Below are 61875 nucleotides of genomic sequence, written 5' to 3'. Positions count from 1 at the left end.
CTCAAGACCCCAAAGAGAAATTAGACATTCGCCCGGGACCCAAACTAGTGAAAATAGCAGATCTGCAAGCTCACAACACGTCGCTTCATGCCGCATTGTGAGCTTGTAGATCGTCTTTTTTCACATTTGTTTTCTAATTTATGGAATTTCTTAAATTTATTTTATTTATTAATGACATTTCTCAGAAAAATCATGGAAATCTTAGCTTTTTGGGGAATGTTTTTTGAAAATGTTTTGAAATAATAATAAAGTAAAAAAAAAAATTAAGAGATCCATAAAAATGTGTGCTCGACCCACAATGACCCAGTTTTGGGGAAACAGTGCATTATGGAAGATTATGCAGAGTGAATAAAAGGTTCTGCCAATCCTGCATCTACGAGATTAGCTCCAGACAGACATGGACAGACGTCAGACAACACATAGCTTCTCATAGTCATGCCTTAAAATCAAACCTAGACCTCTTGCCTCTGAACTAGACCCATCAACAACAACAATCTTAAAAAATAAAAAAGTTTCTGTAGTTCTGCACCCCACAACGCAGCACGATAACTGACCTCTTGAAAGTGTTCAGTGGCCTTCTGATATCTGCCATTTCAGGTAGCATTTTACTAGCCTAGCTGCAGCTATACCATCATCCACCCATGTTAAAACAAGGAGGGATACTGCAGAGTTAGCTAGATGCATTAGTATCTAGGCTGGTTATACCAGGCTAGGATTTTACAGAGATAAAGTATAATATCCAATTCCAATGTTATGCTAAAGGATTGGGCAAATATCACTATATAATATATATATATATATATATATATATATATATATATATATATATATATATATATATATATATATAGTTTTAACATGTTGATGTACCTCACCATTTCCCCCACAAAAATAGACGATCTACAAGTTCACAGTGTGAGCCGGTCACACTATCGCAATCCATTGCATGTGGCAAGATTCTAGTTGAAGAAAGTTTGTGTTCTTATCAATAGGTATTTTTGAAGCTCCTACAACTAGCTTTATCTGTTTTGGAGCGGCTGTGGCTCAGGAGGAAGAGCAGGTCGTCCAATGATCCATGGGTCGGTGGTTCGAATCCCGGCTCCTCATGTCCGAAGTGTCCTTGGGCAAGACACTGAACCCCACATTGCCTCCAAGACACTGAACCCGACATTGCCTCCAATGAGTCGGTCGGTGTCAGCTTGCCACCATTGGTGTGTGAATGTGGGAAGTGAGGACGCTGGCATCGACTGTTCGTCGCTTCACCTCCCAATGTATGAATGCACCATTGTAAAGCGCTTTGAGCACTTGGAAAAGCGCTATAAAAATACAATTCGTTATTAATTCATATATTTTGGGCCCTTTTCTGCCTCTGGCTTTGTGTGTAATTGCATCACATGACATCAGGTAGCCTAGCCTACAAAAACAATTCCCTTTTGTGGTTTGTTGTTAATTTTGTTTAAGAGCTAGGGGTAGCCTATCCCAATTTTTACTGAATGTATCAAATGAAGAGTAGGCACCTAGCCTACTCTTGCTTGTGGAGCAAGTTGTGCCATGGCCCATGACACAGAACTTTACTATTTATAGGGGAGGAATTATTTGAATATATAATATTATGATATTTTGTGGAGAGGGCTGTCACCAGTGAGTGCTTTCTGACGTCACGGTCAGGCCTCTAACTGCAGGGAAAACAGAGCGCGTTCCCGTGCTCTGATACCATGCGCGTTCTCGGCGGCTAAGCTAAACCAACATTTAGCTGATCATGTCGGATCATGTCGATGGTGTGTTACACATAATCCAGTGACCTATCGAATTGAGTGACTTCAGAGCACAACGGTGACAGAATAGGCCACCTAATTATTATACGTTTATTGACTATGAAACTATGAAATAACATGTAGAATTGTGTTAACTAACAATAATTACAAGTATACCTAGCTAGAATACTTCAGTGATAATTTTGACAGCAATTCTGATATTCTTATTTTAAGTCTTTTGAATAGCCTAATTAATCTTAAGGGATTTTTGTTTCTCAATAAGGACTGCTCAGCCGGAGGTTATCCCGCTTTATTACACGGCTACACAATACAATTAATAATTTGACTCAAAACTAAAAGTATTTCCTTGTTTTATACAGTAGGCTACTGAAGTGTTGCGCAACACGGTCGCCTTGGAAAACAGGAAGTGTTAGTCAAATAGAATTAATTTTCTGTTACTGCATCGTCTATTTCTTGCTTCAAATATTTTTTTAAACATTCTTGAGAGCAACATTTATTTGTAAATGACACGTGTGATTGTTTACATGGCTCTCATGCTGGATACGGCACACAATTCATGCATTCAACCAAGCCATGTAATAAAGCTTAGTAACTAATAGGCCTACTGCTGTGGTTAAAAGTGGACTCCCAACTCTTCCATTGATTAATTTAGTACAGGACAGTATTGACATCAAAATATACTTACTCAAAATGTGTAAAATGTTCATTTTTATTTTTAAAAGTCAGTCTACAAGCTCCTAACATGTTCCAAATCACAATGCGATGTGTTGTGAGCTTGTAGATCGGCTCCTCCATGCTTCACACTCAGTCACAGGAACCACAAAACACAACAACATGGTGATTGTTACTCAAAATTACAAATTTGACTGATAAGAAGACCAAAGGAGTGGACAGATCTACTGTAGATCTGTCTGATGTCCCTTCCTCATTCTTCTTGGCTCAAGCAGCACTTCTCATTGGTCTCCATGTTTCTTTGCAATCGAACATGAAGGCCTGATTCACACAGTAGATATAGTAGGCTAGATAGCAGTAGAACTAGATTGGCTTATTTCCTTCGAATATCCCCCACAGAATGTGAATGTACAGGTGGTTAATGTAAACAAAAAGAAGTTTCTGTCACACCAACATCTGGCACCCACCCTCCCCCCATAGTAACTCTGAAGACACCCTGTGGGTCCCAACCCCCCTGTTGAAGACCCATGAATTAAGACAATTCTTTTCCAGAAACATCTATTTTTGTTTATTTTTGTTAGATGATCGTGAAAGCCTATATCTAGGGTATATATATATGCTTTTTTCTGCAAGAATACATTGACTATTTAATGTGGTCTATCTATCAGTGTGCTGAGAAGTGTTAGACATGGTTTTCATATTGTTTACCATTAAAAAAAAAAAAAAAAAAAAAAAGGAAAATCCACTCCTGTCACAATCTTCAACACGTCTCACGTCTCACCTCCCACTACCCCCTCCCCCGGCCCACCACCATTGTCTTTCACCTTGACCCATGCTGGGGAATCTTCATAGAGAAGCTGAGGTGTGACTGGGATTGAAGGGGTCTGGAATGATAAAGGGGACCCAAGCTGTCCCGCTGAGTAGGGGGTGTGGTTGAAAATTGCCCTTATTTTATTGACAATGTAACTGTAAATATATTCTGTAGTCTGGGCCGATTATAGCTTAATTAATTATTTTTCACAATCTGATATACACAATCCCGATGTCATGAAGTCAGTTATAATTTATTACCCAAATGTCTTTTGATTGATTGAATCATTTAGGCTAAAAAGGATAGTACATAAAAGTCCAGGTGACTTATTTCCATTTATTTAAATGAAGTGATTGATTGGATACAGTACTTTATTAACTGTTTGCACAAAAAGGGCACAGAAAAGTACAGTTCTATACCAATAAATAAGTAGTTATCAAAAAGTAAAATATGTAGGCTACAGTAAACAGCTTAGGTTTTTCTGTAGCCTGCTTTTACTTCTACTCCACTACATCTCAGAGGCAAATATTGTAGGCCTACATTTACTATCTGAAAACTTTAGTTACTTTTTAGATTTGGAGTAGGCCTATTATTAGCCTACAAAACATACATTGATTAAACACTGATTTTACTTGTATTAAACTGAATATTTCTACATTGTAGTATATATGCTTTTACTTAAAACAAATATGAGTAGCCTACCTTTTCCACCACTGTAAATAAATAAAGAAACGCCCTGGCCCTTCAGTGAGTAGGTGTGTCCAAACTTTTCAGTAGGATTCACATCTGTTGTTAACAGTACACACAGCGTGAGGTGGTAGCAGTGCCCTCTGGAGCACTACAGTTCGACAAGTCACCAACTCCAGTGTAACATCCGAAACCAGAGAGAGAAAAGGCTAGTGGTGAAGAGAAGATGGCGGAGTGAGTGGGTTGCGCCTCGGGAAGAAGGTTGCTCCCCTTGAAATTCGACTAAAAACGCTCGAAATTACGAACTTAGCCCCTGAGTTCTCCAAACAGAAAGAGAACCGCGGTTGCCCCTCGACACAGAGGAGGTCCAGACATTCTTTTCCCGTCGTTATTTCCTTTGGTATCAACGAACGTTGGCTACATTTAGCTAGCGGCTAACTCCGAAGAAGCACTGGATTATTGTCGACTTGGGCCTTCGATTTAAAACAAAAAACAGATTCAGCTGTGTTTTGTGTTTTTCCTGGATTTTTATGGGAATACACGCCAATATAAACGCACGAATACACCCTTTCGGGCACTGGTGACATTTTAAACTTTAGACGTTTTGTACTGGACGGGTCGGAAGGTGGAGGGAGGCTGTTTTTCCTGGTAGCAGCGAGCTGACGATACGATACGATCCAGCAAAGTATCGAATCATCGTCGACCCCCAGAGCCACTCAAGACTCTCATGTTCTTTTTTTGTCTCCTGCCTCCTTTTAAAGTGAATCGAGTGCTACTCGGGTTTTGGTGAATCATCATCATCATTCTATATTATTATGGCGAGTAGCAGCGGCTCCAAGGCCGAGTTCATAGTCGGTGGGAAATACAAGCTGGTCAGAAAAATCGGATCGGGGTCTTTCGGCGACATCTACCTGGCGATCAACATCACAAATGGAGAGGTACACATTTCGTGATCGGGGTCATTTATGACACATTTAGGGTAGCAAAGATGTTAGTGTTGTTGCCACAACTTTGAGATGGCCAAGTCTCGCTAAGCTGGCTCGACATGGCCCACTTGAAGTGGTGGAAAAAGTACTCAAATTCTTTACTCGAGTAAAAGTATCAATACTGCAATGTAGAAATACTGTTACAAGTAGAAGTTCGGAATTCAAAAAGTACTTCACTACAAGTACAAAAGTAGAAACCACTTGCATTATGCAGAATGTCCCATTTCACAAGTTTTCCAAGCAGATCTTGTAGATAGGCTATTTCAAATGTTAATCTACAAAGAATCTAGCAATTTATTAATATCCCTTTATATCGATCACCCTGTGTGTTTTATTTTGTTTTCAGGAGGTAGCAGTCAAACTGGAATCACAGAAAGCCAGACATCCGCAGCTGTTATACGAAAGCAAACTGTACAAAATCCTACAAGGAGGCGTCGGAATACCGCACATAAGGTAACTCAAAACGATAGGAAACACCTTTTTGCGCTGCTCACTTTTGTATCGCAGAGTGCAGACTTCCCCCGAGGGGTGTCACGGCATCTCTGGTGTGCCGTCTTTGTTTGTTTCATGAGTTCCCCGATGGCTTCACCTTGGTTTACGTGTCAACCTGTGGTCTTTGGTGTCGCTCGGGCAACAGATCTGCAAGCTAACAACGCGTCGTGTTGGTAGCTTGTCGGTCGGTTGATTTTTTTCCGGCGAGCGACACCTAACATTAGCTTACGTTAGCTTAATGCTAAATCACTCGGGGCCTGTTCCTCTGCTAAAAACCCTTGGCGTATCCCTTTTCGGTCACCATCGCGACCGCGTCGTGTATTTAAAAGACTATTGTGATTTCTCTTTGGGGGATTGTGATGTGGAAATGCGTTTTGAGGCAGAAGCTATGTGATATTATGGTGGTTTTGGTTGTTGGAAATGGCCGCTCCTCTCTTTTGTTGTGTTTGCGATCCCAACATGTCTTCCTCCTGCTGTTAGAAAATGGCGGCGGGGCGAGAGTAGTGAAAACACAGATGAAGTGCCAGGCTAGGGCCCCTTAATGATGCCTTAGTGCTGTTTCTATTGCTCAAGGTGACTTAGAGCAACGGTGAAAGCTGGAGAGTCAAACTCCGCACGTATTTTCAACCGATGTGGAAATGAATACACACTTCCCTAGTTCCCCTTCCCTAGCAGGAGGCCTCGTAGATACACGTAGAACAGTGCTTCTCACACGTTGTCATTGCCAAGGACCCCCAAATAGACACTTATTAGCCCCCTTTTGAAAAGATATATGCCAGGGATCCCCATATAAGATATTTTTTCCTTCCCTAGCAGTGATTCTCAACCAATTTTATTTCAAGGACCACCAGTTTGATGCATTAGGCTACAGACCCCCATTTAATGGCATTCTATCTCTGAGACCCTCATTTACGGGTCCATTTGATTCCATTTGTACATACATTACCCATAAGGGTCCATTTGGTTTGTGGGGGACCCCCCTGGAACTCCCGTCCCTGGACTCCACTTTGAGAACCATTAACATAAAAGGATTGTGTAAATATCCCAGCATGTGATGTAATGAAAATGTCCCTATATGCATCCAGATGGTCTCCTTTTGCATTCAGCAATCATAGATTTAGCCAGGTATCAGGATGTTTTTGTTTTCAATACATTTCATACTCCCATTGGCGTTTTTGTAAAGTTTTGGTCAGGTTTATGCTTCTTAGTTGTGGCATATCATGGCACACTAGGCAGCCGTTTGAGTGTGGTGATGCAATATGAGTCAACCACATTGTTCCATCTTTGAATTGCCCTTCCTGTCCTTTGTATGTTTGGAATACATTTATTATGGCATCCAAACCAGGAAGTGGCCAAAATTGTGATCACCATGTTGCTTATTTTCACAATATACTAGGCGATATGAAATTATTTCTGTAACGTATTGTAAAACTAATAGTTTGAATGAAACCTGGAAAGTGAAACTTTGACAAAATAACTTTGTCAAACTTAACCAAGTAGGCTGTCATGCTCAGTGTATTTAGCAATGCAATATACTTTTAATTAGTTCAGTATTCAAGGGGTTGACTACCAGCATGTTTTCGACAACAGAATTGCTTATGTGTCTGTTATTACTTGTTTCTTAAATGCAAACCCGTTATTTGATCAGTTTAGTCCTCTGAGGTTCACAATTCAGCATTCGACTATTGCAACCAATATAATTGGACCTGGTTCCTAAACTCAACAATAGAACTAATGTTTTCCAGTGTTGGTTTGTCTAGACTAACAACAACATATCTGTCTTTTCCAAAGTACCTGTTTAAAAATGGCTGATTTCTGTGTTAAGGGAGCAGTTGATATGAGCCTTGTTTGCTCACATGACTTGCATTTCAGTTGAGAATGGCAGAACTATGTGTTTGTCATCCTCCTGTCCCACATGCATGTTTTGACTTGTTTTAATTGAAGAGCTGGCTTTGATATTGAACAAGGTGTGTGGATAATTATCTGTAAGCATTATTATTACGGTTGATCCTGAGCTCTTTCTTTTCCCCAATCACTTAAACCGTATATACTGCATTGACCACTAGTACTAGCCCTGCTACTTTTCCCCCAGACCAAATCTCTTTGCAGAACATGGCTCATCTAGAAGCTCACAATGTGATTAATTGTTTCTGCTCTTTTCTCTGAATGTTTGCCCCAGAATAGGGATAAAGTGGTTTTGAATGCTGCCTCATCTTAAGTGATATTTTCTTATTGTATATGCACAGTCAAAGCTGAGTCTGAAGTCAGACACCATTGACCAATCTTTATTGGACCTGCATGTGGAATTGTACTGACAGACAGGCAGTAGCAATCCAGTTGTACTACGGTCAAATATGGCAATGAAATCTGGTTGATATTGACGAGCACTAAACCAAATGTTCATTCATAATTATCTCAGAAAAGCCATGATGGGAAAATCATGTTTATGGTTATAAGTCTCCTCCTAACCTACGCTTTATTAAGATGGAGAATGCAGGGTGCTTGCAGGTCCCTGGTGATGTACTCTTAACCAGGAATGAAGCCGGGTTGTGTAATCGTGTGTGAGAGTTTTGTAACTTAACCAGTTGATACCAGGTTGATAAGCCAAACCAAGGCATTATGATCCTTATCGGGGCTTAAAATGAAAGCAAGCCAAATGCCGGTCAGGTTTCATTGTGGCTGGTGAATGTGCCCACTGACTACAAAAATGATCCTGTGGGGTAAAATACAGGTCATAGAAGTATATCTGATCAAAATAAAAGTAAAGCTATTTAATCTGCAATGGAAACAAAACTGTCCTTTGAAATACAAATTACGTATAAAGATGTGTCATAGAAAACGTGTTTAATCTATTACAAACTGTTGTAGCAATGCTAACATGGCTAATTGTTGGTGCTCTGAGAGGAAGTGCTGAATGAAACTGAGGTGCAAAACCGCCGTAAAAACATTTGGGGGAAGATAGTTTCTGTTTGCAGCACATGGTGAAATATTGAGGGTTTTGACCATCAGGGGAAACGGTTATACCACCATATTACCAACCAACCCTGGTGATAGCTGATCTACCAACCCATGCGTCGTGTTATGTGATCTTTTGTGAGCTTGTAGATCTGCTATTTTTTTTTACCAAGTTTCACCTATAATGACATGATCAAAGTTTGGACTCCAAGATGAAAGTGGTAAATGATGTGAAACATATAGTGTTGTGAATAACCTCGAGCTATGTAGGAAATCCTATTGGAAAGGATATTTTGAACGATGGCCCGTGGTCATTGTGCCAAACTGGGTGACAAACATAATCTGCTACAGTTAAAATGTAGGCTACTATAACTTGGCTAATGTTAATGTTCCTCACCACTCAAAGCTTAACACACCCTGGAAACTGGCACATGGCTTAGACAATGGTTGTAGAGCTACTAAGGTGTGGTTTCTGGCAAGGTGTGTGCGCGTGCACACCTTAAAAACGAGATCACCAGGTTTGTGTTAAGTAACCTTGTAATGGATATGTGTGTGTGTGTGTGTGGCGCGCGCATGCTTGTTTGTTGCAGTCCATTGCACAATCTTTTGGCTACCTAGGCTATTACATTTTACTTGCAGTGTTTGAAGGACTGAAAGTTTGCCAGTTAACATTTAAAGTTAACAGAAGGAAGACTAGCTTTTTCAGGGATTATTTGTGTTTAGAAGAACTTTTGATGAGGCAATATTTATATTTACAAATTACATTTACATCTGAAAATAAACACCATTTCCTATGTAGGACAAAGATGACAAAGCCTGTGTGTGGTCATTGGTTGTTCTTCCACATTTAGCTACATTATAGCTTAATACGCACCATTTCACTCTATTGTTTACGCTATTATTGAGGAACATAATTATTTGATTTCTGAATCTTCTATTAACCATAGACCCCATGGTTTCAATTAGAAATGACAACACTGTACCTTTTTACTGAATCGAAATGTTTTGAATGTTGTTATATAGCACCAGTGTAGTGTATTTGTGCTGAGCAGTGACTTGTTTGAATGATCGATTGTTGGAGTTCTGTTTACACTGAGGAAGATTTGCAAAGGGTTTCAGTTGAATTGCATTACGGGCAAAGTGTTGTGCTTAGCACGGCTAGCAGGTTTGATGTGGCTGAGAGAGGGCTGCATGAAGCCAGTCAAACCTGCTGATCTGCTGCTGCTGCTCTCTTGTACTTTTGCTCCCATCCCCCACTTTCAGAGCGCCACAGGAACCCAGTGCTTTCCCAATGGGATTTAGAGCAGGAAACCTCTCTGCCTCTCATCCTCTCACCAGCAGTTCATTGTGCTGTTGGGTGAGTGGGGATTTTTATTAGAGCCTGACCAAAGTCCGATCTTTGGTTGTTCTGATGTTAGATGGTCTGGCTCGTATTTGAATCAACATGCTGTTTTAACTTTTTGTAGCCTGTATGCACAATGTTCCTCTGGCAGTTCTGTAAATGGCAGTAGCAAACACAGGCATATTACTATATACTGTACTGTACTCTATGATATACTGTAATCTATGATTTTGACAGTGTCAATAGAAACTGTTGGCAGGGGGACTTCTCTCACACGAAAGTCAATTTCCTAAAATAAGCATTTACTGACACAGTTCTTATTGCCATCATTGGTGGAGGTGTAAATCACAAGCTTCGGGTAATGATTTGATATTTGCAGGTATCACACATTTTGCTAGGTGGAGTATTACTTTGAATTATTGAAATTGAGGGAGAAACTATTGATCAGAAGGTTTTTAAACCATTTACTCCAGTAGCGAACATAGTTAACCTTAAACTGAAATGTTAGCAGCATTGTAAACTTCAGATCAAAGGTCACTTGCCTGACCTGACATGCTTCTGCAAAGGATACAATATTATGCCTAATGCATAGTTGCATACCATGTCGTACAACTGTGGCACAACTTGGAACGCGTCACAGGTTTGTTGATAAGCTATTGTTGTACATTGTAGAAGAAATCCGGCTTAAGTCAGATATGACTGGATTTGAAATAATTATTATTGTTAAATGGGTTACAGCAAGGGAAAACGGTGGGGAAATAGTTAAACATGTGGCATTAACAGCACTGTTACAGATAACTTAAGAATAAAAAATAACTCTAGTATCAAAATAACTAAAAACCATTAAGGCTGTAGGCCATGTCCCAAAATGTATACTGTATGCCTTAAGTGGGCAACCACTGAACAATCCTATGCAGCAGTAACATTTTCCATGTGGTCCGCACATGTTTTTGCCTGTGGTTCAATTAAATTGTGTCTCACACAAACGGATCCCTGTATCAGAAATGAGGGTAGCAGTGGAGTAGTTAAACGTTGACAGTGTACCTCAGGGCTTTAAACTGCTTCTATATTTTGTGGCATTAAAAATGTTTATTAAAAATCCTTTTTTGAAAGAATGGTTAGTTCACTTGAGTTGTATATAAATAAATTGTATCTTAAATTGGAAGCCCGGAAGATTATGTACAAGAATGCGCCTGCCTGCAGTGTTGCTATATTATGTGTGTTGTAAACCATATATAGTAATAGTTTTAAGGTTTTTTAACATGACCGCTTCCTTGTCTGACATTGTTAACATTTACTTTTGTCATATTCCTGACATTTGAGTACATCAGTGCAGTCTCTAGTGTTTACATCATATTATTTAACACCCCCACCCCCCAAGCAAAGGTTTGTGTGGCCCAGACAGCCAGGGAAACTGGTAGCTCAAGTGTCTTTCTTGAAGCTCTGGGTCATCCTTGTAGAGTTGGGTTACAAGCAACCATTACAAAAGCCAGGTTATGTGTTGGATCCAGAAAACACACTTTGGAGATGGGGGGTGGGGGGTGACGATATTAAATCGTTAACAAGTAATATGTCTCCATGATCTGCCTTTACAGAGAGAGTGCCACTGTGTTGCTTGCAATATAGAGCATATCTACAAGCCTACCGTATTATTTGCATACGTTTCCCCTCCTTTTTATGGTGTGGCTCTTCCAGACTAAAGTTTATTTGGCAACGTAGTAGCAATGGGTGTCTTTGATAAGACGGACGAGTTGGTCCATAAAAAAATTGTTTCAATTTTCTAGTTTGGATTTTTCCAAAATAGTTGTACTTCATACAGCAGTGCTGCACTCTGAAAATGGTGCCTATTTTATGCATGCGTTGTCAACGTTAGATCAAATGATGTGTTATTTGCAAAGTTAAGGTTTGCATGGATGGCAAGTTGGCTAAACAACAGATCATTTAAACATCCTCCAAAAGAAAAAGCCCAGTCAGACAGTGAGTGAGGGATTTCCAGTGAGTGAATCAGCTGCAACCAGCAGCCAGCCTCTACACAACCAAAACAAACTACTGAACATTATTAGATCAATAATTCTCAACCCTTTTAATTTCAAGGACCCTCAGTTTAATAGGTCACACAATCCCATTTGATACAATGTATTTTAAATCTGTAGTTACTAACACATTTTTCAATGGCACCTCTTGAACGTTATGTTCGTGGTAGTCCATTGAAGAAAAACTATGAATCCAGCTAGTAAAACAATGACACACTGTCTTTCACCACCAGAGTGAATCTGCTTCTGTTCTTCCATCACAGTATGTACAAAAAGTGCTTTATATGAACCTTTTTGTTGTAAATCAATTTCACATTCGACATCTGTCTTCTGATGACGGCTTCACTAAAACAAACCATGGGCACCACATGCTACAAACTATCTATACATATTTAAAAATGCGTAACAAAGACAAGCTCATTGCATTTACAATTTTTTTTTTTTTTTTTTTTTTACAATTGTGCAAACTTATCTTTATACTAGGTATACATATTTATAGTGTACTTTCCTACTTGTCTGTTTAGGTGGTATGGCCAGGAGAAGGACTACAATGTCCTAGTCATGGACCTACTGGGGCCCAGTCTGGAGGACCTGTTCAACTTCTGCTCGCGCCGATTCACCATGAAGACTGTCCTCATGCTGGCAGACCAGGTAACATAATGTAGAGCCAGGCTACAATCACATGAAATCCTTCAGAAACCCACAAGCCGTTATGCTAAATGTATCCATTTGCAGGGCTGCGACTATTTGATTATTTTCTTGGCGGTTTATCCGTATTATGTTTTTCTTTTTGATTACTTGTTTGAGATGAATGTTATGTGGAATATATATTTTTGTATTTTTATATATATGAACAAATCTGTGTGAAATCAGATACCTTTTGTGTACAACATTGTCAGGGGGGTAAAAAAAAGACCTACAAGCTGACAATATATTTCATCACGATGCGTTTGGGGCATATAGATGGCCTATTTTTTTACACATATTGAAAAGAATATATTAAAATATTGTTTAAATCGATTAGTTTGACTGTTGCACTCCTACACAAAATCCTTTAGAAACCTACGAGTTGCTAAATATATCATTTGTATTCTCTCTAGATGATCAGTAGAATCGAGTATGTGCACACAAAGAACTTCATCCACAGAGACATAAAGCCAGATAACTTCCTCATGGGCATCGGACGCCACTGTAACAAGGTAAGGTCCATCCAGATGATTTCAAATCTCAGAGTTTCAGAGTTATCCATAGACGGTATGTTGTTTTCAGCTGCAGCAATGTCAACTCCAGTCTATGGTTGTTGCTGGTCTTTAAGGATATTGGCCTTTTGACCGTTGTGACATAGTCATGAATATAACAGGCTTACTGTGGAGCCCTTTTCAATATTTGTATTTTAGTTGTAAGACAGCATACAGTTGCTTCAAAAATTTGAGTAATTTGAAATAATCCATAAATTCCATAGGACCAATTTCCTGATTACAACCAACTAAATCAGTGAATTAAGCCATTATTGAAATCCTTTTGGAGCATTTCAAATGGCTGATCAGCAACTGTTTAACTATGAGAGCATCATGCATCATCTGTGACTTTGCATAGTTAAAAGGATGTTGCCTTTAGGTGAAAGTCTTCATTTCCACTGCACTAGAATGCCAGGTCCTCCACCTGTCTCTCTCTGTCTCCTGCCCTTACTGATATAGCTGTCCTCTTACTCTGTGCAAGAAGGTCCATGGTGTATGACCTAATTGCTTGTCTACAACTACAAACAAAAGGCTGTCCTTCTAAATTAATGTGTGTTTCAAGTCCAGAGACCCTGTTCTGCAAAACAATAGCAGAAGCAGCGTGGCAGTGAAGTGTTTAGGTCTTTTGAAAACATCAAAAGGTAACAAGTTTGCAGGTCTGTTTCTTTCCACACACTTTAACAGACTAAATGTACACATTCAATACACAGACTATCGGCAAACCTACTGACTACACAGTAAGTAAACACTGTTGAACTGGACTGGGTACTTAATTATTTTGTTCCCTATCAGTTGCACTGATAAAGAACCATTATGTGCTGTTGAGTGTCTTCCGACGGAATGGGCATTTTAAGCACAGCAGCAGAAGTAATTCTGGTCCATTTGGTGTTGATTCCCTTAAAGTAAAGCTAAACATTTCTATCCAGGAATAGAAACTAATTTGTTTGCCGATGATTGTATTAATGGATCTGAAAAACCGTTGTGAGGAAATAGCCCACCAAAGATTACATTTGGATAAGAAACTGTGCCCCCTCAACCGGCCGGATTTGAAATGGGATTGTATGAGATGGTTTAAGTGTTGCTTAACATCACAACCTAATTATTGAGCCATCAGTTTTTGTATTGGTAAACACTGCCAATAGAATATATATCACTATGCATTTAAATGGTTCTTTGTCTTGGGTGAAAATCTTGGCCAGTATTGATGGATTTGCTTCAATTACTTTTATCTGTAATTTAGATAAATCATGGTTACGCAAATGGGGCTTTGATTTAAACACTTGTATGGGACAAGTGAAACACTTTGGGGTCATGGCGCTTTCACACCAAAGGCACAAATGTACATACGTGCAAACTACAGCACATTATTTGTTTATTTGTACCGGTTTTGTTTGTACAAGTATTAGTTGGAACTATGTATTAATCACGTGTAAGGAACTGAATTGAGTTGAAATTTGTGCATTGAACCTTGCAGAATTTCAAGGGTTGCACAGCTCTAGGAGAGTCCAGCTATTTCAGTGAAAATGACGATCTTGAGCTGTGCAATGTACATTGGCACTTCTGGTGTGAAAGCTCCATCTCGCTGATGTGCCCTTCAAAGTTACATATGGCGGTTGAGACATTGATACACACAATGACTAAGAACCGTTAGTTACAAATGTAGATGAATCAACATGAATCAATCAACACATTTGTTCAGCATTCTTCAGAATAATATGTGAGCCACTAGCATCAACAGGTACAAAGTAAGAGAAAGGCCATCCATCAGCTATTTGTTCCATGGAGTTATTGAAATTGTGATTTAGACACTTCAACCCCATTGTCGTCTTTGACCGGAGTCCCCTGGGGTCTAGACTAGGCCCTCTCCTTTTTTCCCTCTACACCAAATATCTTAACAGAAAATGGCTGACCTACACGCTGACAATGTGTCACAATGTGTTGTGAGCTTGTGAGCTATAATATGTGATTCTAAGCCAGTCCTGCCCAGTTTGTAGTACCTTGGCTCTCTTAAAAGGCTTCTCTGTCTGCATGATGTGTACAGTAATCACATTTCTATACCCACAGAACAACAAAGCAATCTTTCAATATGTTTTGTTGTTTCCTAGTGATTGCCTTTTGTTGTCCTATTTGAACAGAGTTGTATATGGTCAAGTTGCCTGTAAACACTCTTGATATTCTGTATTTATTCCGAGCCCTTGCAGACAGGCAACATTTGGCTAAGTTAAAGCTAAAGATGCATGCGTCAACCGCAACCACTGCAATATCAGACGGACCTGGTCTCTATACTGCACAAGTGTCGAGGCTAAATCAAACCACAGCTGAAGAGAAGCCAAAATCCTTGTCCTTTGGGGTTAGCCAGTTATTGAAAAGTATTGGAGTGGGCAGCTGTGCCAAAGCCTGTATTTCATTTTTGGCATTGCCGTCTGGGCTCGGTGTATCTGTATCATTGTGCGTCTTGTGTGAGTGCCAGCTTTACGTTTTTTATTTATTTGTAATATTGAACTGTGACAGACTGATGGGTGGTATCCAGTGCACATTAGATTGACACACTTAACTGCATTCTGCATCATCATTGCTCTGTAATGCACATGTCTACTAAGCTGTCAGCCAGTCAGGCAAATGTAGTCAACCAACCAGGAATTCTCACAGAGTGGGTCGGTCAACCAACAGCGGACTGGGTCAACTGGTCACTCGGCTTTACATCCAGGCTGTATATTGGATAGTTAAGAAACCAGATAGAATAACCAGGTAGCCAACTCGCTGTCTTAACCACTTAAACCCTCTATACTTGGTAAACTTGACCTGAGCTGGCTCTGTACTGGGTCTGCTCTTTCTTTCCCTTCCACACAATCTCTTAGCCAAAACTAGCCTATATACAAGCTCAGAATGCATTGCGATGTGTTGCGAGCTTGTAGATCTGCCAGTTTCCCTTCATAATGGGGATCCTAGGGTGCGAGTGGTTAAGGACATCGGTTTGCTAATAAGGAATTGGGATTCACTACCTGTGCTGATCTGTGCTTTCACTTCATGCTTCAATAGAGCTTCCTTTTATGTTGTGATGCTTAAACGTAGCAAAAGGTAAGCGTTTTAAATATACTGTTTTGATGTAGCCCTAGTGTCTGCATCAGAAATGAACCCTTAGATTATGTTTGGTTGGTTGGTGCCTTGTATCGCCTGTTCAGTGTTGAAACCACTTGACTTTTAATCACACGGATGACATTTGATCAACTGTCAAAGTAATATGGAAGTTTGTTTTTTATGGCAAATATACATTTTTCTTTTAAGCAGAATCAGTTGGTACTGATCTACATCGTAATCTGCTTTGGAATTCATTTGTTGAGGAATCTGTGAAATTGAAAAGGGAGGGCACAAGGCAACAGATGAAATCTGCCAGCATGTGATTTAGATGATTTCCATTCTTATATTATTATTTGTATCTGTGATATTTGAAGGAATTCTAATCTATATAAAGAGCATAGTGTAGAAAAATACCTTTTATGTAAATTCTTTGATGGTCAGTCTTTGCTCCTAATTGGACCTTTTGATGTGTGGACAGTGTAGTAGTAATAGTGAAGTTATAGTTTGGCTCTAAATGCCACTATGGAGACCAGAACATAATTGTGTAGTTTTATTAAACTACATGCATTGATGATATTAATTATATACAATTTATATAATTAATAATCATCTCTGTGTTGCCTTGAAGATCATCTAATTATCAGGAATTATTGTTCTGTACCTTTAGTTTCCCATTATTGCACAGAGAATAGCAAAGGGGTTATTTGGTAACTTAGAGTCATTTTTTTTTCCCTCAGTGGGGATATAGGAGCCATCATCACAGACTAACACCTTTGTCTTGTTGCTTTTGCTAGAGGAATGGTTTTGTACTGGGAGGGACACATTTTGCATTGACCCAGAGTGCAAATAACACCATATCCCAATGTAAAAGTTACTTCCTTTATACACTGTCTAGTGTTGTGTCCCAACCCTGTTTTTTAGAAACACTGTAACTCAAGTGCCTCTCTTAGCTGATGCCATTTCATTGAAGCTGCACTGCACATGCAATAGCCAGGCAATGCCTAAACTCCCAACTACTGCTTCAAGTAATGGATTATACTCCCAAAACACTGCTCTCCATGCTCCTACTCTCTGCTTTCGAGTAATCTGCCATGACCACATAAGGCGTTGCCAAAGGGTGCTACTAGCCTCAAGGTTAGCTTCATAACATAGTTAATTAACATACATTGACATCATTCCAGCTTTAACTACTTAAGCTTTATTTTGTACTTTTTCATATGGCTGTGTTGCACAGCAAAAATAGAAGATCTACAAGCTCACAACATAGCGTGACACGTGAGCTTGTACATTGGCTATTTTCACTTAAAGTAGACATGGCTAGTTTTTTCAGCTGTTGAAGAAGCACACACCTCTGCAGTGCCATCACTGTAAGCTGTATTTTGCAACAAAACACCACCACTTCAAAGTCAAAAATTGCAAAACAGGCTCTGAAGGAAATCTCTGTTTTAACCACTCAGACAGACAGCATTTTTGATTAAGCTATTAAACCTCACCCAGTAGCTCTGTATGTTCTAGCCTCAGTGACTGTATGTCAGAATCGAGGCCTTGCTCACTGCAATTATGTACCGCAGCTACCTCCCATCCCCCACAGCTTGGGCCCAGCCCCTAGTCACAATTCTGTAGTCTCCTGGCCCTGGCTTGCTATCAACCATCTGTTCACACCAGTTAAAAATGTCACTCTCAAACCTGCTTAAGAAGACAACTATTCAAAGCCACATTTGTTTTTGCAGATCTAGCAAGCAGAAACTGGTGTTGAATCTAGCTTCATATGGTGTACTCTGAAGTAAGGTTCTGGCTGTCCACAATGCAAGATCGAACTCCATTGTTAGGAAGCGGATTTGAAAAGCCTCTTGTGTTTGACTAGTGTAAATAGAGCACATATGCCAAGTCTGAAGGAGGTCCCTGTCTCTATTCTGCTAGTGGTAGAACAAGGATTAAAATGCTGTCAGCTCTTTCTGCTCTTCCACTCCCAACCCCTCGCTCTTGTCTTTTCCTGAGCCATGGTGTTGCCTGTCTGCGCCGGCATTTGTTTAGGCTGTCTGTCTGTGTGCCTCAAGAGATAACAGGAATTAGAACTAGTATGAGTTGAACTTGCACTCTCTTCAGGACCTTTGTGGATATTACGAACCTGAGTCTGTGAACATACATATTTTTATATTATTGGCACAGATTTGATACTGGAAAATCCCCTGTGTTGCAGTTGCCCCATGGCCCGTTTTTCACCTGGCATTAACATCCGTCCTGGCTGGTAGGATTGGACATTGAAAGTCCAAGCACTGAAGCAACCTTCAATAGTGAAAAGGTTTTATTCAGCCACATTAACCACTTAAACCATATACTTAGTTTACCGGATTCCCAAGGCCTCTATTCTAGCCCCCCTCCTTTTTTACTCCTACTCCTACATAAATATTGTCAACAAAATAGCCAATCTACACGCTCAACAAATTGCGTTGAGCTTGGAGATCAGCTATTTTGTGTTGGAGCAGCGCAGTACAACGTAAACAAATTACGCATTTTATAGTTTTCGGCTACTTTGGAGAATATTCGCATGGAATGACATGCAGAAAATTAAGACACCAGAGTTAATAACACAATGCAAATTTTACACGGCTCCAATCCATATAAGGTTTTCAATGGAGGTTAAGATCACTATGCAAGGTACCGCTCACAAAGTAAGTTGATGGGCAGCTCAGAGCATAACGCTGACATTTGAGTAATATTATGGAGCGCAATTTTCCTGAAGCTGGGCATCTCTAAAAGTCTAAAGATGATATTTTGAGGTGCTGTGAAGTGCACATCAGTCTGTTCCTAGCATTTGAGGTGTGGTTTCAGTCAGAAGTATGTTAAAGCCAGGTGTAAAGTCAGCTCTACATTTGAGGGCGAGGTCAAGCAGTTTAAAATTCACACTACTTAAACCCTATATACTTAGTTGACCGGAGTCCCCCAGGGCTCTATCCTAGGCCTCCCCCTGTTTTTACACTAAATATCCTGCCCAAAATTGCAGATCTACAATCTCACAATGAGTATCAATGCCTTGTGAGCTTTTAGATCTATAGGAAGACCAGGGTTCATGTGGTTAAAAATAAAGAAATGGTTTAAAATTCCCATCTGTGTAAATCCAGCCTTGGGAGTTACTTAAAACGTGGCTCTATCACAGATGCCAAGGGGCAAAATTCCACTCTTGCGTGTACCAACCAGTGTTAACACCAAGGGTACACCTGAAAGTGTTAGTTCTACTCATGCTAACTGTTTGAAAAGGTGGTCAGAGCCTGTTGTGTTATTTGACTCCCTGCCCCTCTACTGTCTGCCCCAGTGTTTAGACTCGACAGTGGGGAAGAGGAAAAGAAGCATGGCTGTTAGCTCTGCTCAGGACCCATCTTTCTCAGGATTAAACCAGGTGTGACCTTTTTACCCACAACACTCATGCAAAGAAAAAAATAAAAGAATCTACAGTATATATGCCACAGCAACTTCTGCTTTGCTACTGTATCTAAATCTACCTACAGCCATAGATAGGGAGGTTATCCACGCCGGTAGCGGCAATCCAGTCTGAAGTTTATGTCAAATAAAATCTATTGTTGTGACTTAAATGACTTGGCTGGGAGTGGTTGTCCCCTGCAATCATTCCTGTGTTGGCTTCCTGCTTGCGCTGAAACTCTATGCAATATTTGATCAATTGAATAATCAAGAACTTGGATTTTTGTGTGTGGGTTTTTTTAATCATGAATTGACTGCAACATTTTTACTTTATTTTGTATTTTTTAATTAAATGCAATTGTGAACGAGTGTGCCAAGTACGATAATGTAATCGCATTCCATTGGCCTATACGGTTCACTGCAGCTCCTCAACAGTCGTGTGAGGGGTGGTCAGGAGATGTCTATGAACTCTGCGTTTGTACCCATTTAGAACGGGTACACATTATTTTGTATCATTATTTTATGCTTTAACTATTGAAAAATAGCAGATGTACAAGCTCACAGCGCCATACTGCGAGCTTGTAGATCTGCTATTTTAGAAAAATCGTGAAAATTAGAAGTGTCTTTTGAATCCTAAGATTTTTTGAAAAACCTATGTTTCTATGTCAGCAATCTGGCTAGCCATCGTCAAAGAAATGGTCCCTTTCACTTAAATGTAGCTCAGTTAGTCTGTTCTTGAGAGACCACTAGACTATGTCAGTGGTGCTCAAACCTTTTCATGTGAAGGACCCCCAAAATTATATGTATTTCGCCACGGACCCCCATCTCAAAATATCTAATTCCTTGAGTTATTTTTGTAATCATACACAATTGTATTGGTTTTACAAAAGCCTTTTTAGTCTTATTTGGTTGACTGATGTCTGCCGTGTAAATGGTTTAGCCACCATAGAAGGTTGTAAGGTAGCCAGTAGTTAAAAAGGGTGAGTTAAGTGCTTCCAACTGGACGGTGGACATAAGAACACACATAATCATAAATGGGTATTATTGTAACTTTCAATTCACGTAACTCCCTGAAACTTGATGTGCTTCTCATCAACAGATGGCAAACCCTTGCTTTTGATTGTTTCCAGAAATAATTAGTGTCAATACTGTATCAGGCTTGTACATTGGCATGCCCTTGGCTATGGACACCTTTGAAAATGTTACGCTCATTAAATTGTTTGGTGCAACAATGTTGCTTACTAGTCTGCTGTAGTTTTTAGCCGGAACTGGATAACAAACTACAAAATCAACATGGGGTTTCATGCCAGTCTTTATTCCTTTCAAAAAATGCAGGCTTTATGCAGTAACACATTGTCTGTAGCTTACTACTACATCATGCCCTTGTTCAATGGTACCCTCATTGACAGGCCTGACATTTTCCTAAAAAGTATTGATTTCATGAAAGGGAACATTGGAAGCTTGAACTTGTATGAACATCAAGGATCTCCATCTACATATAAGGTGGAAAGACAGACAGATCTCCATATATGGGCTCAAAAGGGACACCGGTACACAGTCAGACAGGTACTCTGACAAAGTCCCCGACACCGACTCAGACATATTGGTTGGATCGATGGTGCAACGTAAGTGTGAGAACCGCGGCCTCTAGTATTTTTGAGCGGTGAAGTGAAGCACCACTCACTTAGCACAGGTGCGATTTTTACTAATTGCATAACATTGACGGTGGTATGCATTGAGTGCACAATCTTCCTAGGTAGCTGTTTGGATGGTGTGATGCACATTGCAATGGTGGTGTTTGGCCGATATTGAAGTACATTACACATTTAAAGCATGTGACGTTTTTTAACACATGGGATGCCGAACACGTCTGAACACAGTGTTTCCCCTATTAAGGAGTGGCGGCCTGCCGCCCCTTAAAATCTGACCACCACTCTAAGATTTTTTTTTTTTTTTTTTTTCAGAGGAATTCTTTTCACAACAACGACGTGACTGTTTAGAATACAGTTGTTCTCTCGGTTAGTTACGGTTGGAAGGAGATTATAACACTCGGCTACACTCATTGGATGGAGAAAGTAGTAACGGCTCTCTCAGTCTGCGCACCGACTGATTTGTGTCGCGACGCACAGGCACTGTTGTAGGCTATTATGGAACAGGCACAGGAGAAGATAGCTTACTTGTTGTCCCACACATCATTACAGCTTAGCTCTACATTTCTCAAGATTAATTTAAAAACGTATTTATTTTAGAGTGGTGTAGTTTGTGGTTGTCAGTGGCTACATGTGCAGTTTGTGGGCTGATTTCTCCCTCCTGCTACATAACAACATGCAGTTGCCGGGTCTGATAATGTAAGCCATGTTGTGCTAGGTTCGAGGAAATAACATGTAGTGTTGCCAGGTCTGACTATTATAAGCCATGTTGGGCTTTTATTTCTGTAAAGTTGCTTGTAAATAATTAGGTTATTTACCTAAGCTTGAAAAGCCAAATAGTATATCTTTTTGTGTGTAAGTAAATAAAGCCCTTTGAAACTGAATATGATGGCAAATGTTGATAATTATAAAATAAAAATCAGAAGATGATGGCCAATGTTGATGATAATTATAAATACAAATCTATATATATTTCTTTTTTTAACTGAGTTAGAATCGCGCAAACACACCCGACCTGACCCGAAAAACCTGTAAAATATTCTGCGTGCGCCACTCCCCACAACTCTTCCCCGAGGGGAAACACTGGAACGTGATAACGATTCCCCCCGTGAAGTGCTGCCGTTATCACGTTCAGGGACATGTTAACTGGTTAGTGGTTACCATGGCAACCAATAGCCCCCCCACTGCAGCGGCCGGGAGTGAGCGAAAAAAAAAAACTGTTTCCCATGACGCCTTGCGGACAACTAGATCCGGCGACTTCCGGCGCCCATTAAATTGTTCTCATCCAGGCAGCAGAAACATGAATATTTCTCCGCTTATTTTCCCATATCACACGTTTGGTCAAAACTGCCTGTTTTCTATTGACCATAGCTTACACACGGATCATCACGGTTGTATTCTTTCTTCTTCGTGTGAAAGAAAAGACTTGCCGTGAACAGGAGCCGCCGTGCACACAATGTGGAGCCATCAAAAATCTGGTAAATGATGGGGGAAAAAGCCATGGCAGATAATCTACATTAGTTATGGCAAAACTATGGCAGTAGAAGTGTTAAACTAATGTAAATTACTTATAAGTAGCCTAATTTAAATGTTTTGAATTTGGTAAACATTTTTAGTGCACACACACATGGCTGATACATACACATGAACACAGTCTTGTAAAGTAATCTGTAGGAGAGTGTTATGGTAAATTTGCAGATATGGCAGTTTCTGTTCCAATAGACCACTTGAGTGTTATTTCAGAGCTTTTGGATCACTTCTGCTGCCTTTTGTATAAACATATTTCAAACCTGTCATTGCAGACAGTGAATTACCCCGAATTAGTCCGGATGTTTGTCACGTACGTGTATATCGAGTGTGGGGTTTTGTCTGGTGAAACGGTAGTCTCAGTAGGTACTGAGGGATTTCCCAGACTCCCCCAAAAATACTGTTAACTGTTTTTCTGCTGTAAGGTGCAGAGCAGGTGACCTCATGACAAATGTTGAAAAGCTAAGCTAGGTAATTCGAGTCGTTTTTTCTTGCTTCAAAACTGTTCCATAATATAAGCAAATACAATAAAATCATTTTGAAGTTTAATTAGAGGGAACGAGATCACATCATAGCTACATTTTAGACACACATTAAAACCAACCTGCGTGTAAAGGCTTTGATTATAAAACAAAGAAAAACAAAAATAATAGTCAATTATTATATTTCTTAGTAAATTTTAAATATTTTCAATCCAACGGCCATTTCAGTACAGAAACTGAACATGTTTTGCTAGCGCACATTTGGCTAAAGTGCTATTGGACACTTGAGTCCACTTAGCACACAAAAAAATATTTATATACTGTATATTTTGTCTATTATGGCTTCTGGACATTTTCTTTATAATTATGACAAATTATCAAGGAAATTAGAAATGGTTACAAAACATTCATCAGTGATGTTTGAAAAACGGCAAGACATTTTTAAATGGTAAATCAAATTCCATATGACTATGCCCTGAATTCCTCTTCTAGCCCGTAGCGTGGCGTTGTGAAAAGCCTTTAGCACAGACTATTAAAAACAAATATAGACAAAGGGATTGGTTTCTCAGATCGTTTTCAAGACACTTTTTTCCACATCTTTGAACATCCGAAAAGAAACCGGAAAGTCTTCTATTGGGTTTTAACTCGGCAGCACCATTTGACGCCCTTACATATCCTAATTTATCATTAATTATAAAAATAATACTGGGACCATAATTAACTAAACGCATAGCGTGATAATTGAAAGAAGACTTTAAACTAGCAACTAGTGTTAATGCTTCTGCAGCCAGCAGGGGGGAAATCATGGGGGAAATGTATATAGCGTATATGGCTACTGTATATGACTTCAATTTAAAAACCGAATGCTTGCTGCCTGCTTTAGCCATGGGTTGACCAACAGGGAGTTAAATCAAGTTTTGATTATGTGAAAACAAAATCTGGCTGACATGTGGCCTTTATTCTGAGCCAGGTACGTTGACCTGGCATGTTCCACTTTCTTCCCCCTTTCTAATCTATTGAATAACCTTGAATGCAAATTATCTGAATCTAAGCTTCTTTTCACTCAATATCCCTTGTCATTAGTGCTGCACGGTTAATCGTTTTCAAACCGAAATCGTGATTTGAAATCTCGCGATTAGCGAATCGCAAAGGCTGCGGTTTTGGCGATTTTCATTAATTTATTCAGAAAGTAGACTTCCCAAGTAATATGGAGACGTTTTAATTTTTTAGAAATCGCTTCATAATTAACTACGGTATGATCAAATCAAACTGTGGTGTCTTTATTTGCTTATAGCCGTGCATCCCTGCGCCGCACCGCGGATTAGCCGTCACTCCACTCAAGAGGAGGAGAGGAGCTAAGGCATCACATTCACACTGTCTGTCTAACAGCACGTAAAAGTTTATTTCCGTTGCAAAGGAGCACTCCAAAGCTACAGGTAGTGAATGTTCTTGTAATCATTATAAATATAACATCCTTCAATCCTTGTGCATAGATTAAAAGCTCCCGTTTGTCGTAAGCTGAAAGTGAAAGTGAATGTGATGTTTTGGTACAGACGTCGCTCCCCTCCTCTATCCCCAGCACCAGGGTTGTCAACATTTCAAATTCTTTGGGGGTAGTTGAGGGGGGCGTGTAACTCCACAAACGGGGGTCTGGAGGTCCTCCCCCCGAAACTTAGTAGATTTATTCAGGAGCAAGGCAGCAGATGGGGTCAAAATTCAGGAGACTTGGCAAGCCTGTCCCAGCCACATGTGAAACTCTTGGGTGTGTGTCTTAAGGTGCATTTTTTGCCTTGATGAAAGCAAGGCAGCGACATATGGTACTCCTTGACAATGAGAGGCATTATTACTGAGATTGTTCTGAATATAAAAACGTTTTATATTGCTAAAGCAAAATAAAAGGGATCTTTTGGAAATTTAACTGAACCGAATCAAACCATTTGATTGCCAATTAGCCTAGTTGGAAACAATCAATTTCTTTTTAAATGTATTACACAATAAATATTCAACAGAAGCTAGACTTAGGTAGTGAAGGGATTTTCTTTGGTTAAAATAATTTATTACCGGTATAGCAACCTTTTTTTGTTTTTTTACCTACCTTAAAATAGATATATAAATATTGCGAATAAAGTCGCAATCGCAATATTAGTCTGAAAAATCGCAATTAGATATTTTCCCAAAATCGTGCAGCCCTACTTGTCATATGATAGAAAACTGGACATTTGAATCTGCTCTGTAAATGCCTGCACCTTCAGCATAGCTGCCGTGGTTCAGTGAAGCGGGTGTAGGCTACTACAATGACAGCTGGGCTAGATACCTTCACCGGTTGTTAGGCAACTGGAAGCCATGATGGCTCTAATAAGGATCTAACCATGACAGCTGACCTATGGAAATGTCGTCACTGGTGGAGAGACACTGGCAGCCATGATTATGGGTGCAGTGTGCTCTCTCACTGTTTAGGGTGTGTCTGTGTACCAGGAGATGGACATGTTTCTTTTTATTTTATGCTTTTTACCATTGAGCAACATTCATAACAATGAACCTTATTAAATGATGGATGCTTATTGTAATAAAAAAACATTGCAGGAACAGTTGACTTTGGCATACACTTTGGTGGTACAGAGTAGACGGTTAATGCTGGGTTTGTTTTTGGCCAGTGGTAAAAAGGCAGGGAGGAAGGAATAGAATGTTTTGGTGTTCTCTCTTAACCAAGGGTCTTCAACGTTTTCAGGCCAAGGACCCCTTAGTTGAGAGAGAGATGAAGCAGGGACCCCCACAACCTTATCATAGATTCCATATAGTTTCATCGTTTGACAGCCCAGTCATCAGTGTATTTTGGATTCATGTCAATTTGTGTTTTTAGATATAACCACTTGAACCATCAATACTGAAAAAACTTGACCTTTCACTCTGTACTTAGTGTGCTCTTTTTCTCCTCTACACCAAACCTCTTAGCTGAAAATAGCCGATCTACAAGCTCACAACGCCTCGCAGTGTGAGGCTTGTAGATCTGCTATTTTTGCCTAAAGTTCTCAGAATATGGACTCTAGGGTTCAAGTGGTTAATATAAAAAAGACAAAGATTTGGAGGACCCCCTGTTGTAACTCTGAGGACCCCCTGTTGAAGACTCCTGCTCTAAACCAATTAAACCCTTTATACTTTGTTGACCGGGGCCCCAGCGGTCTGTACTGAGCCCCCCGTTTTTTCCCCCCCCTCTACACCAAATCTCAGACGAAAATAGCATTTGTGAATGTTTACCTGTTATGACTTGCCCAGAATAGCGACCCTAGAGTTCATGTGGTAAGGTTTCTTGTAGTAAAAGATTAAAGATGAAGGATTCTGCCGTTTTGTTTCTATACCAGAGCATCCAATAAGACGTCCAGCCTAGTATTTTACATTTAGTGGCATCGGTATCGTTAGGATGTTAGGTATTTGAAGCTTTAACTTGGAACTGAAGCATGGTCCTCTATGGTCATAGTAAGTCATCTAGGGTCAAAGTTAGTCCTTGAATCCTAGAGCCTATAAAAACCTGCTCATCTAGATCATCTAAAATGCTTGCTCGTCAATTCTGAAACCAGAGATGTTCAGCTGATGTAAATATGACCTTTTGTCAGTACAAGGTGTTAAATGCACTTATTGCGGCAGTATTATGAATACATTTTGCATTTCTTAACTATAAATATCACTCGATTGTCTTTCCCTTTCTGTCAGTTGTTCCTCATTGACTTTGGCTTGGCTAAGAAGTACCGAGACAACCGAACGCGGCAGCACATCCCCTACAGAGAAGACAAGAACTTAACGGGCACAGCACGATACGCCTCCATCAACGCACATCTGGGCATTGAACAGAGGTACGTAAGCCTTCTCAGTGGATGCTTGGATAGCATTGTGGTGTTCCTAAATCTACAATCTGTAACTTCATTGACCTACCTGGGATTTGAACCCAGGTCTGCTGCATGTTGGACCTTTTTCTATCGCTCCGTAACTAACCCCTGCTTGTTCCATTGCTCGGTAAGTAATCCCTGCTTGACCAAGAGCGATGTCAGGTTGGAGTCAAAAGCACAATTCCAGTGTCTAAATAAATGTTTCAATAACAGTAGGGAGACCACCTTCAACCACAGCAGGTATACTGCTTGTATTGTATTAACATACTCTACCATAAAGATTGGTTTATCAAAACAAGTTCCACTTTAGTTTTATGGTCTAGCATTGTGATTGAAGCTTGAGAAAGGCTCTAAATACATTTACAATTGGTGTAACTAAATGTCCATTAAATGTCCACTAAAGTTCCATTTAAGTGTTGTAGAAAATGTATGATGTGCTGTATTAGACATGTTAAAAGTTAAGATCCTTCAGTTTGTACACAAAGTACAGCTTTGGCATTTAGAGCTGTACTGTCCTTGCCAGAGAGAGGCAGATGACACCTAGTCATGCTGCACTTTGGCTGGCAACCAGCTTGAATTTAGACCTTCTAATCAGTCACTTTGGCAGGAAACCAGTCATTAATTGGAAGGCCTTTTGTGAAGGCCTGTTGATAAAAATCTATTGCTGTACCATTGGAAAAGCCATCAAATCAACAAAGGGTTTGTCTGGCTTTAGAGTCTTCTAAAACCCTTTATTTCAAGAGTAAATATGGGTCAGAATGACTTAGACACAAGCTGCGTTTCCATAAAGCTTTTTCAAAAATAAGCTAATCATCATTATGTCGAAAAACGCAAATGCCTTATAACGCAAAAACCCGCTTTATGGAAGTCCACTACAGTCTCTGAGCCAGATAGAAATCCAGGATGTTTATAATATAGTTTGTGCCTGAACTGCTTAAGCCCCTTGTCCCCAGCTGCAGGACCTTTTTTTTTCTCTTTGTTTTTTCTATTAAACGGTAATTAAACATTTCCATCATAACAAGTAGAAGGAAAAACAGCTTAGAGCTCAGTATATACTGTGGGACAAGAGGTGCTGGCAGCTACAAGAACATAATCCCATATAAATAGAGACACAGATTTTGTTTGTGGTAGTAACTGCACTCAGGCCCCAAAATGATTTGGTGAAAACGGATTGTTTATTTTTAGACAACATCACCAAGCTCCTCCTCATTAGCCTGATTAAACACTAAGCGTATTATTAAAGTCCCCATGAAATGGCATTCAGGGCCATTTTGGCTTTCTGGTGGGAGATGTGACTTCATATGTATTACTGACTACTACATTACATTAAACCATTACATTAAACCTGAACAAGTTGAAGATGGCATCTTCAGGAATGATGTTCCTGGAAGTGATGTTTGTCTGAATTAACTGGGGATTCATTTAAAGTAAAAGGCAGAGTAAGTGATTTAATTCAAATAACAAAATGCATCCATGTTCTGATAGTACTAGTCACTATAAGAGTGTTTGGTCCATATTTGGCCTTATCTCCTGTGAGGAGAAAAAGCAGTTTCAGTTTCTCCACGAGGTGCCTAGAGTGGGGGCGGGCCTTACACGCACCACGGCTTCAGTGTGGTTTAGAAGAGAGTGGCGTCATGCATGCTTTGATCTCGCCGCAGACCGGAAGTGGCGTCGCATGGAGCCTGTTCTCATTCTTAGCGAGCCTCTGGTGCTCTTCAGCCCTGTCCGCCCCTATTATAACCGAGGCATTTTCACTCGCTGGGTAAGTAGACTAAATCACATCTTTTTCCCGCTTTTAAATCGTTCACGGGCCTCTCCAAGGTAGACTACATTATTAAAAGGGGGAAAAAGACGTGATTTAGTCTACTTACCAGCGAGTGAAAATGCCTTGTTCAGCCCCGGGACGGGGGCTGAAGAACGGCAAATGCTCGCTAAGAATGAGAACAGGCTCCAGTAAGCAAGGCTAAGCTAGCTACTTCCATAGCTTTCCACGCTTAGAATGGGAGTCAACGTAAGTGTCATAACTCTCTCCATTCTACGGGTCTGCACGGCTTGCCCCCACTTAATCATGATTGGAGGAAGGCCCCCGCCTATCACCTACATGAAAACTGAAACTGAAATTTGAAAAGTGAAATCACTTACCCTACCTTTAAATGTATATACAGTATGTGTAATACAAGCTGGCTATGTGGCACAGTGATTGCAGGTTGCAGTGTTCCCCATTTCAGGTGAATCGAACTTATTCATGTATGTCATTATTAGTCTTCCTCGACTAATCATGTTTTTTTCCTCCTCCCCTCTTGCAGTCGCCGCGACGACATGGAGTCGCTAGGCTACGTCTTGATGTACTTCAACAGAACCAGTCTGCCCTGGCAGGGCTTAAAGGTATTACATTTATATGGCCCTGAGTGTTGGTGTGTGTCTTTACTCAATGCATTTGTTTATTTGGGAGGGACTGAACAGATTCATGAACACGGCATACAAAACTACATGCTGTAGAGTTGAGAAAGGTGTGTAAATGCGTACACAGACAGTGGGAGAAGACCAGTGTATTTTAGGGTTGGGCAAGTAAACAAGCTCCGCCACCGTACTGTACCGCGCATCGAGTCGCGGTAAATTGTGGTAAAATGCGATCGTATCGATCTCGCTATGAAACAACAGTAGCAGGCATGTTATGTTGTGTTTGATTACTAGTTCGTAGTGCTCCTATTCTGCCTGTTTCTTTGGTTAGCAAGTAGCACTAGCAAGCAACAGGCTAGCCACTAGCCAGTCACACATAACAACACTACGTCATGTGTTGGTCAGACGGTGAACCAATCGCAGAAGACTGCCTCTTTGGCAACGCCCATCCCAGCAATCGCCCTGGGGGGGAGCGACCTCAGACTGAATAATGGAGTGAAACGAAATGTCAATTCAGGCTGAGTGTCAGGCTACATTATCACTATATAAAAAGTGAAAACAATCATAGCAGGCCATTTTTCAGGCAGTGTAAGTGTAAAATACATGTAGGCTGAATTTCCTAGAACTATCGCTCTGCATGTTCGATTTGTGTTAAATTTTTAATATCGAGTGATGTTATTTGACATGGATGTTGAAATTGTGGCCGGCTGTTCCTCAGGCTGCCACCAAGAAGCAGAAGTACGAGAAAATCTCGGAGAAGAAGATGTCCACCCCCGTCGAGGTCCTCTGCAAGGTAAGAAAACACTGACGTGTAGCCACAGAAGAATAAGGTAAACTTACTTCCTCTGTCCTTTGCCGGAAATAGCCGATATAAAAGCTCAATGTCAGCTTTTAAATATGTTGCAGGCATTGACACTAAGGCTTGTCCACCTGCCCCTGGCAGGTAAATAAATCTTTCAGGCTGGTGAAGTTTACCTACAGGTTGCCCGACCGGGCAAGTGCTTGTTTTAGCGGGGACGCAACCGTCTATAAACGCAACACGAGATATCTGTCTAAACGCCTGAACGTGGCCAGTGCACTTCTGGTCTGTGGAATGTAAAATAAGAGCACTGTTTACCTATAATGTGCTGTTTTCACTGTTGCTAAAAATATCAAATAGGTGTGAACCCGTAGTCATATTCAATCATAGCTATGTAGGTATTTGGATAAAAATGTAGATAAGATTTTTTTTATCGCACGGCACCAGAAAGTAAAACAAAATTTGTGTTAAATTCAACTGTTCTATCATTTTATAATGAACGGTATGATTGACTTTTCGGACAAGTGGGCATGACCTTTGGCCATGTAGAACATGACCTGTACTTGCCCGACCGACAAGTGCCTCTGAGACCTAAGTGTCAACCCCTGTGCTAGGTTTTGGCACGAGTGTGCAAAATATAAATAATCAGGCTTAAAGGTATGTTCCAATGTTCAACGGCAAAAACATTTACATAGTTAATTGCAATTATATGTATGACAATGAATCCTCAAGTAAAATGTCATGATTGAGGAAAAATCACCAACGGTTAAATGTGTGTGTGCGTGTCCAGGGTTTCCCTGCAGAGTTCGCCATGTATCTGAACTACTGCCGCGGCCTGCGCTTCGAGGAGGCCCCCGACTACATGTACCTGCGCCAACTTTTCCGCATCCTGTTCAGGTACCCACACACACACACACACACACACACACACACACTCTTGCTCCCCAAGTTGCCGTAGACATCCAAGTATTTTCATCTTACTCTAAAAATGAACAAAATTCTTGTCGTTCAGTCCTCATCCGTTTTTATCATCATTGGGTTGACCAATCGATCTGAAATTGCACATGATCATTGACTACTATTCCTCACTTTCCCCAAATTGTAGATCTTTAACAGCATTTTTGTCATATGCTGTGGGACATGGCGATCACGTCATCATGAAGCATATACTATCCATAGGCTCCTATTCATTGTGCTGCAAAGAAACTGCTTTTGCTCGCAATCTTTCTCCAAAACGCCGACACTGGGCAGCGACGGTCGGCTACGGTGAAAAATCTTCTTCTCTGTGTGAAAGTAAACAATCTGGTCTACATCCGATCTAGTGAATTTCCACAACATGGATACGATCGTGGCTTCCAGGACTCTTCAAAATAAAGCGCAGTGAATGGTGGAAAATTGTGGCACACTGTGTTTGGATGATTACAAAGGTAATGGCACTAAAAGTGTTAATTGTGTGTTGTCTCCCTGTGCAGGACTCTGAACCACCAGTACGACTACACATTCGACTGGACCATGCTGAAACAAAAAGCAGCTCAGCAGGCCGCCTCCTCCGGGGGCCAGAGCCAACAGGCACAAACCCCCACAGGCAAGCAAACTGACAAAACCAAGCCTAACATGAAAGGTTAGTAGCCAACAGCCAAGCGACGTTTTTTACAGAGACACCAATTGCTCATCATATAGATATGATAATACAGTACAGTATATATTTATTATTTTCTTATTTCGTATAAATATCATTATTGCTCTATCCAAACACCCAACCAACACCCCTTCAGAATGGTTACAAAAAAAAAAGAAAAAAAGATTTGGGGAACAATCACTTCCATCAAACAAACAAACAAACAAAAAAGACAAAGAAAAAGAAAATGTCTTATAGAACGATATGTATCTATATCGTTATCAAACAGTACTGTCTTAGCCCCAAAAATACTACTGATACAATTGGTCTGTCTTGCAGAAGCAAAGACGTCCTTGGGGAATTTGACTACTAACTTTGCCGACCTGATAATCTGTCCTGCTCTTTGGGACGGACAACAGGCACACTTCTGCTGTTTTTGATTTCTGTTCTTTGACAACCAACCTCTTGATCATATATCTATTCTTATCTCTACTTTAATCTCATTATTAACCTTCCATATTCAAATGGGATGATGATGGTTTTCTGTGATTTCCTACAATTTACTATTCCGTTTTTTCATTCTTGGACCTAACACCTATCGCCTTGTAGCAGAGTTGTGTGATTCACACACCTCGCTCATGGGGACATACACCAGGGTGCATTGTTGACATCTAAATTCAAGGGTTATAGGTGAATGCTTTGGGAATCATTTTAATCATTTGGGGGAAAAAAGGTGCATCTATAATTGAACGGGTGACAGAATGGCATTCTGTTTTCAGTTTGCCCTACTGTACACGCTGTGGTTCAGTGTTGATCTTTCTTCGCCAGACTTTATTATACACTGCATATATTTAAAGGCATACTATACCCAAAAATGAAATCCACCTGTCCACACCCACATCTCTAACAATCATTTTTGTATCAAGTACTCACTCTGTTTAGCCTAGAATACTTGACAAAAAGATTTAAAAAGAATGGTAGCCATTATTGAAACATTGAAGTTTATCTGAGATTCTCATAACAGCAAACACTTCAGAACAAATTATTAAGTATTCATGCACTGTGATCCAGTCACCTCCCCAAAACACACTTTTTCGGCCAAGATATTGCAAAATAAAGTTCATGGCTTCGACTCACAGCAAAAATAGCAGACCTATATAAGATGCATTGTGAGGTCAGCTATTTTCGGCGCGCAAAATATTAATCATAAGGGACATTCACACTGTAATGTGACTATGAAGATGTCGTTCTTAAAATCACTCGAGTGAATGACAAAGTCCACACCACAACCGTGACATAGTTAAAGTTATAGGACTTAGTATACCGAGTTGACCTTTTAATATTTCCATCTACACCAAATTTGTTAATGAAAATATATGCCTACAACACTCCTTGTGAGCTTATAGGTTTGCAGAATGTTCACCCCAGAATAGGTAGGATTTTGTGGTAGGTGCTAGGTTTCAAGGTGCAAGTCATTGTGTCAGAGTTGCCATGAAGGCATAAGGTTTTCAGTATTCCAGGCGGCACAGTGAGTAGTTGATACACAAACTTTCATTTTTGGGAGTAGTAACGCATTTACTTAATATCCTAGGAATGGCTTTTTAGCATCGCTGGCGTTTATAATTGAAACCAACAACTCAGCCAGCTGATGAAACAACTTTCGGCTACAAGTGCTGTTTTAACCACCATTTGGAAAACGACCGATCTACACACTCGCAGTGCACATTGTGAGCTTGTAGATCAGCAATTTTTGATGGCTTTTGGTTCCACAATGTATCAAAAGTCTGGTGTAGATGAACATAGCATTCTAAATGTGTGGCTGTCTTTCCTCTCTGCCTGTGGTGATTGATTACATGTAGATGCTTGATGTGTTGTCATAGGGGTTGTGGGCTCGCTCCTTCCCTCCCTCCAGCAGCAGCATGGCCAGTTGGAGCCGGCTGGACAGCAGTGACCTGCCTGGGGCAAGTCTCATTTCTCCACCTGCACCTAGAGCTGGAACAGTGAACTCACTCTGTATGGAGCTAGGAACTAGGGCTGCAACACTTGATAACCAATAGTTATCAAGTGGTTCAGTAGTCGGGCATGAAACAAGACAATAGAAGGGAACGACAAGGAACCGACAAAGTCACCAAATGCAGACCATTATTTTATTTTTAAGATTTATACATGAATAGGTTAACCAGATATACAAGCTCACAGCTGCAAGCTTGTAGATCTGCTATTTTTGAAAAAATCGTGAACATTTGTGCAAGTCTTTGAATATTTTGACCCGATTCTATAAGTGTATTCTAAATCCTCGTTTCTATGGACCCCCATCTCAAAATATTTTTTGAAGCAAGGTTTGAGTTACAACTGTTCGCTTTAAAAATGCATATATTCAAAGATTTGCACAAATTTTCACGACTTTTCAGAAATGGCAGATCTACGCTGTGCCACGCTATCTTTTCAATAGCTAAAGTATTAAATAATTCCAGGCCTAAATGGGTTAATCTCTTATTACCTGTACATTTGGTTATTTCTCAGTTATACCTGAAGCTGTTTTACGCATGTCACTCTTTTCAAAAGAGATGCATTTGCCAGTAATTTCATCTGCACATCAAACAAAATGCCATATAGTATAGCACAAAAAAAGGTTTTCTTTTGATGCATCACCCAAGTCAGCCAGTCTAAAGTAATGCATAAAATGATTCAGATTTTGTAATATCCTAAGCTGCATAATCACTGCAGTGTTTTGTTATTCTGATCTGCATCACAACATAACGCGCATGCTCTGTAAACAGAGACCAGACTAATTGAATCATTTGGAGTGAAGCAGCTTTATAGTTTAACAAACTAAATTTAATAAAGAGCTTCTTACCTCATTGTCTCAATGTATTTCTGTACTCTGTTCTGGTGACTTAGCTTAGTACAATATCTAGGTCTATTGTTGTAGGCCTTTTGTTGGCCAGGCACACACCCTGGCTTTACTGCACTGTCTAAAATGTCGGCGTTCGTACAGTATATAGGCCTGTTAGGTGTGTGATTTGTAGTTTGTTGTTCATTTTCATTTCAAATACCCCAAATTCGATATCGATTAGACCACAGACTCCCATTTTTTGATTGTATCTGAGATCAGACGTTAACTATATATATAACCTGGAAATGTACAATCAGAATGTTTTCCTTTTTTATATACACTATAGTATTGTTTTCAGATTGTTTTCTGGCTGTTATCTCCCAACAAGGCAGCCGTCAGAGGTGTCAGGCTGTGGTGGACAGAATTGTTTACCTCAGGGGTCTTCAACGTTTTCAGGCCAAGGACCCCTTAACTGAGAGAGAGATGAAGCAGGGACCCCCTCTACATGTTGTATAAATTGTGTTGCAGATTTTCATTGATTTCATAGACTTGTTTGACAACCCTCTCGTCAGTCTATGTTGGATTAATGTTTTTTTCCCCAGACATTTAATCACTTTGTTGATACTGTAAACTTGACCTATCACTCCGATCTACAAGCTCTCAACGCCTGCGCTGCGAGGCGTTGAGAGCTAAGAGCTTGTAGATCGGCTATTTTAGGCCAAAGTTCTTCTCAGAATAGGGACGCGAGGGTTCAAGTTGTTAATCTAAAAGAATTATCCTATCACACAAAGATTTGGCGGCCCCCCTGTAGTAGCTCTGAGGACCCCCGTTGAAGACTCCCCTGTCTCCGCTGTGCCACTGTCTTGACTTGTTAACTGGTTTATCACAGGGTTGCTTTTAATTTAATCTGAATGTTAGATTTTTATCACTTAACTCCCTTTGGCCTGTATTCGAGCCTGTATTAGATTCAGAAGATTACTGCCTGAAATAGAAGATCTATAAGCTTATACAACACACCGCAGCACAACCCCTTGTGAGCATGTAGATCTGCGGTTTTGGGCGCCAATTGGATTACTGGCAGTTGTAGTTGAGTCATTGAACTGCTGTCCCCCTCCCCCACAAACACCCTGTTCTTCCCTCCAGTTTACCCTGCTCCACTCATCTTCCACACCCTTTATCTTGGTCAAACAATGTACTTGATTAGTGAAATCCTGAGTGTTAATCTAACTCAAAGTGCTAAAAAAAGGTGCCTAAAGGGTTAAAAGAACACTCAGAATTGTACAGTGTTACTACCAGTAGTTGTAAGAGCAGAACAGTGCAGTAGGTTATAAATAGGACTTTGATGACGCTCGTTTCACTGCAGCTCTAATCCTTTGTGTACATGGTCATGTCACTTTCAGCCTGTGAGCTAGCATGCTAGCTAGCTAACCTCCTCCATTCATAGCTGCTCTTCAACCAGCTCAGTGGCACTTCGTCGTTGTCGGGTGGAAACCTGTATCTCCAAAACCGTTCGTTTTGTATTTATCATTTTAAAAGCGATGTTAAACCTCTACAAGCACACAAGTGTTAGGCTTTGTGTGCTTGTAGATCAGCTGTTTTCACTAGTCTTGTGCGACAGTCTTTTTATGATGAAGCAGGGCTTTACTTTATGAAGAAAAAAAACATACATTTGAAACTTGGATATACAAGGTGTCTAACCCGGCAGTGACGACTTTCAGCCTGTTGGCATGCTTGCTAACCCTCTCCATTGATAGCTGTGACTCAACCAGCACACAGGCTAAGTAGGCGGAGACATGGAAGCCAAAAATGGAACTGCTTGTGAACGTGTGTGTGCATGTGCAGTCTTTTGTTTAAAAGTAATTAAATGATGACATGGATTGAATTGAGCCAACATCTAAGAAAAGGAAGTAGTTCCAAATTAATAAAAACTTCTTCTGAGTGATTACTTTGAGCCAAATGTACTTTGAGCCAAATGCACTTGAGTCCTGATGGCAGGTCTAACTTCAGTCCACCACTGGTAACTAAATGGTCCATCAACCTAACTTCTTTGGGAGGTTCATTTAGCCAATTACATTTCCGTTGAAATGTAATTTTTATTATAGTTTGGCCATTGACAATAACTAATATTTATATTTATATTTCTCCAAACATTGCCAAAGCAAGTGAGTGAGTTCCCGATTTGTTTGGTGTAGGGATGGGACGATATGAAGAAATCACGATTTACGATAATCTCACGATAATCAAAATCCATTATCCTGGGGCGGAACATTTGCAAAAACATTGCCGATCTACACGCTCACAACGCGTTGCGAACTTGTAGATCGGTTGTTTTTTGGCAAAGATATTTGAGTGAAAAGACAAAATCTCCACTATACGATTATCGTGGGTGTTTTTATCACGATAAACGATAATATCACTTAGATTATTCTGTTTTTGTGCATTTAAAGATTTATTTAATGTATCTATGTATCAATTAAACACTTAATCTCAGTTTGCTTAGTCCCACAAGTGCAAAAAACAGGCCATCTACAAGATCACAACGCCATCGGCTATTTTAACTACTTTCCTAAATCGTGACATGACATGCCCAAAATAGGGATCATTTACTTAGTCGATTATTTTGGTAAATTATAGATTATTTTTTATAATTGATAAATTTGATTAACTGTTGCACCCCTACTCAAATGGCTACTGTCTTAACCCCATCCTGTGTGCACCACACACATAAATAGCTCTCCAAGGCTGTGCATTAACTGCAGCCATGTAAACAACATTGGAATCTTCTTACAACTAGACGGTGACATTTACACACACGACAGCCTGTTTGAGGGGGGTGTGAGAGACTTTCTATGCTTAACTCGCAGCTGGAGGGTTCATTTGTTGACCTTTGACCCGGGCCATAGTGAGCGACAGTTGGGCCTTTACAACTCCAAGGTGTGGTGCGGTATCGGCCATTTCAACCCTCTTCAGAATATCCGCATAGCAGTAGTTTGAAATACTTGTTGTACAGTGAAGTGATTAGGTGTCAGGTTGCAGTACAGTGAGTTCTTAGACGGGCTCCGGTTGAAACCAGTGTTTTGGAACTTGGCTTCTCAAATGTATACAATCATATGTATTTGGCTGTGGACACCCATCTGAAAATATTTTGTCAGGGATCCCTATACAAGATTTTTCTTAAAATGTTTCAAAAATATTGCAAAACTTTTAACATTTGTTAAAAAAACTAAAAACTAAAACAAATCAATGGCACATCTAAGCTCAAAACAATAATTCCCAAACCTTCAAAAACAGCAAATTGAAAATCTAGAAGCTTTTTCTGAAGTTTGGCTCAAAGCCCAACCGGCAGGCTGAATGACTCAGCTACAGAGTAACACAACACAGAGGTCTAGACAGTAGAGACCAGTCAGTCTGTGTGGTGCCTTGTTTCTGACAGTGGAGGGATTAACGCGCAATGAAAGCGCTAAATATTAAATTTAGTCTTAATTACACTGGCTGACCTTTCAAAGCAACAGCAAAAGCAATTGGTGGATTGACCTCCTGGGTGAATAACTGTACTGGAGTGGAAAGTACCTAAACGTAATTGAAGTACTCACGTCATCCATTTTCAACTTTTATCTTCATAAAGTTGGTCCTCACTCATGCTAAAAAAGATGCCATAATTTCCGTTTTCTCACTCCATTGTTGGGCTATGGACAGTTCAGAAACTGCTTACCAATGACATTATTGATGGAGATTCCAAGCTACTGTGGAGTTTGCATGTTCTCCCTGTGTCCCCTAGGGTAGGTACCATCCCAAAAAACATGCAGTTATCCTGGTCTCTACTGCCTCCCCCTGGCCAGCCGGGGCGCCTGATGGAGGGGAAAGGAACTGTTTGGAATAATGGGTTCCTTCCACAAGCCGGGGAAACTCCCCTGAGCAAGTAGCCAGAAATGGTGCAATCTTATTATGAGCATTAATGAGGACCAATTATATGCAGATACAATAGCTTGAGTAATTAAGTAAACTAGAAGCTCGGCCGCCCGAGATACTTGAGTAAATGTACTTACCGGTACACTAGTTGGGCGTCTTATGTCTTCTCCATTCTACCAAGCACTACGCTTTGTTGCCAATAAATATTGAAAGTGATTACCAGGGTCCCCCTGCAAAATATATTTACTTTGTCCGCTCCTTTTTTCCCCCCTCTACACCAAATCTCTTTGCCGAAAATAGCCAATCTACAAGCTCACAACAAGTGAGCCTGTAGATGGGCTGTTGCTGCCAAATGTTGGCCTACAAAGACATGCCCAGGATAGGGGTTGGTTATGCCCTATATACTACGTTGTATGAAAAATGGATGTTAGATCTGCTTGGTGTAGATCTTTTATTTTCACCTTTTTGAAAAGAAAGTGATAGAATCTTCTTAAGCGCTCTATGATAACATGTCCAGTCCACACAGGGACCATTGTTGAAAGTCTTTGTTCTCCATAGACACTTGAGCTGTGCAAATGCTCCTCATTTAGAAGGTCCAGTCTCCACGCTGTAGAGTTTGCACAGCCATGCATGCGGTGTCCCTGCAGCAGAGTTACAAGAGGACTGGGTGATGTGTGGCCATGTCCCTGTCACTCAATGCCTTCTCAATTTTTAACTAGAATGACATGTCAAAAAAAGAGGTGCCTGGCTGATTGGAATGGTTAAAAATCAGGACACATTGGCTGCACTATTGACGTTAACTGATGCAGTCAAATAATTTGTCATGACGGTCAGCCTTCTCTCAGTCTGTAAGCCAGTATAGAAGTTTCCACTGTGGCTTTGCTTTTGCGTTGCTTCTAGGACAATCTGGAGTGTGGACCAGACCAAGCCCTCAAGCTCTAATTACCGCTTGAGGTTTTTTTCCCACAGTGCACCAAAACAGAACCAAGTCACAGAAAGAATCTTTTGTTTTGTTTCCCCTTTGTTCCACATTGCGTAACATGCAAAGGCAAAGATATGACTGTGTCATAGCTAATGTTCCAAATTCAGAATCCTACTAAATCAGACGCCCAGTTAGTTGAAAATGGCTTATCTTTGAGCTCACAGAACCTTGGAAAGAGATTTAGTGTTGAGGGAAATACTTGTTATAGAGCCCTGGGGAACCTCGGTCAGCTAAGTATATAGGGTTTAAGTGGGTGAAGTCCAGGTCATCACAGTGTCACAGTGGATCAGTGACAACAAACAAACATGAGCACGATTGAAGACCAGACCTGCAGTATTTGATATGTACACGTTACTGGATGAGTCTCATAGATGAATAGCTCGTTGCCTGCTCTTTAATGTAAAGGAATAGTCCCGTTTATTTTAATTCCAAGGTTCAAATAGTTAAACCTCTGATACTAGGTAGTTGGTTCCCTTTGTTTCCATTGGCAGTCCCACAACTTAACAATATGCTTCCAGTAGTTCTGTGTAGCCACTAGTCAAGACTTTCTGAGATCTTTGCCTACCTAACGTCTTCTGACATCTAAATTCAACGTAGGGGCTTAAACTGTTTGGTAACCGATACAGAGACGGAAGAAAAATAACTGCATCTCAGAACCAATGTAAAGACTTGACAGAGGCCCTTCATATTGGGACAACATCGGGAGTGGTTTTCAAAGCAGTGGATAGATTTGTTCTCACCCCTGTTTAAGTTTGAATTTAGATTTCCCCAGGCCTGTCTGTAGGCACAGATCTGAGATCCTGTAGTATCAAGACGATGGAACAAAAAGTTGACAAAATAACTACATGGTAAAATAAAGCCCTGTCTGAATCCTTTCAGCAAGCAAAATTAGTTGTGCTTCCTAGTGGCTCTCTACAGACGTTCACAAAGGAAGTTTGAAAAACTTAACGAGATTAGCCAATTATACTAACCTAATTTAATTCCTATCATATCTAACGTTTTGTTTTAGTCTTCTACCCTGACTTTGGTGTCTGTCATTTCTTTATTTCTTTTAAACATATTTCCTGCTCTTTCAAGCGTAACATTTCGCGGTAATGACAAATATTGTGTTAATCCGATGCTTTACTTTCCACAGTGAGTCAACGAAGGAGGGCTATTAAGCCAGTGAAATTCAGTATGGCTGTGCAAAAGCGTTTCTCTTTTGTTTACACGCTCTCCTCTGTGTGCCTGCAGGTTTCTGAGCGCCGTGTCAGTGGTGGAAATCAGAAGAGTGGGCCCTCTCGCCATCGCAGTGTAACAATTGGCAACCAGGACCACCACTCTCTCTCTCTCGCTCTCTCAATCTCTCTCTCTATTTTCCTCCAAACCTCCCCAACAAACAAACTGTTCTCTCCTTCCATGATAACTATGTAATGGATATATATATATATAGATACACATGCCAACGTCTGCAGCGATATCTATATATCGGTATGTATATACAATAAAACTCTTCTCCACTCTGAAAGAAAAGAAAAGAAGCAGGATTTTTTTGTTTTTTTTGGATGTGGCGGCCGTAGCCCCTCCCTTCCCTAATCTCGCTCCACTCGTCTCTTCTACCCTTCTCTATACGTTCATTTTTGTTTTTATTTTTTGTTTTTCTGGAAACGTTGAGATGATTCAGATGAATGGTCGGCTGACCCGTTACTTTTTTCTCTCTGTTGCTTAATTTTGTACTTGGTTGCATGCCGGTGTCACGTGCCGAAAATAGCCGATCTACAAGCTCCATGATTTAAGAGCTTGTAGATCGGCTATTTTTTAACGAGCGACACTGGTGCGAAACTAAGCATAAATGGGGCTTGTCCCTCTACCCCCAGTGAACACATTTAGAAAATGTCAATCCTCCTTCCCCGCTCCTTTTTTATTATTTTAATCCTTTCTTCCCTCCAAGCAAAATGAAAAGATGTTAACTGAGAAAAACTGTCTTTTTTGTTGTTTCTGAAAGGAAGGAATGAATGATGTATCCTGGGTGTTATTTACTAAAAGAGAAAGCAAAAATGTTGGATTATAATTTTGTTCTCGTTTTTCTTCATTCCTTTTTTTTTTTTCTCCCTATGGTGATTAGGAGTGTGTCTGTTGAATAGAAACAGCTGTGGTTAAAATGTTTTAACAGCAGACCGCAACAGTCTACGATAGAAACACTTCTCTGGTTCTCTCCCTCTCTCTTTAGAGCTCTGCATTATTATTAAATCTGTTGTAAAATCTATGGTCTTCTGAAACGGTCTCCAAAAAAAGAAATACCAATAAAAAAAACATCAAATACCACAGATTACCAAGTGCGAGTCATTATCCCCACGTCCTCTTGAATGTAAAATGACAGGAATATGCTGGCCTGTACATTTCAGAATCAAATATCAATGGTCTGCTTTGAATTGCTTGCTTTCTTTTTTTTTTCTTCCTGTGGGGACCACCTGACTGATGGAATGATTGAGTTTTATTTCTCCTGTGATGAAATTTGCTTCAAGCAAAATTCATACTATGTCAAGCAATGAGTGAATAAGTAACATTGAGGAATTAAAAAATAAGCTAAAAGCTCTATATTCCAACAGTAATCGGAAAGTACATAGAGATTATTTTATCAGCTTGAATTTTAGTATCCCTGTTCCAACTTTGTCTGCTCAATATTTAGTTTCATTGCTTACAAATCACTTGTTTGGCCTGAAGCCTGTATGAGTTCTTGCTCCTGTGTGGATAAAAGTGGTATCCTGACCTTAACATTTATTTTCTGTTTACTGAAGAGCTGGAGAGACGGGGAGACCAATGTTACTGAACTAACATGCTGTAGCAATGATTACTATGGGAATATTGAGCTATTTTAATATATCAAGTGTTTAAAGGGATATTCCACTTTCAAAGAAATTTATATGTGAGCTAGCCGTGTTTTTCGATAACTTTTTTCATTTATATTTTTTGGGGGAGGAAAATGGAAATTAAATATAAGAAATTATTAAAATTATATGAAAAAACACGGCCAGCTCACATATTAGGAGGGTAGTCGACAGAAAATGTTGATGAATTTTTTAGAATGGAGTTTGAAGTTACAATGGGTTTGTATAGGAAGGGGCCCTGGGTGGGGATTGTCTGATAAAATGAATATCTAAATATTGAATCAAGCTAATTAAAATATGTCCAGGGTGTTCACAAAAGCATGAGTAGACGATAAAATGACCACGCTTTTTTGAAAGTGGAATATCCCTTTAATGTTTATTCACTAAGGATTTACTTTTGACCTATTATGACCAAATGATCAATGTATAGCGCTTAAATTACCCAGATACACTATATGTAACTTTAAATGGCCACGATCCAGTTAGCAGAATGGCCGCCATGTGCGCCAAATTGGCCTTTAACTAAATGAGCCAGAAATTCTGTGACCTTAAAACTGTAAACACCTGATGAGATTGAAGTTCCAAATTTCAGATAGTTTCTGCTCAAAGACATGTATTATTCAAACTATGGGATGTTTTATGATTGATGCTTATTTATACTACGGATATTCAAAAATGGCTGGTGAATGATAAAAGCTCCCATCATTTGCAATTTTCAGAAAAGGGGAAACCTTGAGAAAGAGGATGGGGAAAACTGGTCAAGTGTCAAATATTCCTAATAAGAAGCATGTAGCTTAGAATCCAGTAAACTGTAAAGTTCTACATTCAACCATATGACATCAGAACTATGGTAGCATGTAACCTCCTTTACATCTCTGTAGAATGCTGCCCAACAAGAATACAAGTTCAAGTACCGAATCAAGGAATCGAGGAACACCTTCTTACAAGCGTGTTTTAAAAGACACGGTTAGATGCACAACGATATAGGCTTTGCGTAGCCTAATTTCCTGCTTTGGATGAATTTTTAAGCCAGCATTTAATAAGTTATAATTATTGTCCCCACTGGGTTGGGGGGCATCCTAAACAGCCTGCACTGGGGTCTGCTGCAGCAAGGCTGATTTTTTTCGCGGCCCCGGATCAGATAAACGTAATCAAATACAATGTAGCATTTTCTCCTATTATGACATGGTCAAATCAGGGATGCCAGTGGTCCCAGTGTGCCAAGGCATGCTGGCACACTGCACTGCCTTGTGTAGATGGTGTGGTATTGTGGTTTTTAGATCAGTTGTTTCCCGACCTTTTTTTAGGACCCCCAAATGAATATGCATTCAGCCACGGGCCCCCATCCTAAAATATGTTGTGCCAGGGACCCCATTTAAAATTTGTGGCGTTATTAAAAGATTATTTTGTAAATGGATGCATGCTCACATCACAGCCAACGTGCTGTGAACTTGGGCTATTTTCAAATTGATGATGCTATATTAATCATTTCGCTCAGGGCCCACCTGGAACCTCAATGACCATTGGGGGTCCCTGGACTTCACTTTGAGAATCAATGTTTTTTTTCCTTGCCCCTCCCCCTCCCCCACACGTGAACTCGAACACAATAGGTGCTGTACAGTAGTTCTTGTATGATCAACGTTACACAATGTGAGCTTATATAGATATGCATATCTTTTGACAAACATTGACAAATGAAAAACATGTTTTTGACTATGACCAAAATGAGGAATCCCAGGTTGAAGGTGGATGAAGGAACGTTTTGATTTTGTGGAACATGTTGAAAATGTTCCAAACAGACCAGGCCTTACGTCACCCCCTGTAATCTTTGGGCCCTGACCACAGGTTGAGGAACACTGCTTTAACTGTATTGCAGAAGGAGCTTCAAATTGAGGAATTGTCGGCTAGCTTCTCAGCTTAGGTGTCAAACAATTTGCCATCATGACTAGTCAGGGGTGGGCGATGTGGACTTGATATTTATATTGTGATGATATTGTGGAGAGGACTACTTGGTGCTTTCACAATGACATTTCTGATTAATAATCAGAATGTAATAAAGTGTTTAAAGGCACATTTTATTTGAGCTACAGTGATGTCACATCTCAGTACGTGCAACTGGGTGGACTGGCTCCAGTCAAATCTCGTTTTCCCTTAAGCGAGACAGAGCCTACCAGCAGAGATGCATTTTCAGATTGCGCTTTGTTTTTTTAAATAGCCTTTATCATTGTAAAAACTTGAGATCTTATTGTTAGAGAAGGGTGCAATTTAGAAGTAGGTAAGACGTTAAATACTGATTTGAGTAGGAACTGCTCTTCATTGTCAGCAAAATGAATGGCCTGCACCCATTATCACAGCTGGCATTCCCTGTGTGAGCAGGCTGTAATCACAGTGCGGGAATACGCTGAGTTCAGGTGTAACTACACCCAGTGTTTGAAAGTAACTAGTTTGAGGTACATTTACTTTACTTATGTCAGCGTATGTCAACATTCTCTATATTTTATACTTCTATTCCACTACATCTCAGTGGCAAACATTATGCTTTTTACTCCACCACTACTATTTGACAACTTCAGCTACAAGTTGCTTTGTAGATTTGGATTATTACAAAACATTAACCAATTAAGACCTATGCTTTTAGTATATTTGGAAATTGCCACTTAAGTGAAAGCCACTTTCACTTTAAAGAAATAGAAGTTCAACAAGCTCGAAAGTTGAAATGTGAAGATACAAGGATTCTGCCCAACGGCGATGGTGTGTGTGGTTTTTGTACTGACACTTGGGGTTTGGTTTTTGCTTACATGCACTGCTTGCCTCAGCAGGCCCTGCAAACCTGACTGAATGTAACTCTAAATGTGGACCGTTCCCATAGTTGCTGTCTGGTGGAAACCTTGTCCAAAATCGTTCCCTTTTCATTATTTGAAAAATTATTATTTCCTGCTACTTTTAAGCTATTTTCACTACTTTTGTCTGACACTTGAAGTAGGCCAGTAGGGCATTCATTTCCGGGAAAAAGGAGGGGAAATTTGAAATGTGGAGATGCATCATGGTTTCTGTGGAATATTTTAACAGCACAAATCATGATCGGGGATCGCTGGCAATATATTTCTCAGATGGTGATCCGTGGCCAAATACAATCAATGTGGTGTCCTTGACATGAGACAATGTGAGAATCATTGTCCCAGCAGTCTCAAAGCAACGAGTGCCACAATGCACCGGGTGGGGTGGGGGGATGGGGGATCAGTTGGGGTCAGATGTCCAGACAGAAGTAGTAACAAAAGCAAGCAGAGACAGACTGAAGACGGGAGGGCGAGCAGGGTGTTTCTGTGGCTAGACTGCAACAGATGTCAGGAGGAGGGCAGCGACAGACCAAGGTCAAGGTTCATGAAACAAACCAACCTCCCATTGCAAACATTGGTCTTTTTCGTTGTTGTCTCCGCCAGGCCGGATGGCCCATAGGCCATAGACTGTCTTTGCTCCTGTCCGTCCATCCATCCGACTGAATAGCAGTAGGCTACTCCAGTCAGTGATGATAGTATAGGTATATAAGGTTTAAGGCAGTGGTTGTCAAAGTGGGGTCCTTGAAGGGGTTCCGACTTCCAGGGGGTGCCAAGCTAAACCGGCCTAAACAATTCAACCCTGTTTTATACTACGGCTATTCAAAAATAGCTTATCTACAACCTCACATCACACAATGCCGCATTGTGCGTTTGTAGATCGTCTATTTTTTTTTTTTTCATTCTGACAAGTTTGGAATAATTTTGAAGGGTGGTCTGCGGCCAAATACGTCTCGTTATTGGGGGTGGGGGAGTCATTGACATTATGCTTGAGAAGCACTGGTTGAAGGGGTTAAACAGGCAAACACATACAGTACATCTACAGATATTTTGGCTGTGCGTGTGACAGCAGTGAGTCAGTGAGAGTGAATGACTGCAGGGCCACACCTTAGTTAAGGTGTGTCAGCCTTAATTCACAGGTATGAGGAAGCACAAGAGGGGTGTGTGTGTGTGTGTGCGCGCGTGTGTTGCCCTACAAGCATAGTATATGGTTAAAGAAAACACTTCTCAGGGTTAAACTTACATAAAGTAAAAGACTCAGGTTCGGCTTTGTGTTAGGTTTGGGTATTTAGGGGTTAGGTTTGGGGTTAAGAGTTCTAGTTGTGTGCCGGTGCACCAAAAATAGCAGATCTATAAGCTCACAAGTCGTTGCAGCGCAATGCCTTGTGAGCTTTTAGATGTGCTATTTTTGTGTTGGCCTGTGCGTGACATTTCCTACCTAATATGATCTTCTCTAGCCCGCAACCTCACGTAAGCCTGATTTATATACTTAGTTGCCACACTCCAAAAATAGCCGATCTACAAGCTCACAACACATCGTGCTGGGAGTTGGGACGAGTTGTTTTGTCAGCTTGTAGATTGGATATAAATCAGACATAACACAGCAGGTCCACACACCCTGCGGTTCTCTTTGCCTAAACCAGTTGAACTAGGTTTCACACACACACACACACACACTCTAATCTGTGAGTCCAATCATTTGAGAGTTTACACCAATGGTGGAAGTACTCCAATAGAAATGGCAATACCACAATTACATTTTTTTTTATAGATATTCAAGCTCACAACGTGCATCGTGGCATGTTGTGAGAAATAGATTTTGAGTCGAGTTGCATCAATAAAACTAAAAAGTTCTAAACGTTTTGTTTTACTGGAAGGCATGTTCCTGAATTGCCCCCTCTGAGACACAGACCAAGTAGACAGAAATGGTGCCATGAAGACTTAAATAGGATGAAGTGCTCCTTTAACATAAACCTGGCCCATTATATGGTCTTAGAGTGCCATCTAGTGGCCAAACATCAATGGTCAAACTATAGGCTACTTTATGCCAATAGAATTCGATGAGGGCACATAGTGAATCTTGTGGACATATTCATATATATTTCATAATTGCCATAGTATGAAATGTGACTAATTAATGCTATGGCACATGAGGCCATTTATACAGCCGTCTCCAAATGTATGATAAAAAAATTGCTCAACTACTAAAGGGCTCCAAATCCAAACTTCTTCCCAGTCACTGATGCTGCTGGCCTTGTGGTTTCTGACTGAATTCTAGAACACTGATTCTCGACATTGGGTGCAGGATCCACCAAAGGTCCATTTGTACACTCACAGTTAAATATACACTGAGGTTTTTACTGTGTAGATTGGGCTCCCAGAGATTGAAGAAATGAAATGGGGTCCATAGCCAAATCTGCATATCAACCTTGAAATTCAAAAGGCTGAGAATCACTGAACTAATAGTGGGATCCCAGTGTAAAATACTCAGTGCTTATTTAACTCAGAGTGCGTACATATGGCACACTCAGAAGAAAAGAAAAAAATCAACCACATACAGTATAACCTATTCAGGGCATGCCATAATGGTCAAACATTCAGTGAAAATAGGTGAAGATATTTCATATAAAGGGAAAAGGTGGGGGGGCCATGTACAGACCTCTGGAGGAAACCAGCTAATGACATTTAGCTGAATGAAGTAGCTCAGTTCTTTATCTGGCAATGTCAGCTGACTTCTGGCAATGTATAAATACCCAAGTGTCTCTGTTTTTGTACAAAGATATTTAAGGTTACTTTCTCATGTAATATGTTTCTTTATGGATAAAGGATCCCTTGAGAATTATGGTACAGGTATAGCCGAAAGACTCCACCCAACACAAGTGCAAAGATCTCTTGGTACCACAACGTCCACTGCCCTGAGTCTCTCTTTAGCCATTTATTGTTGGCTTCAGTGACATTAGGCATATGAACAGAAGTTGTTTTCAAACAAATTCCAAAAATAAATACAACTCAGAAAATGCTTTTTTTACATACTTTTAGTAAGGTCAGTTTACATTCAAATGCAGCCTTCCGTTCCGTAAAAATAAATGTATAAAGTAACCTTTTACAAACTTATATTCAAGTACAGTTTACATTCAAATGTGCAGCAGCTCAAATACAGTATCAACTACAAGCTCGGATCAGTGTGATAAATTGGGAAACAATCATGGTGTAAGGGCATCCGACAGACTGGGCAATAGGTGCGTGTCTCGCTCCGCAGACCTTTGAGGTTACACAGCCTACATCTCTTGGTCGGTCTAGCTTTTTTACGGGTGGGCTGTAACGTCACAAGTAAATGGCCTAGGGTGACATCCAGCCTGCCCTCGGCCTCCTCGCGTGGTGCCCTTGGATCCGGTTCGAGTGGAGGAGCATTCCTAACCCTAACCCCTTCTGCATCCCCGCTCCCCATTTCCTCACAGCGGTTCCTCCTCCTCTCACGCTGTGGTGCCTGTACACTGGTCCAAGACCGTATGACAGATTGCATGAAGTCGACAAGATATTTACACCTACCCTGGGGGTTTTTGGCCTGATAAATAACAAAAGCGTTGAACATGCATATTGAAAACAGGTAGGCCGCAAATTTGTTCGTCCACTTGGTAGTCTTCCTCATGAATGGGTAATATGCAATATGTCTGTGCAACTTATCAATCCCATTCATTCTCTGGTGGTGCTCAACAATGCAGTCAGGCTTCTCTTTTGACACTTTAACACTCCGATGTCTCTGCCATACCTCCACGGTTTCCATGTTTCCCTGGTGGAATGTCGACACCATTCGTATAATGCTTTTATCCCGCCACCCCAAGAACATCACTTTGTCATTGTGCATCGCAATTGAATCCCCAACATTCAGGTCAGCGTCGGTAAGCCGTCGAATGCACTGTGGTCCTCCCCTGTTATTTTTGCCACACACATGTGTATTCAGCTCAAGCATACGGTCACACATTTCTACAGAATTTGTTATGTTATCCATAAATAACCTGTAGCCAAAACCTGCTAGCCCATCCAGGAGGAATTCAACTGTCTCAACCTGGACAGCAGGTTCTCTGCAGTACGGTTTCATGTTGAAACAATACCCTGTCGCCAAATCACAGAGGACATAAGTCTTAATCCCACATTTCTCTGTCTTCTGTCGATTAAAGATTTTAAAATGTAGGCGCCCACGATATAGAAGTGTACCCGCATCAACAGAAATGTTTTTATCTGGTATGTACATTTCACGAAATTTGGAGACAACATAATCTAAAACTGGTCGGATTTTGCGCAACTTGTCAGCACCAAGGTTTGCTGCATTTGAATTATCAGTGAAGTGAAGAAACCTCCAAATCAGTTGAAAACGGTTTCGAGACATGGTTTTGTTGAAGAAGGGGGTCACCAGCATCTCATCGACTGACCAGTACATTTCGATTTCCGGTTTATGTATTATGGCAGTAAGAAAGTGGAGCCCGAAGTAATGTTTCAGTTCGGCCACATTGGTAGGTTTCCATGCATTAGCTCTAGCATGCGGTGTGCTCTCACCGTCAGGTGGTATGCACTGTGCTGCATACAAATTGGTCTGCTCAGCGATACGCAGCAGCAGCTCATCTGTGAGGAACAGTTCGAGGAAGTCAACCGGATCTTGGGACTGGAGGGCAGCCGCAGCACTGGCAGGCCCAGGGACTGCCGTGAACTCAATGTCTCTGGGATTCCAGTCCGTTTGGCTCCAGCCAGGCTCTGCCGGAAGGCCTCCACCGCGTCTGTAGAATGGTGCACCCCTGCCACCTCCTGGCACACGTTTTTAAAAATGATTTCATTTCGTGCACATCATATTTACTATTTTATAATTTACTACTGTGATTTCAGAAGAGTCAAGGGAGGCACAGCCCTCTACTTCTTCATTGCCACCTCCAATTACAATGTAAATGATAAAAGCATTGAACAAACAGATCTCTATATCTACTCTACAATGCAATAGAATTATACAATGTGAAAATGTATCTGAAAAAAATAAAAAAATGTCTTACTTTTTGTACTGCTTAAAGGTCTAGAATGAGTTGTGGGCTCCGCTCCATCCGACTCCGTATCTAAAATCATAGCCAGGAAAATATCAAATAGTTTGGTAAATATGTAAACAAATCAATTTACAATTTTGGGATTTAGTAAATAAATGTGACTTACAATAAGTATATACAGTATGTAATACATAAAATGCAGTACATAGTCACCATGCATCCAATGTAATAGTAAATTACTTAGATCAGGGTTCCCCAATTAGTTTTCCCCAAGGGCCAAATTATGTCTAGGCATCTAGGGTACCAAGCCGAGGGCCACAACATTGCAGGGGGCGACGGTGGCGTTTCCTCTACTCCAGTGACAGTTCAGATATCGTCGTTGTCGGGTGAAAATCTTGTATGTCCAAAACCGTTCGTTTTGCATTTATCATTTTTAAAATGATTTAAACTAGTGAAAACAGCAGATCTACAAGCACACAACGCCTCGCGGGAGGCGTTGTGTGCTTGTAGATCGGCTGTTTTCACTACTTTTGTGCGAAGGCCTTGTTTGATCAAGCAGAGCTTTACTTTGCAAAAGAACGTACACATTTTGAGATACAGGTTTTCCACCCGACAATGACGATACACTAGTGTTCTTGCTGCTCTTATACTACCATTATTACTGGGGTTGGTGGGGGCCAGACAGTAGCCCCCCGCGGGCCGCAAATGGCCCGTGGGCCACCTATTGGGGAACCCTGACTTAGATCATCAGCAGAGGTGTAATGGTGATTTTGTCTTTACCACTTTCGAAAGTAATAGGGTGCTCTTTCCTCGGGGTCCATTCTTCGTCCGCCTCGTCCAGATCAGTATCTGTATGGTCAGATTGGGACGGCTGGGAGTTGACTGGACTCTCCTGATCGTCGTCGGATTCGGAGAGGTCCGATTCAGTCTCGACCTCGATCACCAGGTCCATTGCATCAGGTTCTTCTGGGTCGACGACACCTGTAGTCAGGGAAAGTTATCAGAATATCTGTCAAATGTGGGAATAAATTCCTTACCAAACAATTTCTTCACCAATGTGTTCGTAAAGGTGTCTAGTAACATATCTAACAAAGATTGAAATTCAACATCCCTAGCAAAATGTTTGACAGCTAGGGTAATTCTGGGTCTCATTCACTTACTATACACTATACTGTAAGGGAAGATATCACTCCCAAAATTATGCTTTAAGTGGGATGTGAGGGGTCTAACTAGGTGTTTTTAATTATTCTGAATCCATTGCAAGCATTTGTTTTGCACGAAAAACATCCCTTGGGCCAAAAATGGACCCCATACACCTTGTGAAAAGTGATGACTCATCACTAAACCATAGTTTTTTCGCATCTGTTTTTGGCCCAATTAATGTTTTTCGTGCAAAACAAATGCTTGCAATGGATTCAGAATAATAAAAACACCCAGTAGACCCCTAAAATGCTAGCTACTTAAAGCATATTTTTGGGAGTAATTTTTTCCTTTATAGTACAGCGTATAGTAAGTGAATGAGACCCAGAATTACCCTAGCTGTCAAACATTTTGCTAGGGATGTTGAATTTCAATCTTTGTTAGATATGTTACTAGACACCTTTACGAACACATTGGTGAAGAAATTGTTTGGTAAGGAATTTATTCCCAGGGTTCTATTAAAATTCCCTGACTACTGGGATCTCTTGGCAACCAACACCAGGCTCTTGGTCCATTGCAGCGGGTTCCTCTGGGTCAACGACAACAGGGATCACTTGGTAACCAACACCAAGTTTATCTAAAAAAATACATATTTAGCTACTTGTATGCATGCCCCGACCCACTGAAATCAAAATCGCTAAAATGGCTAAAACAATAGAAAGCAGCAAATGAAAACATTTTAACACTCATCTTTTCTTTTCTCTAATTACAATCTAAAATATGAACCTTGTTGTAAAAAAAAAACTAAGTTGTCCTTTAAGGGTCTGTTTACGTCCCCCAGCAAAACAAACCAAAATTGATTGTAGCTCTTAACTCTCTCTATTGCCGTTGGTCCAGGCCGCTGGTGCCGAGCTGCTTGAAAAGTAGCACCTCCGGTTTGGGCCAGAAAAAAGTAAGAAAGCGGAATCTCCATTGGCCATGTTAAATTTAGCAGGAGAACGCCCATTTCTCCATTTCCTGATCCTGTGCCGCTTCTGCCGCATTACCGCGCTAGCTAGTTAGCTAGTAGCTTTGGGACGCTTCAACACATCAACATACAATCTTTGTGATCGGCCACGAAATGGCTTGTACTTGTAGATCTGTACATTTAGAAGTGATGATGTTTATGGTCTTGCGTTAGCAACGTGAGACCATAAACGTCATCACGTTAGAGTTCACAGTTACCTTGTATGGTGTTAAAATGGGCGCGGAGGTTCGACACGAGGCGAAACGCCTGGAGAAGGGGAAATCCCCGTGACTGTCAGGCAAAAATGAGCTAGAGCCGCGATACACACAAATGAAGGCTGTACGCACTGCTTGGTGAATTGCACGTCAGTATTTGCTTACAGAATATACACCGTATTTAGTCAATTTATTTACATGTTATTTACGGCCAGATAATGAATCGTTCCAAATACGTACTGTGTTGTGGGTGGTCTTCAGGTTCCTCCTGCTTAATAGCAATGTCCCTGGCTGGGTCTGGAGAGTTCATCTTCACCTGCAGTCTGGACTTCACACATTGGTCTGAAATGAAGTAAGTGAATAATAACTGGAGACCTAGTGGAGAATAACAATAATGTTTGCTGAAGAAGGTAAACGCAATACCGAAGCCCAACTCTCTAACATATGAACCTGGAATGCAAAGACAATGAGATTGATATTTAAGGGTAGACATCTTGCTTAATTTATGATTGTAAATTATGTCCCCAAGCTACAACTTATGTTAACAAGTACGGATGAGAGGTCCCTAAGACCTGTATTTATGACTAAGTCCGCATCTTTTTTGAATTCGGGGCCCCAGGTGGATTTCTTCGTTTTCGTATTGAGTGTGTGAAGCTGTATAAAAGGAACAGTACGGAGAATACGATGACGTCAGAAGCTTGTCAGACTGACCGTTGTACAGGGCCGCTCACGGAAAATAGCAGATCTACAAGCTAACAATGCGTTGCACTGTTAGCTTGTAGCACGGCTATTTTCGAGAAACATACCCAGAGCCTTTTGCAAGTCGGTAGAATTGAGCGGACTCAATACCTCTGTGCTGCAGCCTAAATAAGCCAGAGACATTTCCCCGTGGCACATTTCAACGAAATACCATATTCTCTGGTCTGATGCTATATTTAGCTTATTATTCACCATTACTTTGAGACTGGTCGTAGACAGAGCGTAGCTTGTTCGCCTCTCCGAGAGGCGAAAGCTATTGCGGAGGGTTGCGTGCGTGCATCAGGCAGGATAGTTGCATTTTCAGCTCAGTCAACAATCACTGTGACATCCACAATAAACACAAACCTGTCCAGTGACAGTCCACTGTTACTGTCCAGTCAGAGTCCACAGCTCATAATATAACAAAACTTTCCTCCGGATTTAGTCACTTTATTTACAGACAGATAATGAATCGGGCCAAATACGTACTGTGTTGTGGGTGGTCTTCAAGTTCCTCCTTCTTAATAGAAATGTCCCTGGCTGAGTTTGGAGAGTTCATCTTCACCTGCACTCACTCCACACACTGGTCTGAAATGAATAATAAATGAATAATAACAGGAGACCATGTGGAGAATAACGATAATGTTTGCTGAAGGTAAAAGCAATACCTAAGCCCAACTCTCTCTAATATATGAACCTGGAATGTAAAGACAATGAGATTGATATTTTAAGATAGACAATTAAACATTGCTTAATTTATGATTGTAAATTACGTCCCCAAGCTACAACTTATGTTCAAAAGTACGGATCCTCACTCCCTAAAATCCTCCTGGCCCCAGCCATGCATGGAGGTGTCCATGAGCAAGACACTTCTCACCTAACTGCTCCCCGGCAGCAATCGGCTGGATGATGCTGAAATCTGAATTTCCAATGCAGAATTAACCGAGTCTTCCACTTTACCTTTCACCTTATGCCAATGCATTCACAGTCCCAAATCAGAGATTGATTGATGACATTGGAAGGCAGGCAGCCGGGAGGTGTCCCTTATTTGAGTTTGCAACCCTAGTTCTAACCACCTTTATGGCTCTAAAATGTAAAATGGGTAATGTGCCCATATGTCCTCCCCAAAAGATGTGCCCATTTCTGACCTCTTGCACTTTCAAGATATTCACGTGGGCCCTGATCCAGAAAAGGTTGGGAGCCACTGTTATTATCTGTCTGTCCATCACCAGATTCACCACTATACAGTAACTTGTTACAGTGTAAATCTTAGAACGCACTCTGGAAGTCCCCATCGATGGGCGATTGCATCACACTGCATTATTACACCATATCACCCCCTCACGTCACCACACCTCACATGTGTGCCTGTGCATGGTGGAAAGTAACTAAATAGATTTACTTAGTTACTGTACTTAGTAGGCTACAGTTGTGAGGTATTTGAACTTTACTTGAGTATTTCCACCTTCCAATACTTTTACTCCACTACATCTCAGATCAAAATATTGTACTTTTACTCCACTGCATTTATTTGAAAACTTTCTAGTTAGTTTTGTAGATTTTTATTATGCTATTAGGCCTATAACATAAACACTTCAACCCTAGGCTATATACATTTCGGCCATTTAAAAATAGCAGAAAGAAAACAGCATCGCAACACATTGTGAGCTTGTAGATCTGCTATTTAAGTTTATTATTATTATATTTTTTATACATTTTACAAATCTGAAAACTTGTGAAATGGGACATTCTGCATTATGAGTACTTTTTACTTTTGTACTCTAAGCACATTTTGAATACCAATACTTTTACTCATGTACATTTAGAATTCCTGACTTTTACTAACAGAGTACTTTTCCACCACTGCTGTCAGCCTGGGGGATCCCCCCAGCACGAGAAGGGTTTGGCTCTATTATCACGTCATATCAAGACAATCATGAGATAGACAATCATAAACACCGCGCCACTATTATTGCCCACCTACAAAAGTTGCCAAAAAGCTTTTCGAATGGATTTGTTTCTTGGCCGAAAACTGGTGCTCTGCCGTAAGTATTCAAAGTTAACATAACATGTTACATGTTTACTGTGTTGGCTGTTATGTGTTTTTTACAGTTGAGTTATCTTGACAGTCGACACTCACGCGACACTTCCATTGTTTGTACACTGTAGTTAGAAAGTGTAATTGCGTCATCTCAAGTAACGCAGCGCTATTCATTTTGAGCTTTGATTTCCGCGGCGTATGTTAGCATTTAAATGTAAAATATTGCAAATGAATACTAGCACTACATGTCTAAATAGGGGTCGTGTTTAACTCAATGGGTTTATTATTCACTAGCCAGGTATCTCAGGCTCTTCCAGGAATTCGGCTCAGCCTCAGATACGCGTTATTTGGAATTGAATTGCTGCCCCACGAGGGCTCGACTTCAGTAAAAAAATAAACATAAACAAACCTACTTCGCTACTAGTACTCACATAAATCACTGCATTGATATCATCATTATTTGCACGCCTAAACACAGCCTGTGTCGGAATCTCAATGCTTTTCCTTGTTTACCACCATAAAGAGGTTGGGGGGGGGTTGAAAGCAGTGACGTCATTGTCTCTACTCTGCGATTCTAGCCGGCAGATTCAAGATATTTAATTAAAGAAGGTATAGTAGTTAGCCTTGTAGTGAATGTGAATAATAAATACATACAAATAGCTATACACTGGCCACTGTGAAGTGAACGGTTTGTTGGCTATTATGTTTAAAATGAGCTGGTAGAGTGTACTGTATGAGTCTGTATCCTTTTTTTTTGCCACTACAGAACCTGCAGTATTTCAGGAGACCATAATGATCAGGTAGCCCAGGGGTCAGCAACCTTTTTGAAATGAAAGTGCCATGTTTTTATTTTCTAGATGGTCAGTGTGCCATGTTACGTATGCCAACATAAATGACAACATGATAATGACTTACCAGTAAGACGCCTAAGGGCGAAAAGCAAGGTTGCGTCATGTCTTTCCCATCTGGCCGGTGATGTATATCGGACCAGTTACCCATATATGGAGACCCCTGGTACCCATAGATATTCACAGATATGGGCTTAATATTGATGACATCAGGGATCTCCATATGTGGCCATGAAAGGGATTTGGTTCCCCTGACATCACAGTGATGTCAGAGCGTGAGAGTCAGCGTGATGTCACACGGACACGGACACGGACATGATGTGCCATTTCTCATAGTAAACTGCGGCCTTTGGTCGCAATCAAACATTCTGACATATTTTGATTGGCAGGACATTGTTATAACGATCATTAGACTCAGTAACCCACCTATCTCCCTGACTCCCTCCTCAGTCAAGGTTCAGAGTTTTAATGAATGTAGAATTATGTGCAGGATGTAATATGATGTAAAGGTGACTTCGTTTAATTGACCACTTTTAAAAAACAATATTTCATTTTAAAATAAAAAATACTCTCTCTCACACTTCTGCCAGTGCACCCTCCCCTGTGCCAATGTTGGCACCCGTGCCGGGAGCGTGTAGCTGTTTCTACATATCATCTTTTCGACAACCAAACCTAACCCAAACCCTAACCCTAACTTCCGTGGGGTGAGGCGCTATGCTGGCCGGCGCTCCTTTGTAGCCTAAGTCTAACACAGCAGAGAAATTAAGTAGTCTGTCTGACTGTTTGAAGTTACAGTGAGTTTATATTGGAAGGAGCGTGTCAGATAAAATGAATACCAAATATCGAAATACAAATACTTCATTAACAAGTGGTTTCTAAAAAGATTTCTTCTCATTCTTTGTCTTAAGTTGCCATAGCAGCTGTTGCCAGTGCCCAACCTCTGAGATGCAATGTGACCAAATTGGACCATGGACACCAAACCAGATACAACCTCTTGGATCTTCCACTGTCACACAAATGTAACTACGACTGGACTGATGCTAACGTGAGTTAACCCTTTCAACACCTAGCTCATTCAAACAGAGCCAAACAGAGAACAAGTACGAAGTAGATATTGCAGGACTGGGTGGGGCATGCATTCGCAACTTGCAACGTCCCTAGAAGACTAGTGGCCATTAATAAATAACTCATTGATTGTAACATCTAACATTATCAGTACAAGTATTGCATAACCGGTTGGGGTATGCATTCCCACCTTGCATCGCTCCTGACTTGCATCGGCCCGACTATTGTTGCTGTCTGGCAGAATCCTGATAATGAACAACATATCCCTAGTAGTACAGGTGAAGTACAGTCAATCAATTCACAGTGGATATTAATGAGGAGTACATCTATCAATGCTAAAAGAAAAATAGTATTTAGCAGTCCCCGACTTGGCCAGTAGACTGACAAGGACACCAGTTGAATGGAACTCAATTCAGAGCAGTTTGTTGTTTGTAAAAGTATTATTATTGTTTTGTCAATCATTACTCTATACATGTGCGCGCACGGGTGTGTGTGTGTGTGTGTGTGTGTGTGTGTGTGTGTGTGTGTGTGTGTGTGTGTGTGTGTGTATTTGCTGACCTCAGGGCATCATAGTAGCCAATGAGGCAGAGTACAACAGGACCCTGGTGACCTCCTCAGATGACCACTCTATCACCACCACAGTGTGCATGGAGAAGCTGAACTATGAACGCACCTGCATAGATGGCCAGGTACAGAATGACCGCAGCATTACAGATGAACATGCTTATCATCAGAAGCTCTCTCACGCACTATTTTTGATGTGTTTTGACATGCATAAAGTAGGCATAGATTATTAATTAAGTGTTTTATTTAATTATCAATGAGTTTCATTAACTGTTACAGCCCTAACTCCCTCTCTCCCTCCCTCCTAGGAGCATGTGCACACAGCCCGCTGTATTGGTGAGTGTCATTATTAGTACCTTCAAGCAGTGCAGTATGATGAGATACAGTAACACCACACGGGTGAACAATACTGTTGAGGTCCTATTTTAAGACTATTTGACTCTGAGAGGAAATTGGGTCGTTACAGTCTAAACATTACATTAAAAGTCTGTAAAAAGTTCCAAAAAACGATATTGTTGCTGTCGGGCAGAAACATCTTATTTCCATATTTTAACTTGTTTAAAGTTCTTTCGTAAATTAATGTAAGTTTAGGACGTGAGGTTTCCACTGGACAGAGACGATATTTTGCTAATACTACGTCTGTAGGGAGGAAAGAATGCTGTATGACGGCTATTGAGAGATTTACAGAGCTTTGGAATTGTGGACATTTACACTGCATCCTATGTGGAATCAGCCTTGCTATTCACTTGATCTGTGTAAAGTAGTGTTCAAAAGAGCTCAGTGACATTGTGAAAGTGAAAACTCCTATGCAAGTGTGCATAAAGCCACAAAGAGATGGTGTTGGAGAAATACTAGTCTTGTATCACCTTCGTAACAGTTGTACAGTGTCAGTGAAGTGAGTGAATGGCTCTCTAGGAATTCAAATCAAAACACAGTCAAAGAATGATATCAAACACATTAAAAGCAGAAGTGGACATCGGGGAGAGTACAACAGTTAATGATTGAAGTTCCCCTTAAATCATACGTTGTTATGGAGTTAGTGCTTTGTTTTTGTTTTGTTCATGTTTTAATATATCCATTTTGACATCACAGCAATCTGTACTGACGAAAATGAAAGACAGACCCCAGGAAATGCTGTGGGCAATGAAGGTGAGAAAGAGAAATCTTAACAATAATGATAATGATCATCTTGTTTTAAGTGTAACTGGTTATAATGTCTCCCACTTTCTGCACGTCTCTTCCTGTTACTCTCCACAATCTGGCTGACCGTCGTCAAAGAAAAGGGAACGCCCTCTCCAGTGGTGTAATATGGATTTTTGAAGTGGTGGCCCTCTAAATTCATGACGTCACATGCACGTCACCCATAGGGCCTAGACACAGTAACATGATGTTTCTTTCTTTCTTTCTTTCTTTCTTTCTTTCTTTCTTTCTTTCCCAAATACACTAGCTTTATTTTATTTTATGTTATTTGAAAATAATCAACAATCAACATACAGTTACAAGTTAGTGAGGATAACACAATAAAGTCCAGCATAAGGGAATACACAAGTCAGTTTCCATATACACCATGCCTTTTTAATCATCTATCTTGCATTACTAATGATATTTGACATCAGCTCGTACATAATACTCTGTCTCCACCTCATCACTGTGAATTTGCTTTTTATTTTATTTTATTTGCCTAAAATCTTGACTGTAATTAGTGAGCTGTCTCAATTCTTCTTACAGATCGTGATTTCCCATGGATTCCAGTCATCATTGCTTTAGCTGGTGTTTTCGCTGGTGTGCTTCTACTAGTCTGCCTTCTCAACAAGGATCGCTTTCGCAGGTATGAGAAGTAAATATATTTTACACTACAATGAGTACAGATACTCAAGTAAATGTACTTAATTGCGGTCCACCGATGGCGTCTATGGTCCGGTCAGCCTGTATGTGATAATGTTGCATTGATCTGTGTTGGTAGGGCCTATGAGGCAGTCGATCAGAGAGTTCTCCAGTACAAGGGACCCAGCGCTCCGCAGCCCGATGTTTCCACCCAGGATGAGATGGATGAAGCTGAACAAAATGACCACACAGAGCACAGCATTGTGTGAGCAGGAGCGACAGTGTGTGTGTGTCTCACACAGAGATAAGATAAGACATAAATAAGTGGTTCCCAACCTTTTTGCTTGAAACCTCCCCTTCTCACATTTGCCAAAATGTCAATCACTTATACCTATATACTGTACCAAGAATTGCCGACCTACAAGGTCACAGCACGTCGCATCGCCATGCCTTGATGAGCTTGTAGATCGTCTATTTCGCTATTTTGGAAACTTTTTGAAACAATGTTAATGCTGTGTAGTGAAACCATGATCTTATTTGGAGTGCGCTTTACCCAAAGCTGTGGAAGCTGCGGGTCACTCTCTATGCTGCATCAGTGTGTGTACTTTGAGAGGCTTTTTGTCAGGTATAGTTAGTTTCCATGCTGCAGTTTCCATGCTTATCGTTTTTTGTCGGGCAGAATCTTTATTCTAACTGTTTGTGTTTTTTTTGTAAAGTAATGCCTTACTATAGCACCACACAAAAATATCAAAAGTAGCAGCTCTACAAGCTCAAACCTAGGCATGAAGCAACATGTTTTCAGCTTGTGGATCTGTTTCTTTTGATGCTTTCAAATTTGAATCCTGAAAAGTAACAGTTTTGGACTTTTTTTTTAGGTTTCCACGGATCACCCGATAGAGACCATACTGTAATGATGAATGTGTTTTTAATATTCTTTAATTTTATTTGCAAAGCGAGCTGTGATAGGCCAGTACAGGATACTGGCATATCTAATCCTAAATTCCTAATTAGTCCTAATCCTAAAAATAATTAAAAGGTATTTACTAGATCATCGACTGTAGTTGATAAGAGGCAACAAGAAACACATATAGCTTCAAAACAGTGTCCCTATTTAATTGAGACAGTGAAGATCACGTTACTGAAACAAATCATTTGGATCACCATTTTAGCATTAATTGTGCAACTCCAATACCCACAACAATGTTTAGGAGTCAGTTAATCCATTAAATCAGGAAAGCATGTGTCATTTTAGATTTTAGCCATATATACTTTGGCTATAAGAAAATAGCAGATATACAAGCTCATAGCACCCCACTTCATGTCACACTATGACTATATTTCTTTCTAAGCGAACATTGTTAACATAAAACCTTGCTTCTGGGGGTCCCTGGAACAAACTATTTTGAGATCGGCGGCCAAATACTGTACATATAATTTTAGGGGTCATTGACATGAAAAGGTTTTGCGTACCACTGATATAGAAACATAACTTTTTGAAAAAACAGTTAGGACTTAGAAGACATTTTGTACAATCTGCCTCAGGTCTTAATGGGTTTCTCAACGTATGGTACTGGGACGACTAGGGGTCCAACTGGACTCTGAGAGTGTACTGAGAATAGGTTAAATTTATGTCTTTGGACATCTGACTGAGAGTTGTTGAAATTAAAAGATGAACCGGCTGTGGAAGTCAGGAGACTCTTTCTGCTGCAGCAGTGCCTGCACACCAAGTGGCCATAGACCCACTAGCTTTAAACAAGGCTAGATTACCATCAGCTGCAGTGTGGTTTTGAATAATTATAATGTATTATTATTATTACTATTTTATTATTATATATTAAATATTATGTTATTACTATATACATGTATATCGCTGCTGTTGGGTAGTAACCTTTTATGTCCATACTGTTTTTTGTTTATTTGTTTTTAGTTTTAGTTTTGTTTTAGGTTGTAAATGAATGTCCTACTTTGTCATACTACAGTGTCTACCAAGTATTAAATATCTGCAATTTTAGTGATTTTTTTTAGAGTGAAAGTGGTCAAGTGTGGCTATGGGTTTTATAAATATTGGACCCAAGAACATTATTAACAAGAGCTTGAGAGAGAAAACATTACTACATTGGATCCATTGGAACGCAGG

The 61875-nt window shown here is 40.4% G+C and overlaps 3 protein-coding genes across 6 annotated transcripts; 2 read left to right on the top strand and 1 right to left on the bottom strand.

Annotated features, from left to right (window-relative positions):
* The first annotated feature begins 4084 nt into the window (after window positions 1–4084).
* On the top strand, window positions 4085–41873 carry csnk1a1 (casein kinase 1, alpha 1). Of its 4 annotated transcripts, XM_080746365.1 has the most exons (12): window positions 4085–4883; window positions 5278–5384; window positions 12278–12404; window positions 12854–12952; window positions 19383–19466; window positions 26853–26992; window positions 29332–29410; window positions 30144–30218; window positions 31015–31121; window positions 31697–31809; window positions 33723–33803; window positions 40803–41873. In XM_080746365.1, exons 1-11 carry the CDS (start codon window positions 4761–4763, stop codon window positions 33791–33793), a joined length of 1125 nt encoding a protein of 374 aa, XP_080602491.1. In that variant the 5' UTR covers window positions 4085–4760; the 3' UTR covers window positions 33794–33803; window positions 40803–41873. The 4 variants fall into 4 exon arrangements, with proteins under 4 accessions (XP_080602491.1, XP_080602492.1, XP_080602493.1 ...); XM_080746367.1 differs by lacking the exon at window positions 33723–33803 and having other exon boundaries at window positions 4086–4883; XM_080746368.1 differs by lacking the exon at window positions 19383–19466 and having other exon boundaries at window positions 4089–4883.
* A 6446-nt stretch (window positions 41874–48319) lies between these two features.
* On the bottom strand, window positions 48320–53977 carry LOC308301530 (piggyBac transposable element-derived protein 4-like). Its single transcript, XM_080745543.1, has 5 exons — window positions 53886–53977; window positions 52899–53000; window positions 51078–51278; window positions 50310–50369; window positions 48320–50070 (listed from the first exon to the last, which is right to left on the bottom strand). Exons 1-5 carry the CDS (start codon window positions 53953–53955, stop codon window positions 48437–48439), a joined length of 2067 nt encoding a protein of 688 aa, XP_080601669.1. The 5' UTR covers window positions 53956–53977; the 3' UTR covers window positions 48320–48436.
* Window positions 53978–55267: 1290 nt separating this feature from the next.
* On the top strand, window positions 55268–60777 carry LOC308301573 (uncharacterized protein). Its single transcript, XM_080745595.1, has 7 exons — window positions 55268–55441; window positions 57194–57330; window positions 57914–58039; window positions 58223–58250; window positions 59007–59063; window positions 59643–59742; window positions 59878–60777. The coding sequence occupies exons 1-7, from the start codon at window positions 55405–55407 to the stop codon at window positions 60005–60007; spliced, it is 615 nt and encodes a 204-aa protein (XP_080601721.1). The 5' UTR covers window positions 55268–55404; the 3' UTR covers window positions 60008–60777.
* The last annotated feature ends 1098 nt before the right edge of the window (window positions 60778–61875 follow it).

The sequence above is a fragment of the Nannobrachium achirus genome (genome assembly GCF_963921795.1).
Source record: "Nannobrachium achirus genome assembly, chromosome: 17".
Classification (NCBI taxonomy): domain Eukaryota; kingdom Metazoa; phylum Chordata; class Actinopteri; order Myctophiformes; family Myctophidae; genus Nannobrachium; species Nannobrachium achirus.
Note: the sequence above shows the minus strand (reverse complement) of the source record. Positions and strands in the feature narration are given on the sequence as shown.

Bases quoted from the DNA above. Each gene is read 5' to 3' on its own strand.
- csnk1a1 (XM_080746365.1), top strand. From the start codon at position 4,761: ATGGCGAGTAGCAGCGGCTCCAAGGCCGAGTTCATAGTCGGTGGGAAA. The intron at 4,884-5,277 runs GTACACATTTCG...TTTTGTTTTCAG, and splicing joins TCAACATCACAAATGGAGAG to GAGGTAGCAGTCAAACTGGA. The intron at 19,467-26,852 runs GTGTGACCTTTT...CCTTTCTGTCAG, and splicing joins CTTTCTCAGGATTAAACCAG to TTGTTCCTCATTGACTTTGG.
- LOC308301530 (XM_080745543.1), bottom strand. From the start codon at position 53,955: ATGAACTCTCCAAACTCAGCCAGGGACATTTCTATTAAGAAGGAGGAA. The intron at 51,279-52,898 runs GTACGTATTTGG...CCCTGACTACAG, and splicing joins TGAAGACCACCCACAACACA to GTGTCGTCGACCCAGAAGAA. The intron at 50,370-51,077 runs GTAAAGACAAAA...CTATGATTTTAG, and splicing joins CCCTATTACTTTCGAAAGTG to ATACGGAGTCGGATGGAGCG.
- LOC308301573 (XM_080745595.1), top strand. From the start codon at position 55,405: ATGGATTTGTTTCTTGGCCGAAAACTGGTGCTCTGCC. The intron at 57,331-57,913 runs GTGAGTTAACCC...TGCTGACCTCAG, and splicing joins ACGACTGGACTGATGCTAAC to GGCATCATAGTAGCCAATGA. The intron at 59,743-59,877 runs GTATGAGAAGTA...CTGTGTTGGTAG, and splicing joins AACAAGGATCGCTTTCGCAG to GGCCTATGAGGCAGTCGATC.